The 72,089-nt window shown below is 35.9% G+C and overlaps 1 protein-coding gene across 2 annotated transcripts; it reads right to left on the bottom strand.

The window, feature by feature from the left end:
• Nucleotides 1–15,163: 15,163 nt before the first annotated feature.
• On the bottom strand, nucleotides 15,164–59,424 carry LOC134651131 (protein eva-1 homolog C-like). 2 transcript variants are annotated; one of them, XM_063506155.1, is made up of 8 exons: nucleotides 59,015–59,424; nucleotides 44,775–44,965; nucleotides 41,372–41,510; nucleotides 32,058–32,201; nucleotides 26,031–26,174; nucleotides 18,508–18,612; nucleotides 17,528–17,677; nucleotides 15,164–15,741 (listed from the first exon to the last, which is right to left on the bottom strand). In XM_063506155.1, the coding sequence occupies exons 1-8, from the start codon at nucleotides 59,085–59,087 to the stop codon at nucleotides 15,239–15,241; spliced, it is 1,449 nt and encodes a 482-aa protein (XP_063362225.1). In that variant the 5' UTR covers nucleotides 59,088–59,424; the 3' UTR covers nucleotides 15,164–15,238. The 2 variants fall into 2 exon arrangements, with proteins under 2 accessions (XP_063362225.1, XP_063362226.1); XM_063506156.1 differs by lacking the exon at nucleotides 15,164–15,741 and adding an exon at nucleotides 18,247–18,335 and having other exon boundaries at nucleotides 17,581–17,677; nucleotides 59,015–59,408.
• Nucleotides 59,425–72,089: the final 12,665 nt, after the last annotated feature.

Genomic DNA, 72,089 nt, shown 5'->3' with positions numbered 1-72,089 from the left:
TTTATTATGCTTGGCCATGGCCCGCAAACTAAACAAACAACCCTTGAAAAAGGAGATATATAAAATATATATAAACAAAATAATAATAATCCTGATTGTATAAAAGTATTCTTGAAGAAAAAAATCCTATGGATTCCGTTTTACCATACACACGCATTTTTCTCGTCTACCTAAGTATTTATTTAGGGTAGCCCGAAAATAAGTTGACAATGAATTTTTAGAAACATTTTTCTTACACGCTTTCTTACGAAATGTCATTGAAATTAAATCTACACTCATTTACAACACCTCTATGTAAAACCCTTTTTATGTCCAAATAAATGATTATGATTAGATTAACTAAAACAATAAGTATTGTCTTAAAAATATTCTCCTTTAGCTTTGAACCACAAACGCAAAAGTTAAAATGTTGTACAATATGCCGCAGTAAAAAATATGTCAACATATTTTTGTCCCATCCTGTAGTTTACGGCGCGATAGATATAGTTACAATCTATAAGACTAACAAATTATGAGATTTTTCAAATTTTTCTTGTATAAGATTCTCTTAAGAGTGGTACAGGCTTTGTTTTCTTAATTGCATGTTACATAATGAAAATAGATACCGATGTTTGGTGGAACTAACAGGTACATAACATAATGCCTACTCATTTAATAGATCACTAATGATGCATCCATTTGCTTAACAAGCTACCCTATACTCAAATGACATAGATATCTACTTTACGCTCATTAATAAACACGTTTTAAACCAAAATGCCCCAAACGGGAACGAAGAGGAAGGTACTATATTCCGGAGTATGTATGTATAATAAAAGTAAATTTTATTTTATATTGACTCTTATTTGACACTCTATACCTACCTCTGATTTATCTTGAAATACTACTTTTTACGGTTACAGGGCTTTTGCTAATTGCAAGATAAATTCATCGGCTCGGGTGAACTTCTAATAATACAGGGGCCTACCGCGAAAACCGAAATTCGAAAATTGCGGGGATCTTTCTCTTTTACTCTCATTAAGACGTAATTAGAGTGACAGTAGAAAAAAGCCCGCAATTGACGAACTTCGATTTTCGCGGTTATAGCCCAGTCTTTAGTATAATTTTCTGACTAAGAGGATGAAATCGAGTCACGAGCAGAGGCTGGTACATTTAAGCAGAATACTTACGAATTATAATAGGTAAGGCTACCTTAAAAAGTGAAAATTGTCCGTACAATACTTACGTTTAGTTACTTGTAGAGTTTAAAACGTCCCATTTGTCTTTTTCAAGACAACAAACCGTACTCTGTCCCGTAAATGGATGACAGAGAGGTGGATTCCAAGCACGAAAGAGCCATTAGAGAGGTTTTTTCTACAGAACTGGAATTGACTTCAAACTAAAGTGATATTTTGTACGTAAAAACTAAATTTATATTTTGCCCGTGTCTAGAATACTGTCTGACTTCTGTGCTAGGGTTATTTTATTTATTATTAATATGAATGTCTCTGTTGTCTAATTATCTTAGTTTGAGAATATCATTTGAATTTTAATGGTATTACAAAGTAATCTCTAAAAGTCAGTAACTGCTAAAACTATTTGAAACTGACTGACTTTCTGCTAGTGCCAAGTGATTACTTTAGGTACGAGTCGGTATATGACTTCATTAAAAATTTTATGGACTGTTGCGATTTGTGCGAACGATTCCCATAGGTGAACAAGATCCCGTATAAGTATCTACATAACAATTGATCGTGCTCAGCCGACATCTTATGTTTTCGCGATCTTGAGTAGAAACCGAGGATTCTTTACAAACCTCCTAAACATATTTAGTTCAAGTGCACCTAAACAACATCAGTGTAAGGAAGGGTATTTCAAACCATTCATTCAGCCTATCAATTCAGCTGTCATTTCAACCATAAGACGGTTTTCATTATTAACGCTATCGTAAGCGAGTCGAGTTCTAAATCAAACCAGTTTAAAGGGACTCTCCGTGTCCTTGACAACCATGCGAAACGGGGGTCCGTACTTACAACCAGGCAGTGAGCCATTGGGATGACGCTTCTGGCCCGGGGCAACTTTCACTTCGGACCAAACTATTTTGTTTCAATATCGGATCCCTGAATACATTATGCTAAGCGGGAACCTCAGTTTGCTTATAATTTTACCGAGAATAATATTTTTTTACTTGGAAACATATTTTGGTCAAAACGATTTTATTATGTTTACCATGACAATTTAGCATATTACACAGATATGCCCTTCAAAAAATACATGTATCCCCAATATTGGGCAATATATAATACCATTATTAATATTTATTAACATTATTAATATTTATTACGATTATTAATGTGTCATGCCCCAACGTTATATCTCGCTTATTTGTTGGTGGACACGAAACGCTTTGCGTTGCGAGTCGTGTGAAGGTCGTATTATAAAGGTACTGTTCAGGTTCAGACTACACCAACATTACTGCGGTATTGCAGCGCGACTTTAGTGCTGACCGCATTACTGCCGCAAATGTCAAAATTTATGTTGCTGTCCGTATTTTTCAGCAAACGTCAAAAATTGCTATTTTATTGTGAACTTAACCCATTATGACCTGAATTATTTTAGGATCCCAGAAAGTGATAATTTTTGGTTATATTGTTGTTATATATCCCCTTAGTCATTTTTGATCATTAAAAGTTGAATTGATTTATTACTTCTGGAAAAAACAATGGGTGGCATATATGGCACCGCTAGGCTAATAAGTAGTCTGAACCAGTTAGCGTCTGAATTATTTTATATTCGCAGAATTGGATAATTGTTGAATATAATTATTATTAATAATGAATCTCGAATACATTTTAAATAACTTTTAGTGAAAAAAATACTTTTGGAAAAAAAACGGGTGATGTAACGGCACCGTCAGGCGTTAACGTTGTCTTTTCAAACTATGTATGTTGCGTGTAAAATAAAATATTTTCCGTGTTTACTGATGTTTTTGCTTGTTTTTGGAATTATATCATATTATTTAATACCAACCAGCGATGTTACCAATGAAGAGACACCCAACAAAGTGGGTTGATTAACTTTGATAAATTGTATGCACTAGAGGTTCATCATTGCAACAAAACTCAAAATTCTTACTTATTTAAGAGTAATTATACTTGAGATATTTAAATAACCCTATAACATTCCAAAACCATAATTAAAACGCAATGAAATACGGGAAAATCAAACATAGTATATGTAACACATGTCATCTCATAAGACTACATAAGCGCTTAGGGGTGCCGTATGGCACCGGCAACTTTTCTCATGACATGTACAAAACCTGATATCAAAATTTAATAGTACATATGTATCATCGGATTAACCATACATACCAAATCCTAATAAAATATATTTCATTAATATTTTACTGGAATAAAAACGATTTCTGATCAGTTTACTTAGAATGTAAGTTAAAAATTTGCATTTTATTTCATGACTCATTTTTGGATACCTGTGCCAGTAGCAACAATCCAAGTGGCTTAAAAATAAGTGATTAAATTGATAACTGGTACCCTTGAGTATCTAATTAAACACAAATCTATTTAATTTTCCGCTTATTGTAACCTTAGAGATCGAAAAACTAAGCACAGGTAAAGCGGTGCCGTACGGCAGCACCGCTAGGTCATAATGGGTTAACATTAAATTTGATATTTATGGCACAAGTGTAAGAGTTGAGTGGACGCTCGAGATGGGCGTGCAGCGAGGCGGGGCGAAGCGGCGTGCATGTTAAACAAATGCAAGCGGCCTTAGTGCACGCTGCTCAAATTACTCCTGACCCCGACGCCACGCTGCACGCCCCGCCGAACGCTCCGCTTCGAGCGTCTACTCAGGCCTTACACTAACGCAGTCGACAGCATACGCTCGATGTACCCCTTAGGAACATTATATCATTGAAGTGTAAAAAGGGCCTCTACATTTCGGTACCGCGCACGTCTCCGAAATTAAGTGTTCGGAACAGCGTTTGTTCCGTGATATAGGTAAAGCTATAACTACAACAAATTATAAGATCCAAATATGGCTCTTGAGCTCATGTTGGATATAAAGTAAATTTGTAGTTAAGCTGCTAAGATTTCAAAGCTTGATTAAACATACTTAAGTCAATTTTGTCTTGAGACCTTGAGATTATCTTATGTTTGTAAATTACCGTATTATGTAGCACGTCAATTCCTTTTAACCTAGTTTATGATAATTTGGCTGGTACTTTTATAACAGCTATGTAATTCATGATAGTTATGATTAAAAAAAATCCCAAACAGTTCTTCTTATTTTCTTAATGCATGTTAATTTTTAACCTGGATACATTCTGTGTGGAGTGGCGGCAGTGTGCATTGGTCAGAGCCAAGTGGCGGGAAAGAGGCCTTTGCCCAGTAGTGGGACACATAAATAGGCTAATAAAAAAAAACCGGCCAAGTGCGAGTCGGACTTGCGCACGGAGGGTTCCGCACCATCAACAAAAAATAGAGCAAAAAAATTTGTTGTATGGGAGCCCCCCTTAAATATTTATTTTATTTTATTTTTAGTATTTGTTGTTATAGCGGCAACAGAGATACATCATTTGTGAAAATTTCAACTGTCTAGCTATCGCGGTTCATGAGATACAGCCTGGTGACAGACGGACGGACGGACGGACGGACGAACGGACAGCGAAGTCTTAGTAATAGGGTCCCGTTTTTTACCCTTGGAGTACGGAACCCTAATGATCATTTTACGTATAGGGGTGCATATAAATAATATATCTCTATTTATTGATTTTAAATCGCACTAAGGTAAAAAAAATATTGACAGATTTTTTAGAACATGTAAAGTAACCCCTATGGTTTTTATACGAGCAATTGTAGGGTCAATGATAATAGGTACTTCTATAAATCATTAACATCGTTGAATAGAATGGAAATTTATTAAAACTATACAGAAATACAGCAGAATAATAGGAAAAAATTAGGTGTAAAAATTGTCTTACCAACTTATCGTTGTATTCAGACGCCGTTCTGTCTGCGCCAACTCGCTATAATAAGTAATATAATATAAGAAAGGCGTATCTTAAAAGGAAACTTGTTTGAGTTATGTTCTTTTTCAAGCAGTGGAAGAAGTTACGGCTACAGACATATATTTTAATGACGAGTTAACCAACTTATTTCATAAAAATTGTTTGTAAAAAAACGACAGGCGTTTAATTTTGATTCGAACCCAAAAGAAACACGTTTTGAAGACGATAAGTTGTAGGTATATACGCATTTAAACTATGAGAAATTTGTAACTATATAAAAAGCTAACCTGATGAAGTAAGCGGAAGTATTCTATATATTTATATGTCTCTGTTAACGGTCAACTTCAAAAAGTCTGAGTTATCTTTCCTTTCGTTTTGTGAAAGTTGTCCACGTCGCTCGCCGAGTTGTCGGGAACTTGAGGACGAGGCTTATGACTTGCGGAGACGTGACGCGAATCAGGATGCGGCGACATTCATTAATACATCATGTAATAAGTTTAGTTCGATTAATGATAACGTGTTGAAGTGTGGGAGGGATAAGACGCTTCTTTTATTCTCGTGTTACACGTGCGTCATAGATTAGGGGGTAATGTAACTTGTTGGTTCAGTAGTAGTCAATATATTGGGAATTTATAGAAAGGGAATGGTACTACCCGGAACGTAACTTTTTAGGCGGTGAGATAACATACTCCGTTCTGAGGGTTTATTAATAAAAAATGTAATGTAAATGTAATAATCCATAGCATATAGTAGCCGTTTAAAATCAGTCCGGCTATGTACTTACATGCTATGGATTACTATAATAGTAACTATTACATTTTTTATTAATCGACTTATCGATTATTTATTAAATGTTTGACATAACAACACCGACGTGATATAAAAATATCATGATCAGATCAGGGCTATAACCGCGAAAATCGAATTTCGCAATTTTTTCTCTGTCACTCTAATTACGCCTGCATTGGAGTAAAAGAGAAAGATCCATGCAATTTGCAAATTTCGGTTTTCGCGGTAGCCCATCAGATAGGCTCGATCATCACTATCTGTATCTGCGCGGCATTTCGTAGCGCGTAGCGCGGTGCCGTAGCCGTACAGCCATATTCGAACTTTAAGATACTTCAAATATTAGATATCTATTAGACATCGCCAAGATATGTCAGTGTCAAACAAGTGTCAAAAGTGACGTTTCTTCAAACAAAAATGTCAATTTTGACACTTGTTTGACACTGACATATCTTGATGATGTCTAATAGATATCTAGTTCAAAATCAGTGTCATCATTTGCGGCCAGTGTCCTGGGGACTATGCCCCAGGTGACTTTAGGTTTCATCTAAAATTGATGTAATACCTACCTTTGTAAATATTGTAAATATATATTAAATATGTTCAAAATCCGAATACGGTCCGTAGCATGTTAAGTCGGTTGCACTACGAGCTAGTGGTATCAAACTTTAAAATTAATTTTAATAGCCCGAGGCGCCTGTCGTATCAGACCAATAATAAAATGAAGTTAACGTGTTCTTTGTTTAAAAGTATGTGAAGTAAGATTTTACTTCAGGATTTTTTTTTTATTTAGGAAGATTTTCCTGAATTGTTAACTACTCTCGTAGCACTGAAAATATTTAGAATTACCTTCTTAAGCGCTTATATCTATTTTCATATTTAATGAGCGTCTTTTATTACCGACTGTGCATTTATTTATATGAGATGAGTAAAAATTTTCTTAACTAAGAATATTTCTAGCTATTATATTATAAATAGAAAACTGGAGATCGCGGGTTCGAACCCCGGCAGTCGCTTTTTTTAGGGTTCCGTACCCAAAGGGTAAAAACGGGACCCTATTACTCCTAAGACTCCGCTGTCCGTCCGTCCGTCCGTCCGTCTGTCACCAGGCTGTATCTCACGAACCGTGATAGCTAGACAGTTGAAATTTTCACAGATGATGTATTTCTGTTGCCGCTATAACAACAAATACTAAAAACAGAATAAAATAAAGATTTAAGTGGGGCTCCCATACAACAAACGTGATTTTTGACCGAAGTTAAGCAACGTCGGGCGGGGTCAGTACTTGGATGGGTGACCGTCTTTTTGCTTGTTTTTTTTTTTTTTTTGCTATTTTTTGTTGATGGTGCGGAACCCTCCGTGCGCGAGTCCGACTCGCACTTGGCCGGTTTTTGTTAAATAAAAACCGGACTATACGCATAAGGCCGTAGCTTCCCCTTTGGGTGAGCGAAGTTATTTCTTCCGTAAAAACTAGTTCCTACGTCAGTTGTTAGAATTAGATTGCCGTTGTCAGCCATGGCAAGTAGCCGGGACTACAATCTAGGAAGATTATTATAAAAGCCTTGATTAGTTGTTACCAATTTGTGTTTAATTAATGATGATATTTATACAGGCTGTTTCCTGTAACAGGAGCAATAAATTAAACTATAGGAGTACACCTCAAACTGATCAACATTTGTTCAGCAACTTTTGAAATTACTAAAACTAAAATTATGTTTTGATTTTTATTACACTTGAAAGTTTATTCTAAGACGCAATGTATTGCAAATTTTGTTATGTTTAAAGCGGGACAAGCAACATCAAACACTGTCAGCGTACATAGAAGGCAATATTTATTTTGTATGAAAAAGAGGAATCTAAAGGAATCATAATTTTTACAAGTTTCTGAACAAATGTTGGTCAGTTTGAGGAGGACAGCCTTTAGTTAAATTTATTGCTCCTGTTACAGGAAGCACCCTGTATATACATTGTATTATTTCTTTATATCATAATACTGTTACGCAATAGGTTTCGTGTTTGCCATAATATCAGTTCGTAATCTCTTATACAAGATACGGCAATATCGCTAAGGACGAAGGAAGCCCAAATGGAGCCTATAACAATAAATTATGATCAGTACAACATGTAGAATGCTCAAATGGGCTAGGTCCGAAGCCTCTGTTTAGGTAATGGATGGCTATCTTTATTTCCGTTCGATTTTCGTGTTCGTACTTTGATACGAGATAAAATCCGTAAGATATGGTTGATATTGTGATCACATGGGTGATATTGGAAAAACGATACGCATCATATACATATAGGTATATGTAGCACGTTACGATACAAGTGCGAAAAGTAGCGCACGTGAATTGTACAACGTTTTACAGTAAGTACCTACATATGACCCTTTATATTTGCTACAAAGGCACGTATTATGGTAATTACTGCACCAGGGCGGTAAATTAGCACCATTATGTAATTACCTACTGTAAAAATAATTTGGTAAGTCAATGTTTGGTTTAACGGCAGCTTTGTCTCTGCGATTATCTGTACGCTATGAGTAAGTGCGTAACCTCTCCATGCTGCAAACCAAACTGACACGACCGGGGTCGTAAAACTTATCATTCACGCTTACCTGGTCATGGCAAGCGTGAGAGACAGACTCGGCCGGTCGAAGTACCTATTTAGCAGATGGCGCCAGCATAGCTGGCCCTGTCAATCCCTAGAATTGTGTCAATTTTTTTTATTGGAATTTTATGCCCTAGATGCCTGCCCTTTAGCCAAATCTCATAGAACTAAACTAGTGAAAGGGACAAGCTATGATGGCGCCATCTATGCAAACCTTTAACAATTGCCAACCCCATTGGTGGTGACAGTCAGTACATCCTATGAAAACAACATTAAATATATTGAAGTTATTGGATAGAAGAGGTCGAGAATTAGTAGCCCGTTGCAACACTTTGTGCTAGAAAACGATGCCAACATAGATTAATACCTACTCATAAATTGTCACGAAATGAGCTTACTTAACGCCTCACTGTCCATGAGGCCAACTCAAACTTACATTGTGGCATCAAAATGATATCTAAATGATGTTAGTCGCTTGCATACAAGTACGGACAAGGACGAGCAAAATGCACGATAAATGACATCATTTCGATGTCATTTTAAAGTTATTGTAGGTTCGAATTGGCCTGTGTAGTTAATGCTGCATTGTATTTTATGAGGACTGTGTACCTTTTATAAGTTTTATCCCCGAATACATTTATATATTAGAAATTTCAATGCGAATAAACAGTAAAAGGGCTCATTTAGAAGGCGCACGAACGCGTATACGATTTAGTTACATTGCGGCCCATTGAGGTTACATCAATTCAGCCCACCGATCAAATGACGCAATGTAATGAAACTCGCATGCGAGTTCTCGCACCGTCTAAATGAGCTCTTAGTACCTAATGAAGTTATACCTACAAAGTAAAGTGAATTTGTACTTGTATAATATAATTTCCAACTATTGCTAATGGTAGGTATATAAAATATTACTTTGGCATCATAATAATGGTTCGTATAGTTCCAAATAGTTCCTGGCGTCTCAAGAAGCTACTCAATTAAGTAGTTATAATCGAGTTAGTAAATAATACAGCCAAGTGGTAATGTAATTAATTACCTGTTACATTCTCTTAATTTAATTATGTATGTATGTTGTAGTTGCGTATATAGGTCACACATGGTAGGTATTCGGTCAGCATGACTGATTACTCTTATAAAAGGGTTTTATAACTACTTAATTGAGTAGCTTCTTGAGACGCCAGGAACTATTCGAACTTAAGATACGTCAAATATAAGATATTGAAACGATATAGATCGGATATCTCAGTGTCAAACAAGTGTCAAAAGTGACGCATTTGTTTGAAGAAACGTCATCTAAAAGTTCGAATATGGCTGTCAGTTACTGGTTACGTCCAGGGATGTTGCGAATATCCGCATCCGCATCCGCAACCGCGGAACTTCCGCATTATTTTCAACATCCTCATCCGCATCCGCATCCGCATAAAATCGATGCGGACTTAATGCGGATGCGGATGTGGAACAGGTCGGTACAGGAACGTCTTGGCATCGGCGTAAGTGCTAGACTGCTAGGTAATTTAGTCATTAACCAAAAAAACCTATTAGAAATGAGCAGTCAAGCGTGAGTGGGACTTAATGTACGACTCGCACTTGGCCGGTTTTTTGAAATAAAAATTACTAAAATGTAATATTTGACGTTTTTTATGGTACTATCTTGACATCCGCATCCGCGGATGTGAGCCTTTAAAAATCCTCATCCGCATCCGCGTCCGCGGATGTCAAAAAATCGGCATCCGCAACATCCCTGGTTGCGTCTTCAAAGTACTTACGTTAAAGGAATTCACTTTGAGCGTGTGGATTAGTGCAACGCATCCTTTGCTGTGTGTGAGCTCGAGCGTGCTAACTCAAGCGATAAGGACTTCTCAAAGAGGCATTAAGGTTCATAAGGCTCGTGGGTCGATTCTCGAAATATCGACACAAGATTGAAAATATACATACTTACCCTTGCGTAGTTTCACGTTGTAATTAAGTAATTGTATCGTACCTAGATCTAGCACATGAGTAAATAAGAGCGTGTGGATACTTTGTACTGAAGTGGCATGGAAACTTTATAAATTAATGTAATTTAAAATTACTTACAGCGCATCTTCCTCCTGCCGGTATCAGTATAAGCACGAGAAAATGAGATCAAATTGATATCAATTAGTAAAGTTTCAATGCCGCTCCTGGTAATCAGCTAAAATGAATTAGATGAATCTGATTAAAATTATCGCTGAAATGCGTGAATATAAAAGTTAATTTCAGCCTTTTAAATTTAATGCGAAGAACCCTTATCCGCATGAAAAAGATTGGTTGATTCGACGGAGGATTGCAATTTACAATAGGTATTTGTTACGGATCGGCCTCTGTTGCACAGGTTCGCCTTAACGCTTGACTTATTCGGCATATACGAATACCTACACGGTCGAATCTAGGTTCACACTCCATCGATATCCTGGGCGTCAAATTGGACTAAATTTCGTCGGTTAAATGCTCTGACTCTGAGCAAACGATCCTCGCCCATTTGCCCGATATAGTCGGACAATCGCAGACAGAAGGAAATCTTATACTAGACCTACTATACTAGATAAGAAGTTTTTTGGTCAGTATTATAGTTTACGTAAACTTAATATAATTTCTTCATGATGACAAAATGATAAGTCATCTAATATTATTTTAAGTAATGAAGGTACAAATCTCTTAATTATTTGTGTTGTCAAATTAGTTAATAATTCTAATATAAAAATATAACTTGTTTTTGTTGTTTTAAGACTTCGGATATGGTATAAGGATGCGGTAAGTATGCTGTGTACGTCATATTTACCTACCTAAAAAGTAAAATAAACACATAGTAGACAATGACAACAGTCTAGACACGTAAAATTACCTGACAAATTATTTTCTTTACTAGGGAAAGACATCAAAAAATCTTAGATGGACTCCACGAAAAAACAAAGAATATATAATTCTTGATGAACTTTAAAAGGCTTAAATCCAAAGTGACGTTGATAAATGGTGCGACAAAGAGACCAAAACTTCAACTTGGTATTGATTACCTACTATCGATGCAAACTTGTAATCGAGGGGATTACAGTTGTGAAATTATGTAAATTTGGCCCTACCAGTGACCCTTTGGGTATGCCTGCACTACAAACTTATCTTTAACGTGTCTAAAACCTTATATCAATAACTGTTAGGTTTATTTTTGCAAGATTGGTAGTAGATACGAGTTCTCTAGATCTGTTGGTAGGTATTAATATCACGATCGTTTGACACTTAAACATTGTTCAAGTGTTAAATTTATGGAATAGGTATAAGGTGGTAGGATCATTTTATCTACGATGTATCAAATTTTAATCATGCTTTAAATAAGATTTGAATGCTATATTTATTACTTTCTGCGTCCATTTTAAAACATATCGAGCCTTTTAAACATAATTATTCGACGCTTTTAACCTTTTGGACGCCAATGACCGATATATCTGCACCGTAGGTTCAACGCCAAAGACTGATTATTAATCGGTCACATATCACAGAGCAACATAGATCTACTAAAGTTCAATTTCAGTTTTGACACTTCGGTGACGTGGCGTCAGCGTGACAGCTTTTGTGTTTGACACGGCGTCGAAAAGGTTAATTATCATTATCATTGGTAAAAACTAACAAATATGAACCATACAGCACAATTTAAATACCTAATTAATTTGAAAACGTACCGGTCTACGCTGGCTGACCAACTTGAACAAAACAAGGTGAAGGAATGTCGTTATAAACTTCATCCTTTCATAGAATTTTGACATTAATGATGAGATTTCCACACTTTGTCATTGCAAATGCCATGCAGAGTTAGCTTGGTCCGACTTTAAATACATACCTAGTTATAATAAATTCAATAAACATTAGCTCAGAAAAATGACAACTAGGTATTAGCACCTAATTACAGACACGTAGGTATTTGTAAAGGTTATTAGTGAGCAATTGCACAAGTTGTATTCGCAATCATTGAAATTGTGCATAGGCATAATTATATTGTGTAAATAACTTCGACATGCTTATATAGTCAATATGATTTATGAATAAGAGTACTCCAATAGCACTGGATCGTTTGAACGTAATAAATTGCATCATTTTACAAGCGTGACCAACAACCCTCTTTAGCTTTTTGAATGATCCACCCCTAAATTCCCCTGAATAATGATGCTTGGCCACGCGACCATTACTGATAAAAAAATCTCGTCATCGCGGGTAACGACTCCCCAACATTTATACACGATGTACACCTGACGGTGCGCTCTAAAACGGACGGAACCGATAGATTTATTCTTTTTATTTAATTTAACCTATCTTCTTCCCTCCCTGCAACCACTGTCTATATACGATCGTGCAAAAGAAATGCATGAATTGGGGTCGTATGCTAAACAAGATAATATTATGTGAATGTAGCAGCCACATGTTTTGAAACCTGCAGAAGAAAACTGGTCATAGTAACTCTAAATCTGGAATATTGTTAATAATACACTATGCTTATACTTACCTACACTTTTAGTTAGGTATAAGTCGTACACAAAACTAAAGAAACATACTTTCTCAAAACTTCAGCGTTCCTTCGAAAGAAATTCCACAAACTCATTCATCATATCCAAATAATTATTGGGTCCTGCTTTTAATACCTACCTCAAATAATGCGCCCCGACAAGTGTAGCTCGTACTTTAGCCACAGCTCTTAGCACAAAGAGGATTAAATAAAACACAAATTTCATACCTTTTTAATAAAAAACGTAATACAAAATTGTACACCTTAACACAGATATGTTACAAGTATTTTCAATTACGGGAAATCGTTAATTGCCATAGGTTGTTGGTTGAAATGAAACTTTACCAGAATATATAGCTAGATTATTTATAAAATGTGTACCTACCTATATAGTAAAGAGCATACCTATGTAGTCATCGATGCTTTGTTACGTAGGTACATAATATTAATTTTAATTAATGGCAATGGGAACGCAATTGTACGTAAGACTTGCTTAAAAAACAAACAATTATTCTTTCAAAGTAACTTTGGGTTTGATTAACTTAAAAAAAATGGACAGTCAATTCGACAGCGTTATTACCTGGGAGCAGCATTAAAATTCAGTGCACAGACACGGAAGCGCAAATGATTATGTACCTATACTTACTGAACCTAATAAATAAATGTAGGATAAAGGGAATGGATAGAGTAGGGAGCAACACTCAATTATTTTACACTAATTTTAAAGCAGGCGTTAGGAAACATTTAATTACTGGCTGATGTTGCCTTTTGTTAACTAAAAATACGTAAGTTAAACCGTAAAATAAATTTGATTTAGTGTAGATCGTTTCAAAAAATACTTGAGATGGCTGAGTATTGTAGGTACTTACCTGTTTAGTTTTATAACAATGTTGCAGGGGGTTGTGTAATGTTTTGTATAAAAACCAAAAACATTTTTTTTTGCATAATTTCAAGTTACATAAATGACTAAAAGTTGCATAATAATAAAATGCATTAAATACATACGTTTATATCTCATAATGCATAATTTCACTTCACATGTATAATTAGTATAATGATTAATGAACAATCAGTTATTGCAAATGTTCATATGGTAAATGAGTAGGAACATATTATGTTACTAGAGCGTTATGTTTTATTAAATTATTACTCATTTAGTTTTTATGCAAGTCGTTCATTATACATTTTGTATGTATGCAAATTGAAATTAGGTATACATTTTTAGTATGAAAGTAAAGACATCGTTAATAACAAGTAGGTATTACGAACAAGCCTTTGCTGTGGTTAATGTGACGAAAGCTTTAAATTATTTCGTAATAAATGATTTGACTAGAAGTATTACGAACTTACCTAATGTTTCATAATATTTATATCTATATACATAAATCGATGTTTTATAAGGCTTTAAATAGTTAAATCGGATACAAATCCAACTTTATTTTTTACCCATCAATGATTTGTTATTTTTAAAGTCCCCTAAATATAAATACAATATTTCGAACGGTCCATTGTAAAAGTTTTTACAATGGAAAATATTGAATGGAGACATCGGAAAATGCAAAAACAATTCAATGCACCCTTTTGTTTTATTTGGAAAACCCGATAAGCTATTAAATGAGGATGTCAGCGAAACAGTGATAAATTAAAATTCGAAGTTGTTTCATCACAGTTGCTTTAACTTCGTTTATGCATAAGCCGTTGAAGTGACCAAGCGTTTTTATTTTAATATTTGAAATATATATATATATTATATTATATTATATTATATTATATATATATATATATATATATATATATATTGATACAACAAAATACGGAATAAGCGACATGTAATACATGTTGATATACATATCAATTTGCGGTGTTCACAACCCTGGGTCTGTGAATAAGTACGTATTTTATAAAATGTGTGACCAGATTAAACAAACTTTCGGTAGTTAAAAGTATTAGAGTAGTGTTTCATTATAAAACCTGCATTATACACCTACAGAGTTATTTTAATTTACAAGAAAAAAACAATTTATACTTAAGGGTTGTCTTAATGACAATTTTGATCACAATGGACGATAATTTTTGCTTAAATATACTGACTGATGAGTCATAAATTCTTTATCATTTCTAAAGAACTAAAATCGTGTAAAATTGTTTATAATACACATGAAATCATCACTAGAATTAACAATTTAATTTAATAGTGAGGTTTTTGGTGCCAAATTAATACAACTACCGTAAAAAAACTCTTATATACATTATGCGACACAACATTTACAATGTCCCTAAAAACAGTAAGTCCTAGTCTCGTCATCGGCCGTACCATCACGTCGTCAGCCGTAATAATATTGAGAATTTGAAAACCTATTCAAACTTTTTGGACTAACTACTACCTCGTGATCGATTTCTACATCTTCTTTTTCCCTACTTGCTTCTCTACTGAGCCTGCCAGCCGCAACTTCTCTGTACTGCGGAGGGACGTAATCTAAATTACCGTACATACTGGCGCCGGCACAGGGGTATATGGTTGATAAGGGTCTCATAGCGCGTAACGTCCCTTTACCGCCAGGCACGTCCCTATATAATATCATGTCCGGATGTACGGGGTCGTAGAAAGTGCCTGACATGTGCGTGACATCAATGTCATTATCAATGTCTGACACAGCATCGTTGAACACGTTGGGTGCTTCGGCAATGAACATGTCGCCGTTTTTGGAGTTTCTCGTATGTTTTCTTATAATATAGCAGCGTACTGCGATGAGCAGTACAATAAAGAAGATGAATAGTAGGACGCTTATGCCAACGTAAATTGCGATATTCCGTGATAAGGGTGACCCTGTAAACAAATGCAGTTTTTAATTGTTTAATTTAGGATCTTTTAATAATATCTTATATATAATTTTATCTGATTTAAATAAGATACTTTCGTCATTTTTAATGTAATTAACACCAATGTAAACAAGTTACTTTATTTAGAAATTCTATTAAATGGGCCTGTTTTCTGTGAATGAATGCTCCACCACAAATTACTTTCCTTATAATACAGAGAAAAAACCAATTACCTAGTAGCTTCAGTTTTTCACAAGAGAAATCTGTCCTGTTTATGAGAGTTTCATTGAATCGCAAATAAGGCAAAATGAGTTCGTTTTCTCTGAAAAGTAATCCTAACAGAATAATGAGTCAAAGAAAAATCCTGTATATAGTTTACGGAAATGATTGGGATATGGACATTAGGATGTAGGTGATAGTGATGGGTAGGACATCAATTTAAAATGAGTTTGTATGAGTACCTCATTTTCTAAAATGAGGTGTTACAATGTCTTACTTCAAATGAGGTGAGGTAAAGGATTACTGTTTCTAAGCAAGCTTCGTAAATGCCTGTTTGAGAGCGCGTACCGCGAACCAAGTTCGTCATGTGGCGTCCCTGTCACACTTACCTACGAATTTACAAGTGCGACAGAGAAGCAACACATCGAACTTCCTTTTAGTGACTGATTTCTCGCGCCATTTTGACAAGTAAGAAAGGATCAAAAAGGCGTAAGATGTATGACAGCTTGCAGCGCTTACGCTTGTTGTCTTTCGTGTTTAATTGTTAACGTATTTTCGGTGGTGACGCGAAGCGATATTGAAGTACGTTGCGTGTCTGTCTCACTCCCTCTTTGGGTATTTCTAATTCATTGTTTCATTTTGAAAGGATTTTTGAGGGGTTCATGTCACAGAGAGGCGGTGAGTGGTACAAACTCAACGCATTTCTCGGTGGACCTTTTGTCGTTGCAATAAGGTTTGTAGTTCGGCAGTTGACAGTGTGGACCATTATTCGTTTCTTCATTTGAGACATTTGAGTTACGAGTGTCGGCGAGCAGGCGAGCACCTAACGCCTCGCGCGATCCAGGGACTGGCAGGGACTCTCTTGCGAGTTTTGAGGGTGCGCGAGACTCGCGAGTGAATTAGAACGGATAAGCGTTTTTTGAAATTTGAAGTATGTGAATGATTTGTGTGGCAAGAGGTGTTTGTGATGCGCGCGAGTAAATGAGTAAAATGAATAGAGGAGTGAAGTAAGACATTTTTGCGGTACGAAGTACTGCGACAAATTAACAAAATGAGTGGTACAAATGAGGTGCCTCACGAGTGAGCGACTCAACACTAGTAGGTGACAAAGATTCATTTAACATTTTTCTACTTACTACATAATGTATTCTTGAAATTATAAAAATATTCTAAAATCAATTTCTCTATTTCATCCCTTTAAACTTACGGTACATCTGTAGGTGGGCGTTTTTTTTTTGTTGTCCCCTACACTTTTTTTTTTCAAATTTGGGATTTTTCATGTTATTTCTACTCAGAATCACGAGCTCTTTCTATCCTAATAGGAGAAAAAAAGTGTCCTAAGGTTTTTATTTCCATTACGTCACCATTTTTCATAGACTTTGTATGGCGGTCGCGGAATGGAAAGATCGAAAAATGTATGGAAATTTTGGGACACTTTTTTTCTCCTATTAGGATAGAAAGAGCTCGTGATTCTGAGTAGAAATAACATAAAAAATCCCAAATTTGAAAAAAAAAGTGTAGGGGACAACGAAAAAAAAAACGCCCAGGTACCTCGTCGATAAAACATGCTTTACCTGTATTATCTATCGCAGTCTCTTCATGTTTGGTAGCAACTGGATCGGTACGAGTAGTAGTCGTGGCTGGCGTGCTGATGACCCACGGCGGCTGCACGGCCGGGTTCACCATAGGAGTCGCGTTTACCTCATTCCATCTTTCTGAGTTCACTAAATCAAACCATACAAATTTAGCATGTGGATTGTTACATGTACAAATTTAACATGCGTCATTTAAAAGAAGCTTATGCAACTTTAACGAATGCAGGAACGCTAAGATTAATATTATAATAGCTATGTTTATCTGACTCATTAATTTGCCTATTTTTCTATGTACTTCATCTTTTTCTAGTTTTTTTGTGTAATATATGTTTATCCTATTAATTATGTATACCTATGTATTTATATCCGTTGTCTTTCTGATACCTTGTTATATATGTTGTTGCATTTGTCACCCCTCTTCTCACTTTCTCCTCTCATCTACTCAAAGTTGAACTGGAAGAGATCCCTCAAAGGGATAAGTTCGCCTTTGTGTTACTACTACTACTGCCAAGTATTAACTAAAGTGATAAAGATAAAGAGTAAATAAAGAGAGAAAACATTTTATTTAAAAACAATATAGGCACATAATGTGAAAACAGAGAAAAAGGATAAATAAAAACTCAGCTACTTCATGCTGTACCAAGCAGTTACGAACGTTGAACAGAAAATGTAATCAATATTGACACAAAAACATAAACAACGGTAGAGGCACGGAGACGGAACGACGCAGACACGGTGAGGGCTTCGGATCGCTCGAATAATTCCGGAGTTTCTGAATTTGGTTCAACTGAAAAGCGGGCAAAATAACAAACTAAAGAAAAATAAAGTAAGAAAAAATAGCACAGAAAATAGGAGAGAAAATAAATGAAGCAAATAATGAAATACACAAACACAATCATTTTAAATACAATAATATAGCTAATGTGATAAAAAGCAGTCACGGATCAGTACAGAAATACCTGTGTTGTCGTATAACTCGGAAGCGGCTGAGTTCAGAACCCCATTCATGGTCTCGTCCGCCTCTCGAGCGGACTCATACTGCTCTGTGAGAACGCCCAGGGGCACTGCAACAACAAATAGTAGAAAGAGGTTATTGATAGAACTGTCAATGGAAAAGGCGCGGATTCTATGGAGGTTTTTGTAATGGGTTCCTATTTATACATAAATGATAATAGGTTTTATCTGGTATCTAACCGGCGGGACAATTCATCCATTAAGGCCCACTTGCACCATCCCACTAACCCAGGATTAAGCGGTTAAACCTACTACACTAACTGTTAAAAAAACTAAAAATAAGTAAGCGGTTTTGACTTATTAATAACGTTAGTGTTGGTAATTACTATAACTGTTCCAAATTTTAGCTATCTACGTCAAACGGTTTCTGAGAAAAACACATTTAACTGATTTGCAAGATCGATGTGATCCCATAAGTGTACCGCGAACAAAGTTTGTGCGGTACCTACACTAAAAATATCACGGTGGTTTGAACTGCACCCATCGTATTTGCAGAACCCAACGCTCTTCGAACAGCACTATATTATGAGGTTTCAAAAATTTACTTTTATGGAATATTCCTCTTCTCACAACGCAGCATACTTATATTACCTTCAAAAATATTTCTCAACAAACATAAAAACTTAAATATCTTAAAAACGGAAAAGAAAAGCATAACTTGCGCTCGTAAAACATCCAGCCATTGTGTACCAAGAACTCGAAAGATGCACACAGAATGTGTTACTTACTGAGTTAGTTTCAAAGAAGTTGAACTAGATACTTGAAAACAACCACGCTTCCTTACCAGTCTTGCGACTTTTCGTACTAACAATCCAGAAAATACACACATATATTATAGGTAAGCTACAGATAGGGCACTCTCGTGGGACCATGAATCTAGTATTTTAACTGGATCACAGATGAGGGGTGGGGGAAAATGACCGAACGGGATAGTCTTATGTATCTTTCAGTAGGAGTAGCAGCGAAAGCGCTATTATTGTTTGTCCTTATCACAGTCTCACATTTTTGTTTATTCCCCACCATAAATTAGTATAATAATAATAAATATTCTTTATTGTGCACCATACAATTAAAAATACACAGAAATTAAACACAGATTAAAAGCTAGGTAACAACAGGCGGTCTTATCGCTAAGAAGCGATCTCTTCCAGACAACCTTTCAGTAGCAGGAAACTAAGGACTAACAACATTGAACGGGTAGTGCCGATATACATTTAATAAAAAATAGAATTAAAATAAAACAAGACGAAAACCATTACATACTTTAAAATAATACATAAATACAAATATAATAAATACATATATACATACATACATAAAATATACAGGCATAAATAAAGGCAAAATTAAGGCAGCGAAAGGTAATGTGATTTTAAAAGAAATTTGAAAATGGGAAGGGATTTAGCACGTCTAATGTCTAATGGCAAAGCATTCCACAACCGAACAGCACGAAAAGTAAAAGAGTTTATATAAAATTTTGATGAAGAAGATGGTGGAGCAAGGAGAAGTTTCTCCGCACACCGGACAGAAGAAAGATAGCTGAAACGCTGTTTAAGATATAGGGGGGTAGTAGGGTTGAAGAGAATATTATAAAGAAGAACAAGAATATGAGAGTTGCGGCGATGGCGAATAGGGAGCCACTTGAGCTGGGTGCGAAATTCAGAGACGTGGTCATATTTGCGTAAGCCAAATATGAACCTTATACATGCGTTTTGAAGGCGCTCAAGTTTATTTAGCTGGTCCTCTGTAAGATCAAGATAGCAAATATCGGCATAATCCAGTATAGGGAGAAGAAGAGACTGAGCAAGCGCAATTTTATTCTGGTAGCGAGCGGCAAGAAGTTACGAAGCCTGCGAAGTGACCCCAGAGACGCAAACATCTTCCTACTGATCTCACTTATTTGTGGTACCCAAGACAGTGTGCGATCTAAGATTACTCCAAGGTTTTTTACCTGGCTCGAGAATGGTACCTGGACAGCATCAAAGACTATGAAAGGTAAGTTAGGAAAGTCAATCCGAGAAATAAGTTGAGAGCTGCCTAAAATTATAGCTTGCAATTTAGACGGATTAACCTTCAGCCCATAGCGTTTGCTCCAACTGGAAATGTGATCCAAGTCCCGGTTTATGGAGCTGATACCCTGTGGCAGATCGTTCATAACGCATTGAGAGTAGATTTGGAGGTCGTCGGCATAGAGGTGGTAAGAAGAAGAAATATTAGTAGTGATGGAGTTAATAAAGATGGAAAATAGTAAAGGAGACAGCACACCGCCCTGCGGAACGCCGGCCAGGGTGCTGCACCAAGAAGAAATGGAAGAGTCTACCTTTACTCGCTGCCGACGACATTCCAAATAACTGCGGAACCAGCCAATTGTCACGGGAGATATATTAACAGCACGCATTAAACTAAGTAAAACATCGAAATCGACAGTGTTAAATGCATTGCTGATTAGTATGGATTATGGTGGGCAACAAATAAATTAGACCAATCATAGTGTCGCCTCACGGACGCACGCGTATACCACATCTATTAAGAATATTAAGATCCTACCATCTATGCGGGGGACACTGACTTTGACAATTTGCAATGACATCAAAGTGTGACAATATCATCATTGATGTCAAATTCCCATGAACATATGACGTTTATAATGACAACTCTTCACTTTGTTTGTCCAAATCGGTGCAAAGTTAGCTTAGACGGATTCTATGAATTTTCGCAGTTTATTATAGTTTTTTATGAGAGTGACGTATTTATTCTTGTAAATCTAATCTGTAAAAAATATTTTACAGTACTTGTGGTGCTACTTTACCGCACTAGTGCGATAATAAGCTCATTACGCAACTATATCGAAAATTTAAAGCGCCATTACTACCGTGAAACGTTGTACGATACATGTTCGAACAGGTAATTCGCAACTCATGTCAGTGTACTAGATTTTCCATAATGTCGAAACCCAGAGAGGATAATGGGGACTAGTTTCTATAGAGAAGATGTCATCCACTATCCTCTATTTAAGATGTATTGTAGGTTCATTATTTTTAACACGAACTACGTCTGTCACCATAGCTACAGGATGGCCCAATAATACGTTCCTTTGCATTTTTTTACTGCGGCATAGGTATTATAATAGCTAATTAACAAACGTTTGCGTTTGTGTATCAAAGCTAAAGGAGAATATTTTATCTATTTTGAAGATAATACGTTTTGTTGAAGTTAAAAAATGTTTAGGCTACCCTGTATTTACTTATGATCGAATAAATGATTATTTACTAGATAATAATTAATTACTTATTACTAGATAAGCTTCTAGTTTGAGAATAGTAACGTGAATTAGACGTAATAACTATGTAAGTACATCGAACGTTTCACTGAATATGTATTTTGTATAATGTTACGTCTACATTGCTTAATAAAATACCTCTGAGACAAATAAGGAGATGTTTATGAGCTCTGGTTAGGCATTTCTCAGAACTAGGTACCTACAGATACTCGTATTGAAAAAAAAAACAACGGGTTGCACTCAGAGAGTGCCGGCAGAAGTGAAAAATCAATGACTAGTGCAAAATGCACTATGTATAATTGAGGTTAACGCCATCTAGCGTTATTTCGTCGCATTACTTGAAACCCCTAAGCACATCACTGTTAGTACTCGAGTTAAGTATATTAATACCAGTTAGAGCGAAACTCACTAGATGGCATTTAAATTAATAAAGAAAAACTCAAGCGAGTTTAACATTTTTTCCCCACCTAAAAAAGTGCACAGCGCCGCTAAAGAAGTTTTCACTTCAGAAGTGAGCCAAATTCGTACCATAATTATGTCCATGTTTAGTCTATCACCGTTTTACGTAGGTAGTACGGAAAGACAGATGTCGTTTGTTTGAATGAATAATTTCCATCAATAAATAAGTAAGTAAATTCATTTATTCATTCATTCTCACCGATATTATTGGACATTGTCAGGTAAAAGTGACAGCGATCTCATTGTTCGTTTTTGGACTTTTTTAATTCATTCTTATAAGTCGCTAACTGATGATGAAACCTTTGTTAAAAAAACTGAAAGCTCTTAATTGCAGTTAATCACATTTCAAGAAGTAATTAACTGCTGCGCTAAATGTAACCCTAGGGTAAATGTGCCAGTGAAATAAATTTCGGCCTCTAAATCCCGTTGAGAATTTCATCAAATTTGATCATTAATTTTACACTTTTTTATCTGGAAGTCATTGGTATTTTACCTTATTCTTTCCTTTGAATATGTATTATTACATAAAAGAATATAAATATTTAATAATCTTATGTAATATTAACCTAGATTAATCATAGTTAGAAACTGGGTTAAACGATGTGTAAACTAAAACGATACAAAAAGTAACCAAGGCCTCTTGTGCCCAGGGCTTGCAAAATTGGATTTAAAGAAGACAAATCTCTACTTGATGCATATAAGTAATTATCAGTATTTTGTTACACTAAATATATGTGAAGGTATTTGTCACTTGCTACACAAGTTATACTTATATCATAAAATTTCTAACAAAATAAACAATGAAAGTCACAAAGCGACTCTAGATATCATGTCTATACGACATACCTATTATCACCGGTATTATATTTCCTATATAAAATAAATAAAAAATACCTTTGATTAAATTAGATGGGTGACCTAGTAGTAAAACGTTGGCTTTGTACTATCAATTTGAAGTTATCCTGTATTATTAACATTAGCCAACTTTACTCAGAATGGGAAATTAATGTAATATTAAAGCTTCATATTATGAGAATAATGTTATGTCTGAAACCAATTTCTGAACTGTCACTCTTTCCGCGTTAGAGAAAAATTCAATGTTTACACATCCGTATTGAATTTTCCTTTCAATCCCGATGGTTGTCGATATGACACGTGTACACGTAGCAGCTTAGTATTGCTGTATTTACGAAGAGTTTTATAACAGTTTAAGTGTTAAGAATACTTACAATCCTCATCCACTATAGGTACATATATTAACTTTCAAATGCTCGAATAAATACCAAGTTTTCATGTTTATTCCAAAACAATTTCGATAAGTTCATTGTCTTCAATGTACCTAGCTAAAATTACCTATAACAATAATACCCATAGGTATTAAGATATTTTTTAAGGTGTGTTTTAAGTACATATACTTACATTACATAAAGTGGCTTTCAATAGTTTCAATATCACATCACATCATAATAACTGTTTTTGGCACAGATCTAAAATGTATAAGATTTCTTGTCAACGATCAAAAGCGCGACAAAAATGTCAAGTGTCTTTGGAAGTCTTGAATTCAGGATTAATTAGTGATTGAGTATATTATTTGCTTTTGTAACAGTACCATACTCGAATACACCCTACGTTTTGGTACAATTAAATTGGCCGTTAGACCCTTATGGAATCTCCAAAGTAGTCATGTTTTTGAATTTGTTGACTCTCTTTTGCAATGAAATGTTGAATACGCGATGGCTTCCCTTTTCTACTCTTCAATTACCTTTAACGCAAGTCCCGTACTAGATCTGTGCCTTCTGGTACGTAGGTATGGTCGCATTATTTATTTCCCGGTCCCGTTCATTTATTTATTTTTTCATGGTGATTGTTTAAACTAATTTCTAAGTTCAGTTTGTAACTCCTGCACACTCTCATCCTGATTCCTGTAAACTAACCCCTTACCGCATACGAAGCCATATATGGCGGATATGATATTTAACTCTATTGACAGCTATTAAAGTTCAAATTTCAACAAATGCAGTAAGGGGCTAAATCTTTTACACAACCCCATAAAAAAATCTAACGGGGTGAGATCTGGCTATCTTGGAGGCCATCTGATTTGTCCACGAGTACCGATCCAGGAAGGAAAATGTGCGTTAAGAAATTCCCTTGTGATCCGACTGTTATGCGCCGGAGCCCCCGTCTTGCTGAAAAATGAGATCTCGGCGCTCTACTCTCCTCTATTTATTAATCTCATATTACGTAATCTCGTTTCGTAAAATCTTCAAAATGTCTAAGTATTTTTCCGTGTTGAGATGCCCTTGGAAAAAATGTATTAAGGAGCCCAATTTTTCACAATTCTACACCAACAATTAAGAACGCATTTGATCATTAGTCTCACAGTTTCGTAAGGGATTATCTCTGGACCAAAAACGATTATTATGCCGGATTATACTGATATGATTTTATGAAATGTGAAACGTCCTAGTCTTTTTTATTTAAAATGCTACGTCATTTAAAAGACATAAATTCTTACGATTGAGGGTTTCAATCAGTAACATTGCAGGTTTTATTGTTATCACATTTAGCTGGTTCGATTCCCCGTTCAGACAGGCGATTATTTAAAATTCTTTGAATGCAGTTGGTTCATATTGTTTTAAAGATAAAAATGGAGTCTTCTTTCAATAAAATGTCCTATCTACAGTATTTAAAGTACTTCCCCTCCATGTGGCAAAGTCGTGGGACACTATGTATATAGAAGTATCAAGAAAGGCTTTTTCAGGATTTTATAGCAAAGAAACTCTGAATAACACGGTAAAAAGCAAGCGACGTAAAAAATATTGAAAAACCTTAATCTTTTTTGCTGTAATGTAATAACTGTTGGTCTGGAATTTGTATAGGTAAATATCCAATTCAATTTTGTAAGGTACCATTTTATAAAAGAGGTCAAAGAGTTTGATATTGTCGCAGCCTTCATTTGCATCACAATATGTTAGAAATATCATTAATCAAGGGTTGAAATAATCATAATGCCGAATTACTATGATCAAAATCAACCTATTAGTTAGTACGTGGTTAGTACCTAGTTAAAAAAAACTTTCATTATTTATTTACTACCTAACCCTATTGAATGAACTGCCACATCCACTTGCGATAATCTTACTCTCATTAGGTCCCCTTATTTTTGGGATTTGAACAACAAAATATCAATTATAAAATGTACCAGAACCAGACACCACTTTGAGTAGTAGGTACGTATGTAGGTATTTAACCCATTTTTGGGAATTTAGACATTCAAATATTTTATTGCCCAAATTATCATTAGGTAATATTAATAAAGAAACGTCTCTTATACTCCGCACTGGCATCGGCGTACGATTTTGTGCCGGTGGCTGTAGAGACCACGGGGCCGTGGAGTAGGGAAGCCCGCCAATTATTTAGGGAATTAGGCCGGCGTTTGCGGGAGAGGGGTGGTGATCCTCGTTCTGGGTCGTACTTGGTCCAACAGGTCTCCATAGCAGTTCAGCGGGGGAATGCTGCAGGCATTATGGGGACCTTTGAGCCAGGTACGATGCAGCGGGGGTTATTTTAGGTTAAGTGTAGAATTAATATTTTTTAAGGTGTGTTTTTTGTAATTAACTTTAATTAATTAATTTAATCATATTTTATTATGTATTTTGTAAATAAATGATTTATTGTTTTATATAAAAAAATATGAATAACACATTATAAATTACAAAATATTCTTACCACAAGCAAAAACAACTTTGAGGTACATCCTGTTGGTGCGGTTGCATGGGTTCCCGAAGATTGTTCTAGATGCCAACACCTCGCACCTTCTCTTCCCGTGGCAACTTTGCATCACTTTGCTGCCTGCTATTAGCGCCTTGCAATCTGTGTCAGAAAACGCTTATTTACACAGATGTTCAAATATACCTACAAAATAAATATGCTACATATTGCTAATAGATCTATTGGTGATCCATATTACTTTTTATGGTTCTTAGGAATGACCTTTATAACCCTTTAATTCGCAATGTCAAGAATACTTTACACCAGAATTAAAAAAATATTGGAACGTAATTTTCACTTAAACTCAATTCTTTTTCAAATATAATGATAGTTTGAAACCTAACTTATCTTCGACGAGTGAGGGCATTGCTCAGGGGCACGTATTTTGACAATTAGGGGCAAGATGGTGCCGCGACAGCAATCGACCGTAGGACGTAAGGTAATTATAAAATATTTAAAAATATTTATACCTATAATATTTATTGAAATACTATTACAATATGTTCTTGAGGGTGTATGCTTTTTGTTTTCATGTTTTTCTAATAAAATGGAAGCCTAACTAACACAGAACTGGGTTACCATTATGCGTGTTAAGAATGCTTAGCTTCGCGAGATTCTTAGAAATATACTTAGTGTAACGCATGTTAAGCATTCTTAGCATTGCGCCGCTCTGAATAAAGTACATTATTGTTGAGCTGTTAAGTATTTTTAACATTGCGAAGATAAAGTATAATATGAGGAAAGATGCAACCTACACGACTTGATGGATTCCATGGTGGTAGACCGCCAAGATGACCGTTTCGCAAGGGGCTCCTCCCAAACGTGCAGGATCGATAGCACACGCGTTTAGGTGCCGCTTGAGCACGTCCTTATATCGGAGGTATTGGCCGCCGTGCTTACCCTCTGCTACTTATGAGTAGAATATAGCTTTAGGCAAGCAGCGATTGTCCATTCGGAGAACATGCCCACACCACCTGAGCAGACGCTGCATCAATAGTGCCTCCATGCCGTACATCCCGGAACGACGCAGAACCGCGGAACGCGGAGTTTGGAATACGATCCTGCCATTTAATCCTAAGTCTCTCTTCTGCCACTCTTAGGTGGCAGGTGTCTAGTCTTTTGATATCTGGCTTGCACAGGCACCATATCTCTTATTAGGGCCTTAGGGACGTTTATCCAAAGGGGCCCACAGATTACCAGTTCGCCGGACGATATCAGCCTGTCCGTTGTTCGGAACTATCACATTTTGCGTTTAACTGACAGGCTGATATCGTCCGGCGAACTGGTAATCTGTGCCCCTATAGTCTCAAGCTTGATATCATGGGACCTCCACACACGATCAGTGAGTCGCCCGAAACTGGCAGTAGCGTTGGCAATGCCAGATGGTATTTCTGAAGCCAGAGTATTGTCATGTCGTATAGTGCTCCCAAGATATTTAAAATGACAGACTTCATCTATTGGTTTCCCATCGAAATTCAGCGGTGTTGAATCAGATTCAACTCCCCGAGGTGGTTGTATAAGGATTTGCGTATTGGAAGCACTTATTACCAGGCCGAATTGTTGGTATACTATCAGACATAAGGCATACGTCGTCAGCGCAGGTAGAGTATCTCTAATATGGAGACTCGTCACACTTTAGACTTCGCCTTGAACCTTGATATGTCAAAGACACCTTTCTCAGTCCTCACATTTAGTGGTTTTTTGATTGCCACGACACTTTGAAGCTTCTCTCATCACCACTGAGAAGTATATGGCAAAGGGTGTGGGTGCCGTGACACATTCCTGCTTCACTCTGCTTGTAACCTGGATCACCTCAGAGAGTTCGTTTTCATGTTGAACCTACGCTTTCATACAATCGTAAAATTGACGAATGAGGTTTACGAACTTCTTTGGATAAACAGATTTTCGTAGAACAAGCTATAAGGCTTCGCGTGGGACTTCACAAGTTGAAAGAGCCAGGATCAACGTCGACTACCCTCAAACCGTAAAACATTATACAACGCTCATATTGGGAGGTGTTAATTTAGCTGATATGTTGGTGGCCAGAAAAGCAACAGTAGTTCCAAGACCTCCACCTGTAGTTCAGTATAATAACAGGACACTTGCCAGTGTACACCTCATACGGACGATGTAGGTATTTCAAAAAAGGAAACATGAACATGGAGTGCTCATCAATGCAAATTGAGATGAATGCCTTGCCTAGTAGCAATAATAAAATGTTTCTACTCTTTTGACGTTGCTCAATAAAAACTTTTTATATAAAAACTAAAAATTTGTTATTAATTTATTTTCTCTAAGCCATGCGCAATGTCAAGAATACTGGACATTGGTTGCCAATGGTCAAATGTTGAAAGTTGGGCAATGTCAAGTATCCTTAGCATATGTTTTCTAGAACATCATATACAAAATATTTTTTTTATTATTTTTCTGTAGTTTATATTACCCCTAAGAACTCATTTAAGAGCTCGAAACCAGAAAAAGAATAAAAAAATTTTTTAAAGAATAAAAAAAATTTTTGAGCATTAAAGGGTTAAACAGTAGGTACTTTTTTGATAAACATTAAGTATATTAATTACTGCAACATCTTATTCATGTCGCGGAAGAACAGGGTGATTTAGATTATAAAGGGCCGGGGTTAACCGGTTAAACCTGGAGTGCCATGTTTACCAGTACAATTTGTCACTGGGTTAACGGTTTAACCGCTTAAGTTGCCCTTAGTGTTTAATGGTCATTTTGTGTTTCAAGTTCTAATGTAATAAAGTCACAGTCACTCTGTGATATGGCATTTGGAAAGTGTCAAAATATTGGAAACTCGTTGAAACAATAAACACGTAATGAATACTTTCAACAAGAAAAATGACTATGTAATATAATAATGTGCATGTACCTAACGAAATGGAAGTACACATTAAAGGTACATTGAATGAGAACCGGAACAAGTGGCCCAACCATCAATCAGGTGAGGCGAGTCGCGTCGCGCACACCTGACGCGAAACTAATAGCGCCGCTAAATTAAAAAGAACCCTGGAGTAGGACCAAAATACGGGAGTTTAACCACCTGACAAGTATAAGGAGTATTTAATAAAGTATTTATCTAACAACAAGGACAATATATCACAATAAAATGATCGACGAAGTTAACGATTAAATCTACTCCAAAAATACAAATTGATAAAAAGTTCTGAAGCAAAAAGGAGAACAACTTGAATCTATACAAATACATTGACATAGATTTATATTACTAACATCACTGTATGTTCTGTACAAGTGAGTCTAGTAAATCGAATAACTGGAGTTGAAAGCAAAATATAATGCGAATCTTGAAAATGTTGGATACATGCTTATATGCAAAGACAAAGTTTGCTCTCAACAGAACTTAAACGAGTAATATATGGGACGAATTAATATGTCTCGGAGCAGTGAAATGCAGCTTTGCAACTAAAATACGGTCTGAGATATAACAGAGAGGAACATTTAAAGGAGTGTTCAGATCCGAGCACGAAGCGTGTCTAGACACGATCAAGATTTACAATAGGGATGTTGATACTAGCAAATATGTTACTATTATTTATTTAATCGTATGGCCATATGGTCACATAGGCAAAATAATATATACAGTATTGTTATTTATAAGGCAACATCCAAGTTTTGCAATCACTGCACAGCATCGGGTGTCATAAATCATCCGGGCTACCCGAGTATGCGCGGAGTGGGCACCGTTGGATGATGTGTGCTCCATGGTCTGGTCCTCGATGCCGCAGTCGCATAGCGCGGAGTCACTCCAACCCCACTTATACCGGAAGAAGTTGCATCGTCCGTGCCCGCTTCTTAGGCGGTTTAAGCGACACCATAGTTTCCTAGGAAGGTAGGTAGGAAGGGTTACTGAAAAACTTCGATTGAACTCCGGAAAATTGATTAAATCTAACAAAAGTCCAAAGTTAACCTAACGGATGCGGATGGAGTACCTTTTTAGGGTTCCGTACCCAAAGGGTAAAAACGAGATCATATTACTAAGACTCCGCTGTCCGTCCGTCCGTCCGTCTGTCACCAGGCTGTATCTCACGAACCGTGATAGCTAGACAGTTGAAATTTTCACAGATGATGTATTTCTGTTGCCGCTATAACAACAAATACTAAAAACAGAATAAAATAAAGATTTAAGTGGGGCTCCCATACAACAAACGCGATTTTTGACCGAAGTTAAGCAACGTCGGGCGGGGTCATTACTTTTGCTTGTTTTGCTCTATTTTTTGTTGATGGTGCGGAACCCTCCGTGCGCGAGTCCGACTCGCACTTGGCCGGTTTTTTTTTCATCTATCCAGCGTTTCTTTTATTTTTTGCCATTTTTATATATTGTGAAATTTTTTGCCACTTTTGTGTTATTTCTACTCAGAATCACCAGCTCTATCGATCTTAAATACTGGGTAAAAAAATGTCCCAGAGTTTTTTTCCTATTATCTTACCATTTCCCCATATAGGTAGGTACTTTGTATGGCGGTAACAAAAAAGAAAGTTTGAAAAATGTATGGAAATTTTAGGACACTTTTTTCTCCTATAAGGATGAAAAGGGCTCGCGATCCTGACTAGAAATAACACAAAAGTGGCAAAAAAAGGTCACAATGTATAAAACGAAACGCTCTATCAAGGTATCTAATGTAATAACTGTAATAAGGTTCCGCAGTTGCTTGTCCGTCGCAAAAGCCGGACCTAAAACGGTTTTTTTTAGGCTCCCGCCCATGAAAAAGACATACAAAGCAAAACAAAGTGTTATTGCACTTATATACGTCTTTTGGAGCGATTATGCCCAAAAATATGAACTCATAAAATAAAAAGATTTTACAAGACCACAAGTATAAATAGTTATTTGTTTACAAGGTGTCAAAGTTGTTGTTTAACCTGTGGTGCTAATATTGATACCCGAGCTAGCGAAAGATTCCAAAATGGAATCTTGAGCGTGGCGAGGGTTTCAAGGCACGAGGGTTAACAAATTTTGTCATCGAGTGAAACAATTATTTTCACCACACCAACTCGAGGAAAATCCTAACTGTAAAACATTACAAATGAAATCGATATGAACGCTATTAATTATTTTTTATTGAAAATCACTTGATGAAAATCATTGAATGAGAAAACAACTCAACATTTGCATCAAATTACTTTGCCACTCTTGTTGTAACTTTCTCATCCGTTTTTGAAGTATCAAGAGGGCATTTACGAGCTGGTGTGGTGAAAAATATTTTTTTCTAAGATCTATCAGATGATACCTACCCAAAACATATTTAAGCGAAAACTACGGAACTAGTCAACAACGGAGAAATAAAAATATTGACTAATCCAAGACACCGTCCCTATTTGGATACGAGCGAACATTTTTATAACATTATTCAATAGGACTCGTGACTTGTTTAAGTAAAAAACATTTTTATAATTAGGAATAGACATTGCGATACAGCCTTACCTGGTAAATAAACAACATACGTTTTTTACTCAAATTTAACAGACCAATGGTTTCAACAATAAATTAACAGACTTCACAATACAATAATTACTTTACATTGTGCCCATACCAGTTAACTAGGATACATCGTTTCGTTAATTTAAAATGTACAACGGTTTTACAATATTATTAAATTTCTTAATTAATGTTTTCAGTTTGCCTGAATTACGCGTTATAATTATATACATGTACAGTCGACTACTAAGAGATGTAATAGATGTATCCACTTTATGCAACGAGTGAAAAAATGGATACATCTCTTTGTAGTTGACTGTACCTACACGGCGTTCTTCGATTATATGAGTTGCAGTCGAAGGACCAACACACACAAAATTATTTTCTAATCGTCCCAGACTGTTTCATAGCAAGATATAAATAAAATAATCAGATTGCATAGACATTCAGATTGGTTCCTAATTTAAAATTCGTTTGGGTTGACACCAACAGTGTTAAAAACCTCGTAAATTTTATTATTGAATAAATCTTACTCTCGTCAGGCATTCCTTTCTGCGAGCATTCCGTGGAAAATAGGGTGCGTCCAAACTCTGCATCGTAGACGGCTATCCGCGAGTATGGGTTGCAGCCCAGGGTCAGGGTCTGGTTCTCGCAGGCCACGATGCTCCGGAACTCGTCTGTAATTAATGACGGCTTGAATTGTGGTGTGATATAACTATAAGTATGTTTAGACTAATAGATTGGGTGTCGCTACTAATGCAATAAAAACAGACTTAATTTGAAAAACCGACTTCTAAAAGGATAAAATAAAATATCATCTCTTTTATATGAGCTAATAGCAAATGATATATTTTAATTAGGTACATTCCTATATTTTACACTAAATTAAAATGACATGTGAAATCAGAGTCATAATTCTAACTAATTAATATTCATGAGTCTAAAGGGAGCCATTATTACACCTGTAATTACTCGTATGAACGTACACTGACATCAGAATTATAATTTAATCATTTTATTTAGTTATGCCCCCTTGTAAAACAAATAATTATTAGTCAGCTGTAGTGGAATTATTCGTATTTGCATTATTGACACATTATGACTGACGTATATAGAGATATATGTAACTAAACCAAATCGATTGTCACAGCAAGCGATTACGATTGATTGGCACCTAGACTGAGGTATCGAATTGTGACGTTTAACGAATTTTTATTTGAAATTTAAATAAAGCTAGAATTATAAGGTTAATAAATAATAATAAGAAGATATAATACATTTAATAATGCTTTGTTATAAATATCTAATATCTATTGTAATATGAAAGATTTATCACAAAATTTACCTAGATTTAATAATGTTTAAATATTTGACGTGTAAAATGCATATTTTATGACTAAAACATTGAATTGAATTGAATTGTTGCGACCTAAAATGAAAAATTTATATCGATTTACTTAGACGACTACCGATTTATAACGGTGGTGTCCGGCCAACCCTAAATTTTAAAAAAAAAGACGTAGAACGTAAACGTTCCCAGTGCAATTGTCTTCCTTTGTAATTTCGATGTGCAAGACATTTAACGTTGTATTGCTGTTGTGAGTGACATGTGTCAAATAATGCAAATACGAGTGCACAAAGTATAGTTATTCCTAAATGGCTTGTGTTGTCGCATTATCGCGTAGATAAGGGTATGCCCTTTGCCACTACATAACAATCAAATCCTTTTAGTCAGCTAGATTGCCAAAAAAGTCGCTCCCATACGCGATCGTAAATTCAATTGTAGGTATATTGAAAACAATTTTAACCCCGCTATGCTGTTTTCGTTGACATAAAATATGATTATTCAAACAACTTTTATTAGATACAATTCCCTAGTTGCCAAGGAACCCTTTTATAGGTACCTATATTGGTTTACAGTCGGTCGGAACTAACCCTTTCCCATTAACGCGGTAATCCGACCCCACCAATACGGTGAAAGCTTTCGTTTGAGTGTTCATTTATTAATTAGTGTCGGAGTCCGAGTGTTGTGTAACGGAAGTGGTAGCTAAACGGTCGAGAAAGCTCTTTTTGCCCAACTGAGAAAGAAAGGAGAGTTGTGTTTTTTAACATGTCTGGAGGTGTAGTACAGTGTAAACAGACGGATTTCAGGGTTTGGTAAAACGTTAGATTCGTCTCAGTTGTGAGAGTCCAAGGAGCATTGTCTGAGGAGGAGGAGGTCTATGTGGGCATTACTGGGCGTTTTTAGGTAGAGGAGAGGAGTCCAAAGCGGGTACCCCGCCTAAAGTAGGTAGAAGATATTTTATTGCGACATTAAGTGAGATAGTCAACGAGGACACGGAGTGTTATAGGGTCGGCAACGCGCACGTAACACCTCTGGAGTGGCAGACGTACATAGGCTACGGAGACTAATTACCATCAGGCGGGCCGTATGCTTGTTTGCCGACGCCGTGGTATAAAAACTAAAAGACTTTATGAAAAGAAACGTAAGGTAAACCTAATAAATAATATTATAGAGTCATATTACGCTTAGGTAATGGAAGAATAATATTATCCCCGTTTACGGAAACAAATAAAAGAAATTTTAATAAGGAAAAATATGTTGGTTTTGTCAATAAAAAAGGACTTTAAACACTATAATTGAAATATTTTCAGTAAATCCGCCTTGTTTTATCGGTTTCCCGCCCTTTTTTTTTGACAGCGTTTTACACAAAAATAAAACGCTAATTAAATAACTTACCATATTCGGAACCTAAAGTAATATATTGAGAGTGGCAACACTGTAGTTAGTCGTATTGTCCTTTTCTAGCACATACGTCCATCTCTCTCCCACACCCCCACCACTTCAGGCAGTTGCGTTTGACAATTTTGACAGTTACAAACAAACGCAAATTACGTAGTCATTGTCTCAAAATTATACATATTTACACCAGGCAGGATTAAAACTTTAGGTTCCGAATATGGTAAGTTATTTAATTAGCGTTTTATTTTTGTGTAAAACGCTGTCATTAAACAACTGTACCGATATTCGGAACCTAAAGTAATATATTGAGACGTGTTTGTTATCGCCTGGTGGTGGGAAGACGCCAAGCCAATGTGATTATACATGTACTTACATATTATGTATATGTAATATTATTATATTAGGAGTGTTTAATTAATTAATTAATTATGTAGTACACCCTTTATTTTAACCACTTTTAACACCTGTGAGGAGAGAGGTATTTAGTAAAGCATACAATTTTATATACCATTATATTATGATACTAACTTTACATTTTATATATACATATACATTCGAGATTAATTAAAATAATGAAGATCGGTTTCCACAGGAAAAAGCGATGTTGATTAAAATAAAATATTCTGCTGTTTTCTGAAGAAACCGTGCAATAGTCGTGGATTATTAACGTGTAAACGTGTATCTATATGAATATAATAAAAAAGCGGCCAAGTGCGAGTCGGACTCGCCCATGAAGGGTTCCGTATTTAGGCGATTTATGACGTATAAAAAAAAAACTACTTACTAGATCTCGTTCAAACCAATTTTCGGTGGAAGTTTACATGGTAATGTACATCATATATTTTTTTTAGTTTTATCATTCTCTTATTTTAGAAGTTACAGGGGGGGGGGGGACACATTTTACCACTTTGGACGTGTCTCTCACGCAAACTATTCAGTTTAGAAAAAAATGATATGAGAAACCTCAATATCATTTTTGAAGACCTATCCATAGATACCCCACACGTATGGGTTTGATGAAAAAAAAATTTTTGAGTTTCAGTTCGAAGTATGGGGAACCCCAAAAATTTATTGTTTTTTTTTCTATTTTTGTGTGAAAATCTTAATGCGGTTCCCAGAATACATCTACTTACCAAGTTTCAACAGTATAGTTCTTATAGTTTCGGAGAAAAGTGGCTGTGACATACGGACGGACAGACAGACGGACAGACGGACAGACAGACAGACAGACAGACATGACGAATCTATAAGGGTTCCGTTTTTTGCCATTTGGCTACGGAACCCTAAAAACAAAAAAAAAACACCGTAACTGAAGAAGTTGTAGTTCCTCGGTTGTATTTTTTTACGATTTCGGAGCTCAGGGTCCAATTTCCGACTTTTTCTCCTACATTTTCTAAAAATAAAAAAAAAACTGTCAGCAGCTTATCTGAGCAGCTTATGAGCTGATCAGTGGGGACACATTTTACCACTTTGGAAGTGTCTCTCGCGCAAACTATTCAGTTTAGAAAAAAATTATATTAGAAACCTCAGTATCATTTTTGAAGACCTATCCATAGATACCCTACACGTATGGGTTTGTTGAAAAAAAAAATTTTGAGTTTCAGTTCTAAGTATGGGGAACACCCAAAAACAATTTTTTATTTCTATTTTTGTGTGAAAATCTTAATGCGGTTCACAGAATACATCTACTTACCAAGTTTCAACAGTATAGGTCTCATAGTTTCGGAAAAAAGTGGCTGTGACATACGGACAGACAGACAGACAGACAGACAGACAGACAGACATGACGAATCTATAAGGGTTCCGTTTTTTGCCATTTGGCTACGGAACCCTAAAAATAAGTCTAAGCCTAAGTTTGTGAGAAGTTAGGGATAGATTACATTAAACCTCGCCCACACAAAACTTGTTGATTGCAATTATTTACACCTAATATCATTAGCGCGTATCAATCATATCGCTATTCGCTATTGATATTGTGAACCTAAAATGAAACGTTAGTAATGAAACGCGACACATCAAAATATAAGCATGTATTTTATATGGCACCACCTGGATCTTTTAATACCCCATAACGTTGCAAAATGTGTTTTGATACGCGATGGCTGCGATCAAATTAAATTGGATACGCAGGGAGACAAAATACGTTCATTAGCGACGTACCTAAAACCAAAAAACGCGAGGATTTTTAAGCTTCCGTGAAGATCCCGTGATCGAGAAAACAACATACTAAGGCAAGGCATTTACAATTGAAAAAATGAAAAAAATGAAAAAATGAAAAATGAAAAAAGTTTATTAGGTTAAACATAATACAATTTGAAAACAATTATATCTGAGTCCTCCTTGTAAGTATATATTACCTGTATCAGGAGAACTCGCTCTTTCTTAAAGTAGGTAGGTACATAATATTCATTTAACTTAAGCTAATTACTATTAAATGGCGAAATATATTTATTGTTGTGTGTGTGTGTGTGTGTGTGTGTGTGTGTGCGTGCGCGCGTGTGTTAGTGTGTGTGTGTGTGTGTGTGTGTGTGTATGTGTGTGTGTGTGTAATACTTCAATTAATAAGTAATTCCGTTTCATTATAGTTAAGGGACTCTAACCATAAATTAAATCGGTACATAACAGTGTATGTGCCACCCTGGAATACTTTTCCAAATAGAGATATATCTTTACAGTTCGCGTTCGAAAGTATCGGTTTTGGTCTAATTGTTCTGCAGTGGTACACAACACGCTGTCTTAATATGTAGTAAGTACGTCACCAAACATGGCCATTAACTAAAGAACTTGTGCACAGAATCAAAGTGTTTCAACGATCAGCCGAAAGAAGCATGCTAAATCTTAAGTTAAGAGATAGAGTACGCAGCTCGGATATCCGCCGTCGCACAAAGATAATAGGCACACGGCTCGCACTAATGACGGACGATGGAGCGAGAAAATCCTGCACTGGTACCCGCGCGGCTTCACGCGGCACGCGCACCGCCCGCAGCGACGCTGGCGAGACGACATCGTCGCCGAGGCGGGCATCGCCTGGACCCGAGTAGCCACCGACAGAAACGAGTGGAACAGGAGGGAGGAGAGGAGGCCTATGTCCGAAAATGGACAGCCCAATAGAAATTAAGAAAATTATTATAATAAATGTATACTTAATATTAAAATTATCGCATCTTATATTTATGTACTTAAAAATATTAGTTTATAATGCTATAAATATAAATTAAAAATGAATGCTATACGATTAATTAATAAATTAACTTCTATCTAATTAATGATACGTTAAGGAATGATGTGTTAAGCTATGATATGATTGGTTCTATTGGAAATAAAAGGCTTAATTATTATAATTATTATTATTATAAGTACGTCACCTTGACTAGGACAATGCTTTATAGAAAAAGCAAAAATAATTAAGTCTAGTGTAGACTAAGCGGGGGTTCAACCCGACAGTTTGCCCTAATGAGTAGTCGCCGCACCTTATCAGCCGCGCCCGGGGCGGCGACCTCGTCCAGGAATTTATTAACAGGGCATAAATCACATCAATACACTTCCAGGAGCGCTCATAAAAACGCCCGCTCACGCGATTAGACTGAACCCTCTTTTGTTTTCTACCGCTGAATTATTGTCGGCCATTTAAGTGCGGTGCATCGGGGATTATGAAAAATCGAACGTTTCCAGATTTTAATTTTGTTTTTCTTTTTTTTATATATATATAAATTGGTAAGGGTTTGAAAAACTTGCTGCGTGACTAAATCTGTTAAAGAATTAAAGTTTTATTTAGAGTTAACCGTTTCGAATCTTTAAACAAAAATATTATATTACATTTTACAGATTAATATAATAATTATAATATAATAGGATATATCCGTGATAGATCGTCAGGTGAGAACCAAAACTCAATAATTACCGCCACAAGTTCATGGCCATAGTGAACCATATTAGTACCAAAATAAGGTCGATTACCTATTGTTTAATATTTTTTAGTAATTAGTTAGTTTCGGTTGTCGCCTGACGACATACAAGTAGGTAGGTAATTAATTACTCAGTTAACAACTCGATATAAAAAGTATATGAAAACGTTTGCAAATTAGGTACTTAAGTACCTACTAGCAAAACACGACGATGTTTCCAATATATTTTGTTTTTCAAGAAGGTAGTAGAAGTAGTAGCTCGTAATTTTTTAATAATTCCTATAAGTCTCGGCAACATTTAGACAAAATTTCATATTTTTGTCCGTTTAATATATTTTAAGAAAATGTAACTTTTTAGGGTTAAATGGATGCCGTGAGGTTCCAGGAGGTAGTAGATGGTTAAAAATATGTATGAGGTACTTTTCTCCACACAGGGGATCATCTGGTACTAGTTTCCGACTCAAAGCTTTGTAACAAAAGTTTTCCTGAAGTTTCTACGGTAAGAAAATAACTGGTAGATTATGTCACAAGGGACCAACATGATATATTTACGGAATCCTAAAAAAGATCTTTTCCGAATAAGTGATGTGAGTGAGGTTATATTTATAGTTAAAAACTTAAATATTTCTTAGTTCTTAAGTTTTTTTTTGTGATTGTATTTTTCTTTTTCTTTTACGTGTAAACTTGGTACTAAATACATATGTTATTCACACAACTGTCATCAGTAAGCTAATTAAACATATTTCTTTAATGTAAATATACTTAATGAATATTCAATGAACATAGCGCCTTACAAATGAATTTAATCTGCCTCTACAATACCAGACCGCCGGGAGATATCCTATATTTAATATTTAATAATTGCTTTTATAAAAGGAAACTGCCGTAAATATTCATAGATAAAAAAAAGGACAAACATGTTCAATGCTTTTAAAGCATTTTGCTCGGACAATAAATATATTTTATTACACATGCATTGCATTTCATCAAAAATATTTAGGATTTCGCTGAAGGTTTAATTAACCACCATCCAATACCTAGAAATATGTGTTATATTTCATATGGTAGGTACTATTTTGTATATGAACAATTCCAGGGAATCGTATTACAATAAACGTTCAAAAATTAGGAACAACTGCGAAATTCGCATTTTTATTTTTGAAATATATCTAACGCGCGTTTTTGTTTACTTTGTACGACGACATGTTTTTATACAATACCTGACACACTTCGAGCAACACCGGCCTCGCCTACACATAAATAAATATGTAAATTATTTATAAAAGTAAATTGAAAATAATTTGGCGTAGTCAGTAGCTATAAGAACTTGGTACAAGAAAAAATACTATTTACAGTATTTACTGTACTTGACAGACAGACCCATACATGGCAAAATACACTGGCATTTTGAACTTTCCTTCATTGCGTTGCTACACGAACTGATATTCTGAAGCTCATTCTGATTGTAATAACAGGTAAAACATTTGATCTGGATTCATTAAATAGATATGTCATCACGCTTGAATCTGGAGCAGCCCAAGGTACACCTTGGGCTGCTGTATTATGGATGTGTTCTTCTGTAAGGTGGAGGTACTCCTCCACCTTACAGAAGACCACATCCATAATAACACTGCTACTTACTCTGTAGGTAGGTGTGTAGTGTTGTGTTCGTGATTGTGAGTAAAGTTCCCAGAGCTACAAACCCTCACCCTCCCCCTAATGGTGATGGGGAAGTTGAATAGGCTACCCCAGGAGAGTACCAGCTGCGCTAGCGCTGGAGAATCCTCCTCTGGTTTTCCATGCTGAGATAACATTATACCTGAGCGTGGACGCCCAGACCGCCTGTCTGTATAGCTTACTTATTCTGTGGTCAAAAACAAGGCAATATTCCACATTCTAAACGCAACTCGGTCTGTCTGTTTTCTTCTCATGCTAAAATCGCTGAGCTGATCAAATTTGGTATGGAGTTTAATACCCATGAAAGGACATAGTTTAGTTTAGGGATTGCACGCAAACGAAACCGCCGACAGAAACTAGTACCGAATCAAAGTTACTTAAAATAAAAAACATCTACGTCTAAATAAAAAAGGCCATAACGTCTATGTTCCCATCCCACAATGTACATCACTGAATGGCTGGTCAGATTTCCTCTTATTTTCATAAATACTAAGTTACTGCGGCCATTATCTGACCGATATTGAATCCTCTCTTTGTTTTACGTCCGAAGATTGTGCAGATCCGCCTGGCTAGCTCTTATTGATTTACGTGCAATATATTCACGGCCTTTGTAAATAAAAGTTGATACAGGGTTCTCTAAAGAAATGTAATACTATTCAGTCGGCAATGGTTCCTTGTTACAAGTAGCTTAAAGCCTTAACTGGCTGCGTTTTTTCAACGGTTTCTTTTTCATACATTTTAGTTAGTTCAATTACTATAATCTTTAGTTTAAAAGGAATTTCAAAGGAATAGATCATCTTGATACTTCTAAAAGCATCGAAAGATAATTCAGTAGCAGCATCCGTCTCAACTTCACCCAATAGTATCCATTGTAGATGTACCAATTTTTCGTTCAATCTGAATTGATACCTTGAGTCAATTCTTAGGCGGACATAGTTATGACCTTATGACATATTGTTTGCCTTGTACTGTGACAAATGTGCCGTCGTCTATCTTGAAGTACACAAGAAAATTTATACATATTTCTTAAAATAAGGTATTTTATGCAATAATGCATTTAATTTTTCATATTCACGTTAATTTATTACGGAACCGCAACACACGTCGGGCACTCGGGTGCCACCAAAGCTTTCTATAGTCTGGTTATTGTCAACGCTGTGCAGTTTGGTTATGGGGGAGTTTTCATTTTCTGGTTTTATGTACTATCAGAGCTATAAAACAGTGCTCGGGAAATTAAAAAAAATATAGTTTATCACATTATGAATCGTGCCCTAAAAAATGGAAGAATGTGGTTAGGTTAGTACCAATTATTCACTACTTGCTGTTAATTTTGTCACTGTTTATGTTTGAATTTCCTGTGTGATCACTGAATTTCACAATCTGAGACGGTGCCTTTTGTAAATTAACTAGGTACCTACCTGTCTAGGATTGGATGTCATGTCCATCAATGCTCCCGCAGCCCAATGATACAAATGATAAAAACACGAGGTGAAAATAAACTAGTTTAAAAGGTAATACTCACACGGTCGACATTTGTACGCCACTCGTACGAACTTCCTGGCCTTAGGGCACGGATCAGGGGCCCCCGCCATCAACGCTGTGCTGAATTGACAGTTTTTCTTCTTCTGACATGCCTCCACTACGGTTTGTAACAGGGAGTACTGAAACAATAGAAAGTATTTATGTAATAAGTATTAGGGGTAATTTCTTATAAAGTAATGCTTTTTCATTCAGAACAGCTAACCTAACCTAAGTCATGAATATACGATAAATAAATAATTAATCATTAGTTATCGTATATTCATGACTCGTTAGCTCTTCGATATTTATGGAATAAATTATTATTATCTCATAATACACAGACAACAAGGATGTAGGCATATTTGAAATATTATCGTTGTTTACAGGATTAAAGTTTCCGTTCCCACAAAAATAATAATTATAATAAATTCTAGCGAAACCAGGCGAAAGCGGAAATGTTTAATCAGTAAACGCACATGCCTCCACGCATACACTAGGAAGGTATACGAACAATGAATACGGGTTTAGTGTACAATTTCTAAATAAAATATTACATGCTTTTCGGTCTTTTTCTTATAGCAGAAAACTGAGTTTTTTTTATAATAAAGAAAACTATAGTAATAAGGCCGTCACTGTTATTTTAATTCGTGCTTTAACTGGTATCGTAGGGTTACTATGGGTTGTCATAATATGCTAATATGCAACTTTTTGTCAGTATTTTTTATTAAGCACACAGCTGCGATGTAAACGTTTGACCTTGCTGTTGAATGAAATGTTTTTTTACGATCATGTCAGTGCGACCGAGATATACAAAACCGGCCAAGTGCGAGCCGGACTCGCGCACGGAGGGTTCCGCAACATCAACAAAAAATTGAGCAAAAATATCGTGTTTGTTGTATGGGAGCCCCCCTTAAATATTTATTTTATTTTATTTTTAGTATTTGTTGTTATAGCGGCAACAGAGATACATCATTTGTGAAAATTTCAACTGTCTAATAGCTATTGCGGTTCATGAGATACCCGGTGACAGACGGACGGACGGACGGGCGGACAGCGAAGTCTTAGTAATAGGGTCCCGTTTTTTACCCTTTGGGTACGGAACCCTAAAAAAGTAAGTTACGCAGACACTGATTGGTGCTCGCGAAATGTAATAACAGTCGTATCAGACTCGTGTCAAAACAAGACCAAAATCTTAACAAATTCTTAATTCAGAATCGGCCTCGTTTTCATTTCATGCATACTCATTGTTCTCGAACAATTTTCAATCAATATCCATTACTTATACAAGCGACAGCGTATAAATAACCACAACGGAGGGTCTTTCAAGGGTAAAAAAGAAGGGTCACGCTAACGCTTGTTAAAATAGCACAACCACGCTCCCCCGAAGAAAATTTACACACGTAAATAGACAACAGACGATTAATTTTTCTATTTTTGGATGGAACTACGCATAAAACTTTAAATTATGAGTCCTAATTCGTCAGTATAATTTTTTTATGCGCGTTTCGCGTCTAAAACTTTATTTTTATTATATTATTTGTTGCGATAATAGTGGAACTACGCACTGCGTGAAAAATGTATAGTATAATGGTTCATAACATACAGCCTACTAAGATACAGATGAACAAATAGATGGACGGACAGTGAAGGCTTAGTAATTCAGTTCCGTTTCGTACCATTTTTATAACCCTAAAAATTTGATGTGAAATCAGTAGGTATTATTACCTTAAATAATATATTGCCTAGCTGCTATTGAAATTGTGTCATATTATATATTATGTATTAGGTATGTTTATCATATAAGAATGTCGTCACACCACAGCATAAACAATTTTCCCATGTTGCTATTAAAATAGTTGGTTAACTGCAGTATTAAAGTCCGGCTACAGTCCTGAAGGAAATCCACATATAACTACATGTACATAGAGGACAACAGGGTATATTTCGTTATCTTGCTCTTTTGTTAAATGTTAGTAAGAGACAGTGTCAACTTGTTCAGTAAGTAGACAGAGTGGACATTAGCTCCTAAAGCTGTTAAAGTAAAAGTCATTATGGATGAAATTACCCAAGTTTGAGGTCAAATTCATTTAAATGATAGATAGATATTGTAATAATGTTAACTAAATAATTCGAAATAACCTACGGAGGAAAATTCTAATACATATAGTTAATATATTATAGTAAGAATTGGTCGCATTAAACAGGCATTTTTTAGGGTTCCGTAGCCAAATGGCAAAAAGCGGAACCCTTATGGATTCGTCATGTCTGTCTGTCTGTCTGTCCGTCCGTATGTCACAGCCACTTTTTTCCGAAACTATAAGAACTATACTGTTGAAACTTGGTAAGTAGATGTATTCTGTGAACTAAATTAAGATTTTCACACAAAAATAGAAACAAAAACAATAAATTTTGGGGGTTCAACTAAAAATTTTTTTTTTCATCAAACCCATACGTATTGGGTATCTATGGATAGGTCTTCAAAAATGATATTGAGGTTTCTAATATCATTTTTTTCTAAACTGAATAGTTTGCGCGAGAGACACTCCCAAAGTGGTAAAATGTGTCCTCCCCCCCCCCTGTAACTTCTAAAAGAAGAGAATGATAAAACAAAAAAAATATATTATGTACATTACCATGCAAACTTCCACCGAAAATTGGTTTGAACGAGATCTAGTAAGTAGTTTTTTTTTATACGTCATAAATTACGGAACTCCTCATGGGCGAGTCCGACTCGCACTTGGCCGCTTTTGGTTATTCTCATGTCTATGTCTGTTTAGAAGTATTTATAGAAGAATCGTGTATGTTTGTGTCTGTCATCCCGATACATATTACTTTTTATTGGCGTATGTCGATAAACAATTGTCATCTTGGCTACCGTCCCAGATCGGCGAGAATAGGTATATGAAGATGCATAATTCGGTTCTGGGTTATCAACAATGTACATACAAACCAGGGATATTGCGAATATCCGCATCCGCATCCGCAACCGCGGAACTTCCGCATTATTTTCAACATCCGCATCCGCATCCGCATAAAATCGATGCGGATTTAATGCGGATGCGGATGTGGAACAGTTCGGTACAGAAACGTCTTAGCATCGGCGTAAGTGCTAGACTGCTAGGTAATTTAGTCATTAGCCAAAAAAACCTATTAGAAATTAGCAGTCAAGCGTGAGTGGAACTTAATGTACGGAACCCTTGGAACGCGAGTCCGACTCGCACTTGGCCGGTTTTTTTAAATAAAAATTACTAAAAAGTAATATTTGACGTTTTTTATGTACCTATCTTGACATCCGCATCCGCATCCGCATCCGCGGATGTGAACCTTTAAAAATCCGCATCCGCATCCGCATCCGCATCCGTGGATGTCAAAAAATCGGCATCCGCAACATCCCTGATACAAACCTGCATAGAATTAGGCCACAAGCAGCCATCGTTGGTCTCCTGTCCCGGCTTGAGGTTCTCGCACGTGCGTGTGCCGTTGCCGTACGTCGCCGCTTGCACGTTGACGACGGTTCCCGTGGGGCATGCTAGAGACACCAGCTCGTCGTCGCACGCTGTGCGATGCATATCTTTGAGCGTGCTAGCCAGGGAACCTGTATAGGAAAACATTCATTAGAAATTGTATATCCACGCTTAAATACTAACCTGATCCTATTTGTTACAATAGGCTATTCTACTTCATGAAAATAACATCGCCATGTGCAAAGAAATATTGTTTAAAATTTTAAACGATAAATGTTTGCGCCAAAAAGGCAGCAGCCATTCTTGTGACCTTGTGACGCTGACGTCATAATAGCAGAGCAGTAACATTACAAAGAAACGTCAAATGTGAAGTGCAAGTTGAACACTTGTTTCTGGTACAGTTACTCAAGAGATAAAAATGAATGTCTGCGTTTGCGGTCACGTGACATAGGCACAGATAATAAAACAACAATTTTAATTCTGAAATTTAAAATAAATCTCATGTTTTTAGAACAAAATAGTATTAAACTCGTATTTCTTATGGTAAAAATTATATATAGTATATAATACTTTTATTATAATTGAAGTTCCTCAACTTGCTTTACTTTACGTAAAATTGGATGTAGAAACATATCGAGTATAAACATACCTAGAAGTATTATTTTTAAGAGGGAATTTGTGAGGTGAAAGTTTGTGTGACTTCGGAGTTCTTACTCACCTTAGGTTTTTACACAAAGAATAATTCATGAAGTTCCGATACCGTCTGTCAGGTAAGGAATTAAACTTTTTTTTCATAAATTCATATGAAACTGTGAATCACAAGTTTTAACTAATCATATTTGGAGACCAATTTAAGGCTTCTACTTTCATATAATTTTACATACTTGAACAATGAATTTATTATGTACCCTTTAATCACAAAATGTATAGCGATAAAAGTCGACTTCGTAGAGTAGGTAATTTATCTATACTATAATCAGAAAAGGAACTTCAGTAACCCTCGCCCAGCTACATAAGGATAATGGCAATATAATCTATCCCCAGAGTAATCTACGGATTAACAGTAGGTAGGTAGGTAGGAGTTCGAAACAAGCCAAGAATGCAATAAGACGATTTTATGATAATTATATCCGAGCGATATTTATACACAAACAAAATATAGGTCGTTAATAGTCTAGAAATAGAGAAGTATGGAATAACGAGCATTGCATTGTAATGTTTTGTTGTGTAACTAGGTACATGAAAACACATTTCATGACCGTTATACTTATAATATAAGAAACATTATTAAATGGTGTTATTATTCACAACAACGAATTAAAATTAGGTATTTAAATGCTTCGTGCTCACCGCCTATTATTTAATATTAGGCTATAAGCTTCCAGTGGCTGAGCAAGTTTACAAAACAACTTGCTTACTTACTTAATTGTTTATAATAGTGCTCACCTTAACTGAATATGTTTCAGTTAAAAACCATTATACTCAAAATTAATTACCACGAAAACTTGTTCAAAGGGCTTTCATTCTTAAGGCTATTCTTATTAAACGTTACGGGTTTAACGAAGCCAGTAAAATAAAGGTTATATTATTTGTAAACATTTGCTGGTAAACTTTATTCGACAAATTAATGGCGCCAATAAGAGTGTAGGTACTGTTTTATTTTTTTAAACCTCAATTTATTTGGCGTAACTTTACTGAATCTCTTCGTAAAATACATTTGCTTGGGGGTTTAAAAAACGTTAGTAGCCTGGCGGAATAATAGCGGGGTTAAGAGTCCATTCACGAAAAAGTTGAAAAAATGGTAATTTTCATCGTTGAAATTTTTCAGTTTGCGTTTACTAATAGAAATAAACAGTAATTGTTCCAATGAGTAATTTTAGTAGGTATCTAAACTAGGCAGCGGCTGACAAAATACACCTATGTTTCAACTTGTGTTCAATTTGTTATGATCTAACCTAGGTGTACCTACTCTAACCTCTAACAATCTCTAAGAAGCTTTTAATCCTGAGTAGAAATGAAACCGATTGGCGATATATGTAGTCGTTTAGTACTCACAACACAAGCCTTATTGAGCTTACTGTGGGATTAGGTCGATACGTGTAGTAGGTAATATTGTCCAATATTTATTTACTGTATTTTTTTTTTCAAAATCCGTAAATATCAACTATTGTTATGATTACAAACTTAGAGAAGGTCTCTAAAGACATTTTCGCGTAGCAGCACGGGTTCAGGTAGCTGCCCTCTGTGTCCCATTTAAAAAATCCACCCTGTATAGGTATATACCTAATCCAAGTTTACATCATAATCTCCACATTAATTAGTTTAGACTTAAGGGGCGTGCCTAATATGCTTGAAACTTATCTTTATTAGTTTAAGTACAAAGCCCACAGCTGCCGGGTATAAGGTGCAAATTCTGTCGAAATTCAAACATTTCCTCAACGAAAACGAAGATTTTGTTTATTTTACCCAAATTTCTGAGAGCGTTCTTGTTTCTTAACCTTCTTCGTGGCCCATGAAAGTTTTCAAACGGAATTGGACGGGGTTAATGACGCGATGTTATATTTAGCCGGAGAATTTCGCTGTTTCAAAATATACAGTGTCTTTATTGAAGCATAAGAATAATATTCTTCTTAAAGTTTATATGTGATAGATTTTAATCATTTCAAAAAATGCCATTTTAAAAATTTCACGATCTCGACGTCTTCGCCTCGGCTAGTCTGTGGCCATGAGTAAGCTCATTTATAATGTAAAAAAATGATTAGATACCTACTTCATGATATGGTTAGGTTAGGTTTAACTTTTTCATGATGTAGCCAACTAAGAAATCATTGCCACATCATGAAATTATCAATTCTCAGATCTGGCCACGACATATACATCTTATTTAACTCATTGATCTTTACGCAGTTGTATCCTAAAGAAGTTTAATATTTATGTACCTACTCTGCTACCTAATCGCAAAAATATGTCTAGAAAAGAAACAGTAAACTCTGTTTGTTTTCTTTTCTTCGAATAGCTAGAAACAAATATTAATTAACATGCCCAAGGAATAATGTAAGTTTAACAAAGATTCCGATTACCATTTCTATTCACATTCTCTATATTGTTTGTGTGATATCTACGTGTAGTGACCATTCGCACTTACCTACAGACATTTGAATTTTAAAGCAAATTATAAAAACACTTTTTATTTTACTTGTAAAGGACATAATTGACCGAGCGAAGCAGTGTCTTTACTACTGTTTAGATTCTCGTGAAATTTGAAAGCAGATTCAATAATTAAATGGAACTTTTTTGTGGATTTAGTTTTTGGAAAATTTTCATAACGACGGAGCTAAACATTCGCGAGGTCTACAGCTTAACACAACTTATAGTGTAGTAACAAGTAACAAAACAAACGTAAACAAAAATCTTTTGTAAATTTTATATAAAACGTATGAGAATTAAAAATGTTCCTGTTTGCAAGCATCAATATATCATCGATCCCATGGCGTCCCTCATACGGCAATGCGGGTAAAGCCGATGTGGGTTTAGTGGGTAGGACGTCTCCCACCTTTTCTCGCTAAGAGAAAGGAATGGGAGATGGGAGTCCCACATAACCCCCGACAGATATGCGTAACAGCATTACCACATCGTTAAAAAAAAGCATCAATATATCATAAATCCAAACAAATGTAGGTATAAGTACCTATCTAATGCAGCTCATCAAATTATTTCCGCATTCTTGTTAGAATATGCTTAACAGTTTATTTAATCTGGAATTATACAAAAATACAACGGAATATTCACATTTCCCGACAATTCTTTTACAGATAAATAAACAGAGAGCAATTTGGATAAAAGCGGAAATGCTTTTCGTGCAATCTAGAGATTGTATTCCGTATGGAATTGTAAGTAAGTAACAGGTATCTTTGTGGCATATGCTTTACGTACGGTACCCACTTCTTAGACATCTAAAAAAGCTAATGCATTTTTCACCACACCAACTGGTAAAGGCTCTCTTGAGTGTTCAAAAACTAATGAGAAAGTTACATTTTATCCACATGTGTGGCAAAGTAATCTAATGGAAATTTTGAGTAGTTTCCTTATGTTGTCTGGTAGAATTCACTTTTAAATGATTATTTTGAAAGATAGTTATATACTTATTTAATAACGTTCATTTGGTTTTGATTTGAATTGATTTTGTTTGATATTTTACAGTTAGTAAGTATTTTCCTCACGTTGTTGTAATTAACATTTTGTTTTTCACTCGATGGCAAAATTTGTTTACATAACCCTTGTGCCTTGAAACCCTCGCAACGCTCAAGGTTCCACTTTTCCCACCACTAGTAAAATTTTGGGGTTTTTCGCTGGCTCGGGTATCAATATTAGCACGAGCGGTTAAACAACAAATTTGCCCCCTTGTAAAACAAATAACTACGCGTATTTTCACCGCAAGTATTTTGCAACCTGTTAAGTAACGTGCCCCCTTTGGTACGTTATATTTTCATCTAACATTATTGTTGGTTCAAAAGATACCCTACATTACCAGTCCGTATTACAACAATTTAAGGAGTTGCAAGTATCTTGCGCTATAGGTAATAGGCAACAAATGATCATACTTACTGAATTCTAACTAACGCTTGAGTTGTCTGAATGCAATTATCAAGTTTAAATGAATACTTGGCAGCCATTCTCATGCATGCTGTCGTACGTGAGACTAACTGGAAGAGATGGCTACAACAGATAGACCGACTTAAGTCTGCAACTCTATAATACCTAGTATAGGGTCTCATGTGTCATTTGTGTACCTACCTATACTCTTAAGTACTTGGAAAACCTGTAATGTACATTAACATGTGAATTGCAATAAATTAATACAATACAATACCTACGCCAACACGACCAAAACACAATTTATATATTGTTTGTTTAGTTAGACATTATGGCGCTTAGCGCACTGGATACGATTCGTACGTCGCGTCGCTCCGATGTGTGAGCGAGGCAACGCTATGCACGTATTATAGCGACATCTCGCTCGCATGTCGGAACGACGTGAATACACTTAGTGAAGTGTATTAGGAAGTACTAAATGCTTTTTAAATTAATATCCTTAAATGAAAATAGTCTCTTTAAAATTACTATAACCGAAGGTGACTTTAAAGGGTATCATATTATATTTCCTACCTTTCGCAGCAACTTAGCCTTAAATATGCTTATTCAAATAGAATGTAACATTCTCACATATTGTCTTTTGATGTCTGCAGATATGTCGTAGATAGATGTCTATAAATAAATGGATGCTATTTATTTATCTGTATAGAGGAAAATGGATAATGAATTAAGTAGAGGAAAAACTTAATACAACCCAGCTGTGAGAGAAAATATTTATGTCGGCTCCTGTCCGCTCACCCGTTTATGTTCTAAAATATGAAACTACATAATTTGAGTATAAGCGTAAGTAGGTATACACAATATGTAGATATATGTATGCTGCACGCTTATAGAAGTACGTATATAGGTAATCAAGTTTTACCTATACGGTCATCAAATACCTATTGAAGTTTTATAGAAAGACAACACATTTTTGTATAGACGAAAGTATCAGAGCACTGTTTTTACTTCGCTGCAGTATTAAATTCATATGTTAGGTACATACGTTATTAATAAAATTGTAATTGTAAAGATTATATTTGGTATTAATATTGCAGTAATATTATAATAACTCTCATAAGTACCCGGGCTCTTATTTAACTGCAAAACTCCTACATTCTGAATGCAATGCAAAGTGTAAACCCTGAATATTTTATAGCGCAGTATGCATGGAGTTGGCTCAAATTAATGCGAGTCGAGCACCTGTCTTAGGGTGGTATTCCACTTGACCAATTTTTTTGACCAATGTGCATTGCGTCTCACTCTCTCATTAAGCGAAATGTGAGACGCAAATACACATTGGACCAAGATATTGGACAGATGGAACAACGACTTTACACAGCGAATCCCAACGAAGCATATCCGAATATGTCCGTGTGAATTTACATATACAGGGTGGATTTTCTTTTTGGGTCAGTGAGGGCAGCTACTAGATCCCGTGCTGCTACGAGAAAATGGTCTTAGAAGATCTTCCCTCGATTTCAAATCAATGAAGATTGGCTTTTACAGATTTTGGAAAAAACATACAGGGTGCGAGAAAAAGGTAATTTTTGACAAACTTTTTTTTTGATGCCAATCGATCCCATTTCTATTGAGGATCAAAAGCTTGTATGGAAGTAAAAAAAATTTCCGGCTAGAAAAGCCACAAATCGAGGAAAACTTTTCCCATACAATTTGTATGAAAATGAAAACTTGTATTTTTCACATGATATTTTTGTATGGCAATCGATCCCATTCCTATCCAGTATCAATAGTTTCCTAGGGGTCAAGTTACGGTAATGTACTAAAAAGCCACAAATTTATAAAAACTTTCTCCATACATTTACTATGGAGAAAATGTGAAATTTGATTCACAATTTTCTACCTCGCCCATCAGTCCTACAGCAATGTCTTCATACAGTATTATGGTTCTTAAATGTAACAGGACTGATTGGCCGGATAGAAAACTGTGAATTAAATTTCACGTTTTCTCCATAGTAAATGTAAGGAATTTTTTTTCTTTAATTTGTGGCTTTTTAGTACATTACCGTAAGTTGACCCCAAAGAAACTATTGATACTGGATAGGAATGGAATCGATTGGCATACAAAAATAGCATGTGAAAAATAAAAGTTTTCATTTTCATACAAATTGTATGGGAAAAGTTTTCCTCAATTTGTGGCTTTTCTAGCCGGAAATTTTTTTTTGCTTCCATATAAGCTTTTGATCCTCAATAGGAATGGGATCGATTGGCATCAAAAAAAAAGTTTGTCAAAAATGACCTTTTTCTCGCACCCTGTATGTTTTTTCCAAAATCTGTAAAAGCCAATCTTCATTAATTTGAAATCGAGGGAAGGTCTTCTAAGACCATTTTCTCGTAGCAGCACGTGATCTGGTAGCTGCCCTCACTGACCCAAAAAGAAAATCCACCCTGTATACACATAATCACGCCTGCCCCCCTAAGAGATATCAAAGAAAATATAAGAAAGTTACCACACTTCTTCTCACACTATTCCCGATTAAGGTGACTTTCGGATTTCAGCTGCAGCTACATTACTAAAAATAAAAAATATAAATAATTTATTCGTAAGCACAAACACAAAAGAGAAAACAGAAAAACATAAAAAGGAGAAAGTGCCATGAAATATTGTCTCATTTCAGCATATTGCTGGCGACTTCCAGCGCTGTGCCACGATTATGACAATCAATCCGTCACTCACGTCATCCAAATGTCACCTTAACAACCCTCCCAGTGTGAGTTTCCACTAGCCAAAGTAAGCAACAAATTTATTTATAAAAATGAAATCCTATTTTCGGTACGAAAGTCGGTACAATTATGTTACTGAGTGCTTTCAATTTCAAGTTAACGTTAGTTCATTAGTGTGCGGGAGACAGCATGGACAGGACACATGGACGGGCGTTTAGGAATGGGCCACAGGTATCATTTGCTATTTTGCGAAAGTAATGTTTTAGAATTTCATTACCATTTTTCTTACCTAATTTAGTTTAGTTTTCTTTCATCCATTTATAGATACCCTAATTACATTAATATAGTACCGTCTACCTACTTTAAGACAGCATCAATAGTAATGGCAGGTAATGGAGCGTACCTACAAAGTGCGCCCTCTAATAGTTTTTCAAATACATATATTTTACAGTTCTGAGTATTTGCCCCATATATTTCTTAGTTACCCAGTCACCCATAACTATCTCTTAGTTGAAAATAAACTAAATTAAACCTAAGAAAATAGAGTAAAAATAATCACTTACCCTTTACAGTTGTCGTTCCAAAGTCATCAATCATCATCATTCTCTTGCCCTTGTCCCATTCACTTGGGGTCGGCGCAGCATATCTTTCTCTTCCATACCTCTCTGTCACCCGTCATCTCATCATTCACTTGCGTTCGTTTCATATCATCTCTCTCAGTCCATCCACCTTTTCCTCGGTTTTCCTCTCCTTGTAGTTCCCTCCACATTCATTCGTAATAACTTTCTCGTCACAATGACTTTCGCCCCTCCGCATCACATGCCCGCTAGGCGGTTTGCCCTTACTTTTTCTGTTATGGGTGCAACTTTCAGGCTTCCTCTTACGAGTATATACTCATTCCTTATCCTATCCATTCTCATCTCCGCTACATGCAATCTCTTTTCATCCGTCACCTTTAGGGGCCAACACTCTGATCCATACATGACGACAGGTCTTATGACTGATTTATAAATTTTAAAAATTTGTCGTTCCAATGTATCTGCCATAATGTAAAACATTATATGCGTCAGGCAGTCCCAATACGAGTATAGGTATAAGTAGACTTTTATCTTAACTCACCAGGGTAAAACTGGGAGACTTGAACCGTCTTTCAAAATAAATGTAATTTGCGCTAACCAATCAACAATCCATTGACAAATCATATAAGAACTTAATAGCCTCGTGACCAATGAATACCTACTTTTATGTTATGACAGTTGTATTATTACAAACTTCGACAAATATTTTAAAGATGGTGCATCTTTCTCGGTTTCTTTTATGCGCTAAGCCACGTTTCCATGTGACATTCCTTGACGTAGCGTATGACAACGTATTGTTGGGAGAATATTCTCGTGATATCCGAATCGAATTTAGGCCACCGCACAGACTGGAAATAGCTTGAATATTATAGAGAGAGAATATTTTTCAAAGTGCATACTATTGAGGGATTGCGGATTATTGTACACTTCTGGGATGCATTTCCGAGCTGAATGTAGCGCTTTTATATGTTTTTTTAATGATCCGTATGATCCGTATCCCCTAGTCCCCCCAACCATGTTACTGGTAGTCCGCTGACTTTGCCAACTTCAAACTAGTTCAAACACGTGAGGTCTTTCCAGTATATTAGGTTCTTTTCACTCTAAGTTCTCAGGTAACATAATGTTGAGAATAGGCTTTTTTTTACTTTTTATTACGCTTTTTTATAAATTAAATAGAAATTCAATAATTCTTGAGTTTGGCCGTTGGAACCCTTCGTCTAAACAAACGGAAGCCGGTTATCATTGATTTTTAATGTAGTAAGCATACTTATTTTACGTAAAATTAGACCACCTTGCTACAAAAAATATGTAGTTAAGTTTGACTTTCGAAGATGTGAAAAATTTACATAAAAGTTAAAAGTTCGTGGTATCAGTGTAAGGAGACTACTATCGTGGAGAAATAAAAGCAATTTCGTTTCTGTCCCACAACAACCGAGAAGTTCCGAAGCCTAAACTGATTTTAATCTTATAATAGGTTTATACTCTATTTAAACGCAAATGGAATGAGCAGTTGCACGTTTAAACAATGCTTAACACAAAATAGGTATTTCAGTGTACATATATGTACATATGTATCATCACCGCAAGATATATTATAGGTATTCATCTCTACCTAGTACCTAAATAAGTATTATCCTGTGTACTTATGAGATTAACCAAGTTTAATGTAAACTTTTAACTTATATGACGTTTCCGGTTCAATGTAAAAACTTGGCGAGGAAAACCATTAACCAGAAATAACTACCTGTTTCAAACTTTCTGTTTTTTGGTAGTTCGTTAAAACGAAAAGCTTTGCATATGGGTTTTTAGGATGAAGCCGCAGTCCTGTTGTTAGCAGTGAAGTTTAGTTCAAAGGACTGAAATACAGTTCATGTAAAAAAATCTGCAAGAATACAAAGGCCGCAATGCGTAACATAGGTAATGTAAACTGGTAACGTAATGGTTTTATCCTAAAAATGTATTATTTGAGTTCACAATATCTAATTTGTTTACGAGTTTTTTTGCCACTCAAGTCCTTATACCATAAATAAAATTCACATACAATTGAATTATATTAATTATTTAATTATAAATAATAACTATGGTATTGCCAGGATCATAAAACTGGGTCAAAGATAATTTTGCGTTTTAAAACCCTGTAAAACAGGGTTGCCCTAACGCGATTCGGTCACGACGCGAATTCGTGTTGTCACGTTTTTAATTAATATACGAGGGACACACGCGTGACCTATCCTGGCCTTTATTCTAAACTCTTACCGATCTTTATGAAACCAGTATAACCGTAACCTCTAGTCCAGTAACGGTTATACGTGATCAAAGACTTCGCTTCCACTGGCAAAGGGTAGACGAATGCTTTGTGAGCAATTAGAATTACAGCCCCGTGACATTATATGATATTCATCAATTAGCAATACAGCTAGCCCTACCCCAGGCAACAAAATGTACGTTTGACATCAAAGGTTACTTAAAATGACAATTGTATTACGACAAAGCTTGTTTTCGATGTTCCGAACATAGCGACTTTCCTTTGTATTAATCAAGTCTGTAATTGGATTTCTACAAATTAATTTGACCTTTTTTTATAGTTTTCCATTTTTTTTATCCTGAAACTATTTATTCCGTATGCGCATATATAAAAATAAAATACTTCTCAACTTCTAACAATCTTTATAGATTACATTCTGATTGAGGATGCAGTGTTACTAGTTACTGTTAATCAATTGTAATGGATTTCCCCATATCAACCCTATATAACTCTATATTTGTATACGAGTTCAGAACGTACGAGTTCAGAACGTTAGACCAAAGTCGCTGCACTATGTATGTGTACCTGAACTTAAAATTAAATTGTATTTTACTATAATCTAGTAACACCCAGCGTAGTCTTGATTAAAAACCGCAAAATTTGATATTCAGAAAGTTTCGCAAAGGCGTGTTCTCGGTTTACACATAAATTACTATGGCAGTAACTTAGTTAAGAGTACCTATTTATTTTAGTATGAAGCCTGCCGGCACTCGATTAGAGGCTAGGAGGAGGCTAGTCAGAACTTAATCATATCCTTAACTAATGACAAATAGGTGAGGTCGCACATGTAGACATTTTGCAGCGATTCAGATGCGATGAAATCGCAAAAAGACCGCGACTGTCGCTCGTCATATACTCCGCACAAGTAAACACGATTCTGCATCGATACAGCCCCAATACCGTATCGAAACAGTCGCTCTGTCTCAGCCTGCACAGCAGCGGTACCCCTGGATGGTTTCAAGTCAGTCCACAAACCTAAAATGTGTTGCTTTCCCTAAGAGAAGGGTCCTAATGCTGCTTAAGAACCCTTATCTGATGGAAACGATCCTTATACACATGAAGGGGACCCTTCTCATAGATACATATACCTGTTTCTTTTACACCAATGTCACCAATTGAAAACGAGAGTGGATGGTTGGTCGTTGTTAACTTTTTTTAGGTTTTTACAGAGTCGAAAGAGACGTCTGTTCCAACAAAAACTTTTGACACTAAGTTTACACTTAGTGTCAAAACCTGAGTGGACGCTCGAAGCGGAGCGTTCGGCGGGGCGTGCAGCGTGGCGTCGGGCTCACAAGTGATTTGAGCAGCGTGTACTAACTACGCCGCTCCTATACGTTTGCATTTGTTTAACATGCACGCCGCACGCCCCGTCCCGCTGCACGCCCAACTCGAGCGTCCACTCAAGCCTTACACTTAAGTACATATCCGATCCATATCTTTAGCAAATTTTTGACGTATCTTAAAGTTCGAATCAGAGGGCCTACCGCGAACCACGTTCGACGTGTTGCCTCCCTGTCAAACTTACGTACGAATTTACAAGTGCCACAGAGAGGCGACAAGTCGAACATGGTTTGCGGTAGGCCCTCAGGCCGTTAGTTTGGCTATAATGCATCAACCGAGGCGTTGCTACGAAACTTCGTGAAAGCTACGGTGTTGCTACGTCGTAGTAAACGTTGCGCAAGCGTAGCGAAATGAGGCTCAATTCAATGAAATATAATGATTCCTAATTGGAGCCATAATTAGTCAAATTTACATAACATATTTATTTATTTTATTTTATTTTCCATCTCAGAGTAAGATCCATGCGCCTAACAGTGCAGTGTAAAGAAGACTCACGTATATTCAAAGAATTGATTTTTTTTTTGTAATTATGAATATACGTCTACAGGTTTTTCAATGCTTGTCTACTAATGTTTATGATTGTAAGGTAATTTAAATATATTTTATTTTAAGAAATGTTCAAGGAAACAAAAATCTAATCAATATTTAAAACACTCCACCAAATCACCATGTTTGTAACATTGACTTTACCTACGAGTAGGTATGTTAATAATTAATAACATAAAGTACCTAGATAGAAAATCATATGTATAAAAAGCGGCCAAGTGCGAGTCGGACTCGCCCATGAAGGGTATTTAGGGGATTTATGACGTATTAAAAAAAACTACTTACTAGATCTCGTTTAAACCAATTTTCGGTGGAAGTTTGCATGGTAATTGTACATCATATACTTTTATGGGGGGGGGGGACACATTTTACCACTTTGGAAGTGTCTTTCGCGCAAACTATTCAGTTTAGAAAAAAATGATATTAGAAACCTCAATGTCATTTCTGAAGACCTATCCCCCCACGTATGAGTTTGATAAAAAAAATTTTTTGAGTTTCAGTTCTAAGTATGGGGAACCTCCAAAATTTATTGTTTTATTTATATTTTTGTGTGAAAATCTTAATGCGGTTCACAGAATACATCTACTTACCAAGTTTCAACAGTATAGTTCTTATAGTTTCGGAAGAAAGTGGCTGTGACATACGGACAGACAGACATGACGAATCCATAAGGGTTCCCTTTTTTGCCATTTGGCTACGGAACCCTAAAAACCACCTATCCTTCAACAATCTAACAACACGCCAATTGTCTAGAATTATCATTATTCTTGATTGTTCTCGTAAATCCTACTAACATTTCTTACAAGTAAAACCCAATAAAGCTCTTTTCAAACCAGGATAAAAGTATCTACAAATAAGTCAATATGAAAACGCTAAACGAGATTGCTTTTACAGCGTGTCTAACAGGCTAATGTATTCCTTAAGCTATGCGCTGAAAGCTCAATTTCGCTTAAAGTGTAATAAATGCTCGATCAGTCTGCGTTTGATCGTAATAAGAATATGTTGAACTTCCATCTGATATGATCTACGTATCTTTAGTTATCTTTAATATGGCTATTGTTTTCAAACTGGCTATGTTTCCTATCATCACTATCTGAACTACATAGTATTAAACAAAGTCGCTTCCCACTGTCTGTCTGTCCCTTTGTATGCTTAGATCTTTAAAACTACGCAACGGATTTTGATGCGGTTTTTTTAATAGATAGAGTGATTCAAGTGGATGGTTTATGTATAATTTGTTAACCCGTGCGAAGCCAGGGCGGGTCGCTAGTTATATATAATTAAGACACCCCGGTCAGTATCCCAGTAGCTAAAACACATTATTCAAAATCAATCTTAATATTGTATGTATTATAATATAAACGTCCCACTACTGGGCTCAGACCTCCTCTCAAATACGAGAGCTATAGGGCTATAGTTCCCACGCTGACCTTTGGCCAAATTGCCATACTTTAACCTCTGCTGCCATATTTAACGATAAGTTCATTAATTGTCTCTAGTGCATCTCGTCCTAAAACTTGTAAATGTACTTTTTAATATGAAGAGATGTTTATTTGTTAATTGCGACCTGCGCTATTCATGAGTTATTACAGTTTTAAATAGTTAAGTAGTAGGTTCTGTACCATGTTAACGGCCAATTTATTATTTTATTTTATTAATTAATCGAAAACAAGCAAAAAGGGCCAATGTGGGGAAAGGGCGAGTCAATTATGCTTAGGATGTATTGTGACAAAACAGTTACTGGCCTTGTTTTGCCTCGTGTTTTTGTTTGGCGTGCTTATCTACGTAATGAGTTCATAGTCCATTTTGATAGCATACAATACACATTTAAATTACTTACTTTAACAAAGCAAAACATGTGACATTTTGTAAAACCCTATACATGTGTCAGCCACAATATTTCAATACTAAAGAAATGCTAATTAAATATAGATATATAAGTGCGTTCGCTAGGTAACATGTGGCTACGCTGAAGAGCAAGCGCATGCAATTAATACATTTGCAATATCATTTTGGTACGTCAAATGAGCTTAAGGGAATAAGCCTCCGAAAAGCCAGCTTAATTAATTACAACAACGATAAATCTCACCGACCTAAATTATCCGAGTAGATACTTGATGGCCCCGGCAATATCAGGAAAGCGGCGATAATCGCAAACGCGTACATCCTCAAAAAGTTCACCAAAGTTCCCAAAACACCGTTAAAGTTAAAGAAAACCGACCACTTTTCAAGCTAAAGTAACTCCCATTGAAGACTCAAAAGTAAACACGCGCGGGAATCAAAACATGATGACACATGTCAAGCCACGTGGGCTGTCAGGCGCGTGGAACCCGTTTAGTGTGGGAGAACGTGTGGCCACTACGCCGCCGGCCGAGCGACTGACTCGGCTGACGGGCTCACCCCTTCGCCTATATTGGTCACGGCTCGAGAGCCCATCAATTTCCTCTGACGTCTCAATGAAACCTTCCTTCCCTGGAGATTGTTAGTTTGAGACATAATTATCCACGTAGAAAATATTTTTTGACTTTAATTAACGCTAAAGATATTTTAGCTTTTTATATTACTAGATTTTAATTGGATGAGTAAAATTCAAAATCATAGGACTTGTATTTTTAGGGAGTAGGTACCTTAGTAGTTTATTTTTTCTGAGAAATTGAAAGAACCTCGTTTTTTCAGTATTTTGTTCTCACTTCATAGTTTATTAAAATTACGTTAAAATATGTACATAATATATAATAATAATATATTTTTTATATATAATATAATATAATCAAAGTTCGGTAACAACAATTTAACATAGTAAACACAATTTTCCTGCTCTATTTTTACGGTTAGTAAATACAGAGTAAATTTACTGGAGTTGCATTAATAATCATTATAAACTGTTTCATATCAAAGAGTAATATTTACTCTAAAGATCTACAAATTATACTCGTATACATAATATATTCATATTATTATGCATACTAACATTATTGTTAGGTACGTATACTCACGTAATTTTAGACGATTATCGCTCGACATTATTCACGACATGACTTTCAACATACCTGACTCTCACGGGAGTTTTATTATTCATATTCATTACACTAGACTTTATAAAAATGTACGTCTTCATTTTGTGCAAACTTTAACATACGCAATGTTGTTACATTTATAATCAAACAATAGTAGTTTATGCAACAGTGATATAATAAGGGTTCTTAAAATTCAAGGGTCGAAGTTACAAAACGAGACGTAGTCGAGTTTTGTAAAAAAAGACCCGAGAATTTTAAGAACCAATTATGAGCTGTTGCATACATTACTTTTTCTATGACAGCTGCAGCAAAAAAAAAAAAAAGAGTTATTATTAAAAAAAAGAGTTATTATTTAAAAAAAATTGAGTTATTATTTAAAAAAAAAAGAGTTATTATTGTAAATGAAAACATACCTCTTTCAATCAAGATGATCGGAACTTGTATCTTTAAAAAAAATAAAGCAGTTGTATTATACTCATAAGATGACTGCTAGCAGTCATCTTATGAGCCTATAGACAAAGCATTCAAATGACATTGCTTTAGATATCACTGTCAGTCATTTAATTGACACATTTAAGTGCTGGAGTAGAAAAAGAACATTATAATCCAGTAACTTTATACATTTAGTGTTTGCGTCCGGTAGAGCAAAAAGAAATATAGCATAGATAGGACCTGTAGCTACCGGGCCAAATCAGCTTTGTTTAATCTTAAGGAACATGCTCTGAGTTAGGAACAATCGTGGCAAGCGGCATCGCCTGTGACAAAAGTGCATACTCACTGTACTTAAACACTTACTTAGCCTACGAATTCAAGTTCTAATAAATTCTATATTTTGAAAGGCTTTATCTCGGAAACGATTAGATCTACAGAGACAATTCTAGTCTCGTATTGTAGAAAATTTAAGCTAAGATTATTACTAATTGCTAATAATATGTATGCAGACGGACAGCTAGATTAGCTAGTCCGTCATTTCGGAGGAACGTATGGTGAGATGTGGACGTTAGACGTCGTATCTGTTACTCGTCTCTGTTCCAAAGTAGGTAAGTAAATAAAACTCAACATGAAAATATGAAGCATGAGCAGAACATGCCTTACCTGGAATGTTTTAATTAAAGCGGATAAAAAGTAAATAAAAACACAATTTTGTTTAACGTCAGACGCGAGTCTAGTTTTAAACCAATATTACTAGTTGCAAAAGTATTTTATTTAAAAATGAAAGAAAAATATGTTAAGTATTTATTTTAACATATATATGATGAAATAACACTTAACGTATTTTACTTTCGTTGCATTCTTTACATACTTAATATGAAGTAAGTACATATTTAATATAAAGCATCATACTTTATATGTTGAAGTATTTTATGCAACCGTTGTTTAAAAGGGGTCAAAAAAGGCGAGTGGCGTGAGTAACAATTTGAGGCGAAGCCGAAAATTGTTAATAAAGACGCCACGAGTATTTTTTGACTCAGTTAAACAACGTTGCATACAATACTTTTTTCACCTCAGCAGCTCGAACAAGGGTACTTTGATTCTTAAAAACAGTGAGCAAAATGCGATTTTGCTCACTGAGTCAGACAAAATGACATTCAAGTGACCTTTATAGTCAAATGTCATTTCAACATGCGGGGTCTAATAAAAGTTCGAAATATGTACTTGGGTTCTATTATCTCTGTCCCTTTCACACTGTTAGCAAAAAGAAACAGACAAAAAAAAAGTTAAAACGACATTCAACAGTATATTCACGGTTTATAATAGACCCCCGAAAAACTTCAGACCGCATCGTTCCAAACCACGTACGAGTATGAATTCTTAATAATTAATAAATAAAAATAAAGTTTAAGATTTGATAAAAACTGATAAAATATTATATTTTAGGTATTTTATTGTACAATTAAAATAACGAACTCAAAAAATACACAGATCATCACGCAAAATTAATTATTTTACTTTTAAGAATTTCTACCATAGTTGACAATTAATACGTATCCGCAATTCGGACCGTATCTTACAAAGATTTTTTTTACAAAAAAAAGTTGTCGATTGAAGTGTCAGTTAATGTTTGTTATTTCTATATTATTTTACTGGAATTTATTATTACGTTTTGTTTTTGTGTTCCATTGCGGTAATTAAACTTAATTGTTTGTATATCTTAAGAAAACATGAGTGCAGGTATTAAGTGATGAAGAAGGATTACATTTTTCAAGTTGTCTAATAGGTATGTTCTCACTGCGCTGAGGTGAAAAATGTTGTGTACTACACGAGATCAAAGTTATTTACATCTCGTGCGCTTTTGAGTCCCTTACTACGCTCAAGATTCTAAATTAGATTCACTCGCTACGCTCGTGAATCTATTATAGAATCTTTCGCTTGCACGGGACTCAAAATAAGCACTCGAAGAAATATCAAACTTTGATCACTTGTTGTACAAATAACTATTCTACGACCAAGCACTTACTTTGAAAAAAAATTGTAAATTTAACAAATATTTTTCATTCAACAAAAATAATACTTTAAACAAGTGGAATCATATAGGACATAGGTATATGTAGGTAAACAAACCAAAAGTATACAGCTAAGATACGCGACCCGGCCACCGCGCCCCGCGCCCCACAACCAGTTGGTCAGCGACACCTTCTTGTAACTCATGAGGCCCTGGTACTTGCTCTTAGTCAAATTACAATTTTGGACAGTTTTTTTCTCGATTTTGGCCACAGTAGCCTATGGAGACTAACAAGCAACGCTAAGCGGTGTTCGTAGTCTATGGATCTTGCTATATTACGGGTGTCACATGCGCGTTTCTGACTTCTGAAGCAATTTTATTGTTTCTACTATAGAACCTAATGAATATTTTGTAAATTGGCAGCAATGCACTTAGTACTCATCTGTCAGAGATGACAATTAAAATTAGGTTGGCAACAATGTATTTCATACAATACTTTTTAAGTGGTGATTATACGAAGTATCGTAAAAGTACCAAAAAGATACTGCGTGTATGCACAAATACTTTTTTGGGGAATAGACTAAAGACTTGTCTTGACAACTATAACATATGGCAGCCATTCCCAAAGTGTGTTCCGCGGAACCCTAGGGTTCCGCGACACCCCTGCAGGGGTTCCGCAAGAATTTAGAATAATAAAATAAGCATAATTAATATGCTTCTTAATAAAAAATACACTTCTAAAAACTATTGTTTTATTGTAGGGTTCCATCAATTATTTCGCTTTCCAAAAGGGTTCCGTCAAAAAAAAAGATTGAGAACCGCTGACATAGGGGTTTAAAGGTGTGTGTACGACCTTTTAAATGACAAATAAAGTACGGGAGTAGAATAAATAATAAAAGCAAGTTAGATAAAACGTTTATTTGTTTCTACAGTAGGTAACACACAATATTTTACGATGACATTAAAAACGACTCAAAATAATTTAACATCAAATAGATAATAACAATGTAAATATTCCTGTCTGCATTGCAGCAAAGTAAAAGGATTACTAGCTCGGCGTAGGTATTCTGCTGGAACACAGGTCAAGAGAAGCCATCCAATTTTTGTGAAAAATGGCCATTGCACCCGTAAATTATCAAATTCGTATTTATATCAAAATAAATTCACTCTAAATATTTCTATATCATTGATATTTCTAAATTAACCTTTTCGACGTCGTGTCAAACACAAAAGCTGTCACGCTAACGCCACGTCACCGAAGTGTCAAAACTGAAATTGAACTTTATGCATATGTACGTAGGTCTATGTTGCTCTGTGGTTTATGACTGATTAATCGGTCTTTGGCGTTGAACCTACGGTGCGGATATATCGGTCATTGGCGTCCAAAAGGTTAAAGGTTAGCTAGGTATATACGACTGTCAACTGCAGCTGCATTGACGTTGCCACAACTGCGGCGGCGTTGATGATGTGACGCCTCTGTAACTGTCAATTTCCTTAATAAAATGAGTGACGAATCGAACGTCCGAATCGCGACACTAATGCGGCAGCCAACATCACTCGTTTTAGCAGTAATGTCGCAACAGTAATGCAGCTGTAGTTGATATTCATATGTCACCTTAAAGGTGACAGTCCATTTCCAACGACAGCTGCACTACTGTTCATTTTACTATGGAAATTAACAGTAACACCGACGCCTTCAGTACCAGTAATGCAGCTGCGGTCAGAAATGGAATGTTACCCTTAAAGTGACAGTCCATTTCCAACCACAGCTGCACTACTGTTCATTTTACTATGGAAATTGACAGTAACAGCGACGCGTTCAGTACCAGTAGTGCAGCTGCGGTCAGAAATGAAATGTTACCCTAACGGTTACGACCACACATCGTATTAAAAATTTTACACTACAAAACGCCTGTTTTTGTGGTGGCAGAACATTTATTACAGTTAGTATTCTTGAAAATGGCGAATTACGCCTTTACCTTTGGGTGGCGAGAACTGCGATTTATTGACAGATAGATCAGAGGTTCTTCAAGAGCCGGCCTTGGAGATAAAACAAGAATTCGCCTTTATCTTTTTCGACATCCGATAAGGTATTTGACGAAGTCCTTTTGGCAATTTCCGCCGTCTTTACTGAGAGCGATCCCGAAATCATAGAAGCGTGGGTTGTAACAAAGCGGGAAACATTCCGTGTTTTTGTCTTGTTTGTGTATAAAATATTTGAGTATTGGTGTAATACCAATTGCGATCCGTTCACAAGAGTTTTCGTAATATACACGTGTAAGAGTTCGGTCCTGGATCCAACTAAGCCAATGACAAAGTCGATGTAATTATAAGAGTCTTCCTAGGTATGTGTCTATGTTAAAAAGCCAAAATTAACTACATAGGTACAGTGGGCCAAGAAAGTGGTCTACCAGTTTTGACAAAAGTTTCTGCGAGATCTAACGATCGCTAAGGTTGAGTTTTCTAACGGGGTTTAAAGTAAATCGACCTTGTTGTCTCATGACGTTTAAAAACCGTAGGGTGGTAGACCACTTTCTTGGCCCACTGTACTTACTATATACTTACTACAAGTTTCACGAATAGTGTGTAAATTAATTATTTTTTATGGTGCGGGCAACATAGGTTACGTCATTACTGCCCGACTTTGAAAGACTTTCCCTACTAAAAATTTGCTTTCAAAAATTTTGCTTGATTAGCCAAGGAAAAAGCTCGACTAGTGCACGGTATGAGTTCGATAGGTGGAATAACTTCTGTCATTATTTACCAGTATTCAACAATGTTTTATAAAATTTCCTTGAAAGTTAGTTTGAAACCGTATGATTAAACGCTGTCAGGAGCTTTTATCGTAACCGAACGCTACAATGTAACCAAACGTTTGCTTTTTACGACCATACACGGCAACTTTCCAATTTCCAAGCATAAAAATACATTTTATACTTCGGTGCTGAGGGTGTAAGAACAAATTATTTGGTATCGTGACGGCGCGACGCGGCATCCCCTATTGCATGTCGGTGTACATACGCTCCTGGTACCTATACTATAGTTAATGATCATTAATGGGGACGGACTGACATTAATGTCATGTTAAGTTATATTAAATAATGGAGTTTTTACCGTGGCAAACAAGGCGTCGCCCGTTATTTATAGTGACGCCGACGGTATACCTAACCTGTAGTATGTAGAAAGTATACCTAAGGTAGATACAGCGCAGCTCTGTGGTGCAGTGGATGCAGACAGCAGTTCTTTGAAAATAGTAACTTAATTGTTTCGAAACCTGATTAAACAACTTTTGCTTGATAGAAAAAATTATAGGTCAAAAACAGATCATTAAAAATTTGTAACTAAGTTTGCACAAAAGCTAATATACGAAACTTGCTTCTTAAATTACGCAATTTTATTTTTAACCGACGAAAAAAACGGAGGAGGTTCTCAAGTCAACGCGTATATATATTTTTTTATGTATGACCACGCATAACTTTTTACAGAGTAGTTCGATTTTGATAATTATTTTTTTATTGGAAAGGGTATACTCCGAAGTTGGTCCCATATAAATTTGGAAAAAAACCAACCTTAAGGGTAGGGAAATAGGGGATGATAGATTTTTCACTCACCGATTGTAACGTATGACCACGCATAACTTTTTACAGAGTAGTCCGATTTTTTAATTGAATTAATCGACTCTTAACTATTGGGTTCTAAAACTATCTAAAAATAACAATTCAAAAACCTACGATATAAAATATTACAAACCTACGATAATGAAATCGGAAAATGGCCCTCTGTAACGAAATAATGCAATCAACCGGTTAGAGTAAAAGCCCTTTTGATTAAGATTTCGAATATATCTAAAAATGCGTAATAAACTTAGGTACATTATTAGTTATCTAATTGCAATTTTTTCATAAAAAATGTAAGTACCTCCGATTCATAATAGGTACCTATATAAAAGTTTTACATAGAGGTCAACATTGACAAACCGCGTCTTTAATTTCAATCCTTATTCCAAAATATTACAAAGGGCCTCGCTACAGACAATTTTACTTCGACTGATTAAAAAATATCACAGCTGTTCATCACGCGAATCGTTTGTAATTTATTCTTCAAAAGGTAATATACATAGCTATAAATATAGTCTCATCAGCAAAAAGCATTCAATTCGACATTCGTCGACATCGAAATCAAAATAGTCACTTTTTTCTAAACACACCCCAACGTACCCACTAACCTAAAAACAAAAAGTGGATCAAGTATGCTTAAAATGATCTAAATATAACAACTTCCTGTTTCGAGGTCGTAGTCATAGTTTCATACTTATTCATATGTCAGTCAGTCGAGTTGGTCCTTTTATAGCAGTTTCATGATAATTTAATACCATAACATAGTTACTGTTATTTATGCGCATTGATTAACCCTTATCTTGGCATTGTAACACCCGTGATACACGGAACTTTAAAAAATCTAGCAGGTTCACTTTATTACCTAACAAAATAATAAAATTCTGCCATAAATATGTCGAGCTACATGTCAAAAGGATTGTATTACATTTAATACATTGCCAAGTTGTCGTCAAAAAAGGGTAACATGTTTTTATATATTTTTTATATTTGTGGGGTTACAAATCATGTTTCAAATATGTCATTTTAGTCATTTACATTATTTAGTTATTGAACTTTGATTTTTTTAAAGTTCGAGATGTTATTTACCTGTATATTCGTACTCTGTAGCATTATTGCAACGCCGTAGCCCGTAGCACGGAAAAATATTTTTATGGCAAAAAGTGCCCCCTAAGTCAAAAAATATTTTTTTTTTTTACTTTTAATTATTTGTTTACTTTTCTTATTTTACACAACTTTTTTGTAACTTTTCGGGATCAATTTTTTTCCCATGTGATCAGGTATTCGTAGATATAACGCATATAACTTATTTTTACAGGTGTAATAGTCATCTGATGCTTTAGATTGCATTTAATAAGCAATAAATGATGATTTGTGTTGCGCTACATGTTTTATTTTTAATAAAATCCACATTTTTCTTCCAAAAAAGTAGGTAACTGGTTTCTCGAGGGATTGGCGTTGTATCAAATATGATACATATGATTTTCCGAAACTGGAAAATCCTGGAATTTTTCCTTATATTTTTATAGTATGCTCAATAGTGACCAAAAACTAAAAAAATCTTTATAATTAAGATATTTTGAGCCCTGCCAAGATAAGGGTTAAAGGAACTCAAGTAAGGTCATATTTGTTCCCTAATATATGCGGTGAATTCCGTAGTAATACTTCGTTGTTCCTGATTCAACATTAATGTTCAACATGGGTATACGAGCCTTAGAGGGATTTAAACTTTACGTGTACCCCGAATCCTATTGGTTACATAAACATGGGAGAGCCCAGTTCTTTCTCGAACTCCAGTGTAAGTTCGGCTCGTTGTCTCGAGATCCATAACAACTACAGTTTCTAGGATTAAGAGCCCATCAACGTGCACACTAGCGCCACTGCTAAATAATCGTGACTATTTTAATTTAACGAAATATATTTAAAAAAGGGGGCCGCTACGTACTGTATCTTGTATTAAAGTAGCTTTTGAATACATCAAACTAGTTTCTATGTTGCTGGATTCGTCAATCTATATAATCTATAAATAAGGCAAGCGGTAGTATACTCTCATATCACCGCATATTCCAATCGAAACCACCTCATTCTTTTCCACTGTGTTCCACCCTTTTACGATGGGAAGATAGGATTCCGGTAATATTCACATAGTTTTAGTAGTACACCTGACGATATCAGATAGTGAGCGCAAAATAGAACGAATGCAATAAATATGTATTGTGTATTTTTAATTGTATGGTGCACAATAAAGAATATTATTATTATTTGTATGTCTCACCATATCTCGGGACCATGGGGTCCCGGACCTTTGGGAGGCGTGCGTGGGGCCGAAGCCAACAGCGCAGAGGCCCTTTCAGACAAGTTTGATGTCATGTAGAACGCCTGCTGGAACCCATTCACGGGTACATCAATAGATACCCGTGAACCGGTCTCAGCAGGCATTGGGACTATTGTATAAAAAGTGAACAGTATATCGGTCTATGGATTGAAGTTTGGGGGGACAATGATACTGGGCTATTGTAAAGAAGTCCGGACACCTGCCATAACAATGCTAACACACGTTATCGAGGCAGGTGGTGACTCGCCGCTGACTAGATGGGCCCCTGAAACTGTCGTCGTAAAGACGACCAGGCGCAACATCGGTGTGAGCGGCTCAGGGGTGTCGAGAGGTGTACACCGCTTTCTACCCAGTGGCTGTAAACAGCCACTGTGCCAACTCGCGCTTACGCAAATTTCACTTCCACCCCTGGAGCATATAGCTCTAACGACTCCTCTCTGGACGGCCAATGAAGGCAAGCCAGAGCCGAGAGTCCTGCGGGTCCCCTTGGGGTTCCACTCCGACCGACAAAGACACGCCGGAGATGGAGACCCTGACCGACTCTCTGGAGCACTCGGGTCCGTGGGGTCGTTACTCCCCAACAGCTCGCCACAAGCTGCCCTGCGGGCTTATTATTATTATTATTATTATTATTATTATGTATATACTTGAAACAAAACAAAAATAGCATACCACCAGATCCACAGCGCGGGTTCATGGGTCATACACGTTTTATAGTATGATTAACTCGTTCGCATCTTTTCTGTAGACATAGCAAACTTAAGGAAATCTAAGGTTAATTTTAACGCTACATCCTTACAGGCGGGATACATTTTTTCAATAGGTACTTGTTAAATAACTAAATTGTCAGTATTGAACCGCACCGATTGCAACACGTGGCGCAAAACACACGGGACTGTTTCGATCAAAGTCGGCAAATTGATGGAAGACATTTTGGTCGACAGTATACCAATTTATAATTTATCAAGTTATTATTTTTCGACCAAATATGTGTCTCTGCGGGGGTAGCCTTTCAAGAATCGGGTGGGTAGATTTGTTACAAGAAATGCCTACACACGCCTTTCGTGTGTTCTTATAGCTTGTTTCTACGTAATTATACAAGGGCAAGTAATGTTTTTATAATTAGGATTTTGACGTAAAATATGTATACCACCAAACCAAGGGCACTTCTAAGCTAATTAGCTATAAGTACTTTTATCCGCGGTCGAAGACCAACTGTGAAGAAAAGAAAAACCTTTAAAAATAAATACCCAAGCGAAGATAATCCAAAACTTTGTTTGGCCCGGTTTAATAATTCAAATTGCTTTGAAGGGCTGTTGTTCTTAAAATATAAGCTTTCGTTAATGTAAATAACGAATTAATACAGAATAGGGCTCGAAACTTTGTCTTTTCTTTACGATGGAGAACTCTTTTCTTACCTTACCTTATTAAGTACTTCTCTATTTTAGTCTTCCAATTCGGCAAAAAAAATGAAGTAAGTTTGCATATTATGTCCTTGAGTTTCAAAATGCATTTTTTACTCTGAGTTTGAATTGTGCCAAATTTGCGCCAGATCAATAATATACTACTGTCGCGGGTATGTATTTATGTCAAATGAGATATTTAAAACTGATGAGTGAATGAGAAGCCAACAATAACATTGTTTGCTGCATGTCTTTTTCCATTATTCTAATGTAACACCAAGTCGCTCTTTGTCATTTGTCATATTTTTTAGGGTTCCGTACCCAAAGGGTAAAAACGGGACCCTATTACTAAGACTCCGCTGTCCGTCCGTCCGTCTGTCCGTCCGTCCGTCCATCCGTCCATCCGTCCGTCTGTCACCAGGCTGTATCTCACGAACCGTGATAGCTAGACAGTCGAAATTTTCACAGATGATGTATTTCTGTTGCCGCTATAACAACAAATACTAAAAACAGAATAAAAATAAAGATTTAAGTGGGGCTACCATACAACAAACGTGATTTCTGACCGAAGTTAAGCAACGTCGGGCGGGGTCAGTACTTGGATGGGTGACCGTTTTTTTGCTTGTTTTTTTTTGCTTGTTTTGCTCTATTTTTTGTTGATGGTGCGGAACCCTTCGTGCGCGAGTCCGACTCGCACTTGACCGGTTTTTTTTTATTACTAGGTAACAACTGCGTAACGTGATCCGAAACTAAGTATTTTAAAGCGGTAAACCTGTCTATTTTTTTTTAAGTTAGAAATATTGCATTATTAATGACTAAATTTTTCCCACGACTTCGCCTCCGTGGATTTAGTAAAATTACTAAAAAAGCTGCCCAAATGGGCAGCCTATTTTTACCCAATCTGCTTTTTATTGTTTTCCCATACAAATTTCCACCCCCCTTCTCACCCCCTTAAAGAGTGATTTCTGGGATAAAAACTACCCTATGTCCTTCCCCGAGACTCAAACTATTTCCATACCAAATTACAACTAAATCTGTTCAGCGGTTTAAGCGTGAAGAGGTAACAGACAGACAGACAGACACACTTTCGCATTTATAATATTAGTATGGATTGGGCCATACAGGTCAACTAAATAGGTTCATCTCACCTGCGATTTATCTGTGAACATACCTACCTAAAATAAAGAGTTATAAAACCTTATTTGCTCGTTTTAATTAACCTGTCTAATATTGTAATAAATCATTACGTACTTATATGCACTCCATATGTTACCTTAATATTTTCTGATAACCTGATTCCAAATTACTTAACAAAAAGTCGAACAAAAGATCTAGGTAAAAAAAAAAAATTAAAACTGAAACTGTTTATTTTTCTATACAATTACATTACAATCACTTAGTACTAATCTTACATTTTTAAGATTATATGAACTAACAACATGGGACATGGGGAGCAACCCCTATGAAATTATTGAATTACCATTAAATATTTTACATGCTACTGAGTCTTTTTACATTTATAAATCTCTATCAATGCCTTTTTAACAATTGCCTTAATATTACTAGGTTACGTATTCCTTTATTTACCTACCTAAAATACTGAGTCAAATTTACATAGGAGTAGGCATCTACCTAATACAACAGTACCTATATATGTATTGTAGTTCATTCAAACACTCCACAAGTGAAAATTCTTCCCGGGAATAAACAGACTTGACATTTGCGTAAAACGATTATTTGAATGCCCATCCAAGTGGAAGGTATCACATTTTCAGTTGACCTGACCCGAGAAACTTCACGGAATTACCTGACGACGGAAAAAACTTGACGTTTTCCCCGCCATGGCATCAATCATGGTGGGCGGGATACGGGACAAATGATGTGATTTTTTCCAAACCTACCCCTGCCATTTTTTTCTTTATTCTGTTTATAAGCATAATGGTGAAATAATCAATATATAAGGTGCTCGTCTAACATTCAATAAGGCTTCTTTATAGTGTTGTTATTAACTACATTGTAACGTCGCGTCACTGATTTTGGGCTCTGAATCTTTGCTCTCTTTTGGGGCTTGGCTTTTTGGGTTTGATGCATTTGGGCATAAAACCTCTTAGGTTGGAATTTAACATGGACAGTACCTAAGTTTAAAAAATTAATCAATCTTTACTTGAGCGATGAACACTGAAGCTATAAATATTTTAATACGTAAGTGACCTTAGTGTAAATAAGGGGAAAAGCGTATTGGGGCCTACACAAAAAATATTTCAGTTTAGTTTACACGCATTTTCAGTTACTAGCTGATTTAAAATAGTTGTTGGCATACTCGTATCATTCGTACAAACCTTCATATATATAGTGT

The sequence above is a fragment of the Cydia amplana genome, chromosome 9, assembly GCF_948474715.1.
Source record: "Cydia amplana chromosome 9, ilCydAmpl1.1, whole genome shotgun sequence".
NCBI classification, from domain to species: Eukaryota; Metazoa; Arthropoda; class Insecta; order Lepidoptera; family Tortricidae; genus Cydia; species Cydia amplana.
This window is presented reverse-complemented; position numbering and strand designations above follow the sequence as displayed.

Bases quoted from the DNA above. Each gene is read 5' to 3' on its own strand.
- LOC134651131 (XM_063506155.1), bottom strand. From the start codon at position 59,087: ATGTACGCGTTTGCGATTATCGCCGCTTTCCTGATATTGCCGGGGCCA. The intron at 41,511-44,774 runs GTTTGTATCAGG...CTATTGTTTCAG, and splicing joins TGTGGCCTAATTCTATGCAG to TACTCCCTGTTACAAACCGT. The intron at 32,202-41,371 runs GTGAGTATTACC...CATTAATTACAG, and splicing joins GGCGTACAAATGTCGACCGT to ACGAGTTCCGGAGCATCGTG.